The sequence below is a fragment of the Lissotriton helveticus genome, chromosome 8 (assembly GCF_964261635.1).
Source record: "Lissotriton helveticus chromosome 8, aLisHel1.1, whole genome shotgun sequence".
NCBI classification, from domain to species: domain Eukaryota; kingdom Metazoa; phylum Chordata; class Amphibia; order Caudata; family Salamandridae; genus Lissotriton; species Lissotriton helveticus.
Genome location: NC_136069.1, coordinates 1,363,220,832 through 1,363,292,920, shown reverse-complemented (window position 1 = coordinate 1,363,292,920; position 72,089 = coordinate 1,363,220,832).

The window sequence follows — 72,089 nt, the reverse complement described above, 5'->3', positions numbered from 1 at the left end:
TTGGTACCAGTCTTACCACGGCTAACTCTAGTCTTACAAATGCAACAAACGGCTATGTTATCATATTTTTCATGGACACTAAAAAAGTTCCAAACTGGGGACTGGAAACTTCTGGTTTTGCCGCACGAGGTGATACTGCTGCCAATGCCAGATGAAGCAGTGGTGGATGAGCCTTGCAGACATCTACTGGGTTGTGCAATTATTGCAGCAACCTTACTTGAGGGAGTCGAGCGGGATGGAGTCCCCCTCCGGGGAGAAAATATGGGAGCTGTAGGTTTTGTTGAACTTGTGGTACTACTTGACTGCGTTGGTGGTGCTACCAGTGGCACGTCGCCAGGGTCACGCTCAGCATGACGTCGGGATAGGGTGTAAATGTCTGTCTGCTGCATGGCCGGTGTGGCTGGACTGACATGTGTGATGACTAGGTCATTGCTGTCATCCTCTTCAACAACATCAGAATGCACCACTTCATCAAGTCCGACGTTCGGATCCATAAGTATAAGCTTTCCGGGGCCCTTCCTTTTAACATTTGATACCTTTCGCAGCTCATGGTGTGCCTCCCTCTCAGACATCGGAGATGGTTGCCAATCCAGATCCAGATCATCGTCTGATGGAGCGGGGCTTGAAGAGGAACTTCTACACATCCTCCTTGATCTTTTCCTTGCTGGGGAGCTGGGAGAAAATGAATCATCAGGAGGAGTGGCTTCGTCTTCCTGACATGATACCCCGGCTCCAAAGTCAATTTCCTCCTGTGCCCCTACTTCTGGAAGAACAACCATTGTGGGAACTTGCACCGCTCCATGGCCATCTTCACTGACCTCTACTTGCAAGTCTCCATGGACCTCTCCTTCTCGGCCTTCTCCTTCTCGGCCTTCTCCTTCTCGGCCTTCTCCTTCTCGGCCTTCTCCTTCTCGGCCTTCTCCTTCTCGGCCTTCTCCTTCTCGGCCTTCTCCTTCTCGGCCTTCTCCTTCTCGGCCTTCTCCTTCTCGGCCTTCTCCTTCTCGGCCTTCTCCTTCTCGGCCTTCTCCTTCTCGGCCTTCTCCTTCTCGGACAGCTCCTTCTCGGACAGCTCCTTCTCGGACAGCTCCTTCTCGGACAGCTCCTTCTCGGACAGCTCCTTCTCGGACAGCTCCTTGCGCATGTACTTCTGCTTGTACTAGTAGCCCATGCAGTTGTTGTTGCGGCTTTGGTTGTTGAATAGTACTTGTGAGATGAGTTAAAACCTGTGTTGATGGCGTGCTGCTACTTTCTTGCGATGATCCAACATCACTGGTCGTTGGTGATTCAACAACTAAACAGGCTACCTGTGCAGCACTCATGGTGGGCCTTTGTTTTTTTGGTTGTTGTTGCCCAAAAAATGTCTTGGTTGAGCAACCAGTCGCCTTGGTAAGTGGTGCCACTTGCTTCTTCTTCTCCTTAGTAGAGACATCTTTCTTGGAAGAGGACCTACGGGCACCTCTTTTTGGAGCCATCTTCTTCAGATGTCTTAACAACAGGCCGCAGCAGCACTTCTTCCTGGCACTGATGCTCAATGATGATGCGTAGTTTTGTGCACCTAAACGCAAATGAAGACAGAGGAACATCAGTAAATATAAATGTTGCATATCTAGCGCTTGAATAAACAGTTAGCAAGTAGGCATTTATGAATACACACGTGCACACCACACAATATGGAATTTTCATAATTAGGAATTGCTAAATTTTTGGGAAACAGGAATTTAACAATGATCCAAGAGAGCACACACACAGAGGGTTGTGCTTTCATGTACCCCTGACTCCGCCTGGGCACCATGGGTGAAAGCAAGGCACAATGGGTGTAGGCCTATGTCTCATAGCTCACTGCCTGCCTTCAAAATGGCCGCTTGACCCCCCCATCCACATGGCCAGGACCATGCCTCAAAATGGCCACCACCAACATAGCCAGCACCCAACCCCTACTCCAAAAAGTGAAAACACACAACACAAATCAAATCACCACAATCCAATGCCATCCATCCATTTTCAGAAGGCTTATGCTGCCTGCTGGTGGTTTTCCGGTGCAAAATTGCATTTTTTACAATTTCGCGAGTGCGAGATTGTTGCTTCACGGCGCGAACGTGGCAAAAACCCACAAAATCCGCGAACAGACCGATTCTGGGCCCCCCTGGGCATAATGGATGACATCAGAGCACAGAATCATGTTAACAAAAATAATTTCAACAAAACAGTTGTATCATCCATGCACCCATAAATAAGCCTGGTGGTTTTCAATTCATGTGCAGCAGAATTGTAATTTTTACAATTTCGCGAGTGCGAGATTGTTGCTGCGCGGGACACGAGCAGTGCGAACACAAGCAAAAACATCCTCAGCTCGCGAACTTGCAGATTTTCCCCCCAAAAAGTCGAAAAAAAAAACACACACAAAAATCACCACAAACAAACAACATCAACTTACTTCTTTGTGAAATCAAAATTCGAATCCAAAATTAATCCAAAAAGCCTCAAATCCAAATATCCAGCAGCAACCACAAAAAGTAATCCTTCCCAGTCAAGAATGATCGAAAAGTGGCCAGGAAATGGAGGAGCTTGCTGGACAGGAACAGGAAGTTGGAGACTGGGGCACTTCCTTCACCCCACCCCTATGGGAGGAGCTTGCTGGACAGGAACAGGAAGTTGGAGACTGGGCCACTTCCTTTACTAAGTAATTTTTGTACTTTCGCTAGTGCGAGATTGTTCCTGCCCGCGCCGCGGACCGCGAGCAGCGCGAGCAGTGCGAACACAAACAAAAAATCCGCTTCGCGCGGATTTTGCGTATTCTCGCCGCATCCGCGAGAGTTCGCGGATTGCGGATTCCCCGAAAATACGAAAAATCCGCGAGCGTAACGGATTTTACGCCCATGCTTAGTAACGACAAGAACAGAAGTGAAATATTGACATATTTTTGTGACATTTGTAATAAAGCTTGAAAGATTGAGAGAACATATTTGAACCACTTGTTGTTGAATGGTTGCACAGATTGATGCTTGGGAGTCGCCTTTTGTTGGGCATGGCCCCAGCGGCTCGGAGTGCCCTAACCAACAAAACCATGATGGGCTTTAGCTCAGATTACTAGCAAACTGCTAGCAATGTCACCATCCCTTGGGAGAGGGGGGCTTTGAAGCTCTGCCACTGCGCACGTCTTTTTTCCCAAAAGTCATTTATGGGATACTGAATCCACTCAGCCACAGGAGCTTCGGGGGAGGGGGAGGGGGCGCGGGGGGGGATCTCAAGAAGGGGCACGGGGCCTGCACTCACCAACTTGCAGGACAATATCCATGCAGCCCGTCTCTAGCAGGGGGATGCCTCGGCAGAAGGGTAGCCCGTCCCTGGCTGCGGGTGCTACGGTGGTCCCCGTGGGAGTTGCCGGAGCGGCTCCTGCTGCCCCTGCAGGTGCTGGGGCTGAGCCGGTGCGACCCTGGCCGGCAGCGGTGGGCTTTCCTGACCACCCCGGTACTGGAAGGAAGAAAACATGCATATTTGACACTTGGAGCGGGAGAATTCCAGTGCACGATACGGCGCTGGAAGGGCTCAGGGATGCAGCTGAAGAGCTCCTCCACCTGCTCAAATGCCCAGCTCTCGGTCACGCTCTTGGCCGCGCAGTCCAGCAGCGACTAGGGCAGCAGCGGGGGCCTGGTGGGCGGTGAGGAGGAAGAGCTGGCCGGGTACGGCCGCGAACAGAGGTACTTGACTGGACGGCAGCAGCTCGACCTCCACCCATTCTAAACAGTAGGGCGCAGTCTCCTTGAAGCGGGGCCCTGCTCAGTTGTAAAGTACAAACAAGCGCGGCGGCTAAAGGTAGGGACCGTGCTCCAAAATAATAAAATAATTAAAGACATACAAAATGCGAAAGCGGCCCATACTACAGCAAAACAATTAATTAAACAAACGCGGTCCCCAAAGTGGAAGAGGACCGCGTTATAATTTTTTTTTTTTAAGTTGGCCTGGAGCGCAGAAGAGACGCGGGAGGGCAGGAGCGTGACGCCGTGAGCGTGCACGTTGGCGTTCCCTGCGGCTTGTGACAGTGGCGGCGCCTGCAGTCTTCGCCCACTGTACTTGAGGAGTGCTGTGAGGCTGTGGGACGGGGACGCGTCTTAGAAGCCGCTGCAACACCAGGCTTGCCCTAAAAAGAGTATAGCAGACCCAGTGAGGGGGGGCGTCGGGGCACATTGACGGTGCCCGCCCCCCCAGTGACGGAAGCCCTGCGTGTGCCCGGTGAGCGGGGTTGGGAGTGTGTGTGTGCGCGTTTGTGTGTGTATGTAAGCGGGGGGCGGCGGGGGGCGGGGGGGTGCGCTTGTATGTGCCTGCGTGTGTTGTACCTGTGTGTGTGCCTGCCTGTGTGTACGTGTGCCTGTGTGGCGTGTGTGCAGGGGTGTGGGGGCTGGCTGTGTGCGCACGGGAATGTAAGGCACGAGAGGGGCACGGCGCCGTGCGCGCCCATGAGGTCAAATCTGCCCTCGTGCACCCTCTCGTGTCTACATTCCCAAATACGGGCCACAATAGGTCTTTCGCTGACGCTCGACCTAAAAAAGCTCCTGGTAAGACAACTAAGTCTTTCTTACGGAACATATGTAGATCAAAAAAAAATGTTGGACAGAATGTAGAAAAAGAGAAGGAGAGAGCAAATTTGAAGAGGAAGGAGAGATTCCCAAACATTTTTACTAGTGCAGCAGGAGACAATAATATGTATAGGAATAGAAGGCAAAATCGATTTAGGGACATTCGTAATCTAATGTTTCGCAATAGGGTGGTTTTAAATTTGTTAAAAATTTTTAAAAAAGGTAAACAGAGATCTGCTTTTTATAAGAAAAAGAAAAGTGTAGAGAAGATTGTTGATCAGGCTTTTGAAGTTAAGAAAATTTTTTTTATTTTTATAATCAATAGAATTAGGACACTTAACAAGACAATTGATGTTTTCAAATCAAACAGTAGATGCAAAAGAGTAATTAATCGGACTAATTTTTGTAAAGTTTTTTCTGGAGATTGGCTGCATAGTTCAAGTTGTGAGCCACTTTTTAATGAGGAGAGTTACTTCCAGGAGAATGATTTAGTGCATGCAGTTGACACCAGTGGTCGAGCATATGAGGTGAAAGACGGTTGTCCAATTGAAAAAGAGAAGCTTGTGCCTAGAGAACCAGAAGAGGTGTTAACTGATGAAGTTTTAGGGAGACCTACGAAGGGTCCAGTGTACACTTGGAAGTGTAGTAGTATTTGTAGTGTGTGACAGGAATCAATCAATTTGTTTTGTAATTTCTTACGTACATATAGTAAGAAAACTCTAAAACAGAAAATGAAGATGTTGCAAGACTTAGATCCTTGCAGAGAGAAAGAAAACACTGGTTTGCAAGGGCATTCACTGGCTTGTCTTTCTAGAAAAGTCTGTCAGAGTGTTTTTCATCATTTTAGCATGTTAGCAGTGCACCATAACAAAATGAGGAAATTAGTGAGAAGGTTGTATTATGCAAAAAGTCCAGCACTTAAGCTTAAACAATTAAACAGTGCTCTTTTGCATGGAACTGAATTAGATGTGAAGAAGATTTGTGAAGAAATTGAGATTTGTTATTTTGGTGAAAAAGAAGACAGTGTAGAAATTGACACAGAAATTCAAGGTAATGTGGAAGACAATGTACAGATTTTAAGTACAGAAAAGTTTGACCAGGAAATTATCAGGTTTATGGTGAAATCAAGTGAAAGGCCGAATTTTACTTGTGTGTGTTGTCGACGAACTCATTATAAGCATCAAACTAGATTAGTTGATTTATACGTAAAAAGTGAAAAGATAAATAATTATGAGTGGAAGGATTTTGCAACTTTTTTGTGGGTGGAGAATTCTTTTGATTTGAGTTCTGATCAGCGTATTTGTAAATATTGTTATGATAAATTAAATCAAAACAGAATGCCTGCTAGAGCTGTTCATAATAATCTGGAGTTGGTAGACATTCCTCCTGAATTGATGGATTTAAATACATATGAGTCTATTTTGATTCAATGTGTCCATCCTTTTCAGGCAATTGTTCGCATGGAGCCTAAGATAGGGAAATTGCCTCCTTCAGATTTACAGAGAGGATTAAAGGGAAGAGTTGTTTATTTGCCTCTAGATTTCAAGAAAAATATTGATACAATTGGTGTAGAGAAAGTGGAAGAGGAACCTCTGGTTATTCTAGTTAATGGGGTTCTGACAAAGAGTAAGACAATCTGGCAAGATTTAGTGGATGTTAGGAAAGTCAAAAAGGCAACGTTGTATTTGGTCAAAAACAATGAGTACTACAAACATGTATGTGTTGGAGCAGAGGAAACACCTGCAGATGAAGACAGTGATTGTTCAGCTGGCCAAATTGAAAAAGTTGATGTGTCTAGAAGTGAAGAAATATATGAACATTATACTGTTCATCCTTTGCATTCCAAAGAAGTAATGGGGAATGCAATGTACTTGTTTCAAATGAAATCAGTAAAAGGAAGTCCCATTAGTGTATGGGAAGAAAGTTTGGAAGCTTGTTGTTTTCCACAGCTATTTCCAACAGGTCGAAGTGGACGAAATGACGATCGACCACTTCAAATTCCAGCATCTGAATACCAGACTTTAAAGATTATATGCTGAAGATCCAATGTTTCGTCAATTCATCCCATATTTGTTTAATCTATTGTATGAAAGTGACTTGTCTGGGCTTTCTTATGCAGTAAACCATATACTGAAAAGTGGAGCACATCTGCAAAATGTTTCGGCGAGGGACTTTATGGAGAAAGTCAATCTGCAAGACAATATTTTGGAATCTCATCTAATCAATCTCATGGCATGTCAGCATGGTACAAACGAGTATTGGTACCATCGTCATGGGGAATTGAAATGTATGCTAAGAAACTTAGGAACTCCTACATGGTTCCTCACTCTTAGCTGTGCTGAGTATACATGGGATGACTTAATTCAATTTCTACGAGAGGCAAATGCAAACATACAAAATATAGAATTCAAAACACCTGGAGAACTGTGTTCTTTGGATCCAGTGAATGTATGCAGATATTTCAATCATAGATTTGAAGCTATGATGTCTTTCATTACCAGCAAAAAAAATCCTCCCCTTGGAGAGGTTTTGGATTTCTTTTGGAGAAAGGAGTATCAAGCGAGAGGTGCTCCTCACATACATATGTTGTTATGGATTAAAGATGCACCCAAATTTGGAACAGATTCGGATGAAACAGTGATGAGTTTCATTGAAGAGTATTCAACATGTGCTGTTCCGAAAACTACTGAGGAAAACAGTTTAAGGCAACAAGTTTTACGCTTTCAATCCCATCGTTGTGGGAAGTATTGTCGTAGAAAATTCAAAAACAAGGAAAAGTTCTACACAAAATGTCGTTTCAGCTTTCCACGACCAGTGATTTCTAAAGGAAGAGTAAATAATTTGATGTCTTCTCTACGACATACTGTGACGAGGAAATCACCCAAAAATACATGCAATTTAAAAAGAAACGAAGAATCCAAGTACATCAACGACTAAAACCCAGTGATTTTGTCCATGTGGAATGCTAACATGGATATTCAATTCATTGCTGACAACTCTATTGCTGTGGCTCGATATGTGACGTCTTACATCACAAAAAAAGAAAAGACAGAACTGAAGGAAATGTGGGAGGATATTTCACATGAAAAGAGTCTAAGCAAGAAATTATACAGTTACAGTCTGAAGATGTTGTCACATCGAGAAATTGGAGCATATGAATGTTCTGATCGATTGTCATCAGCAAGTCTATATGCCAAATCTAGAACCATCATTTGGGTGAGTCTAGGTCTTGCTGCAACACGAAACCGAGTTTTGAAATCTGTACAAGAAATAGAGTATTTGGCGGAGAAAGAACCAGAAAGTACAGATATTTTGAAGACAAACATGTTGGATACATACTATCCAAATAGAAGTCCTTACCTTGAGAACGCTTGTCTCTATGAAGTTCTGCAAAGATATATTTATAAGAGGAACATCCGAGAAGATATCAATAATGGAATATATGCTGTCATTGGATGTGAAGGATGTCTAGTGAAACAGAGAAAAGGTCATTTGATTAATCATCGAAAATTGAGTTGCGAAAATCCAGACAAAAGGGAATTCTACTATTTGGCTCTTTTGCCACTCTCTAAACAATGGCGTACAGAAGATGAACTACTTGGAGATTTTCTCTGTTATGAAGACTCTTTTAATGCAACCAAGGATACCATAGAATGTCCTGTTTTTCCAAATTATCTGCAAATGTTGAACGAAGAAATAGAACAAGAAGCAACAATTGCTGCAGAGATTGCGAGAGACAGTTCTCAAGACAGTCAGAGTTCTACTTCATTGAGTCAGGATCCACTAGGAGGACCAATTATTCAAAATGAGGCTGCCACTGCCATGGATGAGGTGGAAAGTGCTATGGAACAAGCTTGTGGTAAATAAATAAATAATACCTCTATTTTTCAATGAATAAATGAATAACAGATAGCTCAATAAATAAGAGTCAAGATTCGAGGTAGTAGGAGTTTTGCAGGTTTAATACAGCATAAGGACAGGAACAGGACAACCTGCACAGGAATAGGATGGCAGCGCTGCCGGGGGCAGAATCGGGACAAGGACCAGGATAACTTTTTAATAACAGTACATGAGCATATATACATAACGCAAACACATAGCATTACATTGCAATAGGCGTAGCAGTGGGTGGAGCAATAGGCGTGACGCGTAGCAGTCGCGAAAGATAAGGGTGAAAGTAGGTGTAACAGAGGCGTATACATAGACATGTGATGCAAACGTAACAGAATATGTCATAAATGGGGCGGAAACATGGAGGGGGCTACCTAAGGAGCCGGGACCTCTAACCTGATGGTGCGCGCAAACTGGCAATGACGTATTACTAGGAGAAGCTGGGGGCTTCGAACTCTGTGCTAGGAGCAGAGACTGAAGTCTGGAGAGTCAGGGCGACATGTACCTAAACAGTATCTAGTATCTGATGTTTAGAGAACATGTTGATATAATCCAAAAGTTATCGGGGTAAAGGCGAACAGACTCTAAGACTAGAGCATGCATTATTCTACATGTAGTGCGTGATGAAGAATATTAAATGACCATTAAATGCAGTATTTCTCTAACGTGGAGACGTGAAGGCTAGACAATGACGGGAACTATTGATGCAGTTCAGTAGCTTAGGAATGCAGAGAAGGAGGGCTGAACTGATAGCTAGAATCATAACATACTCTTGGCAGACTCAGAGGCAGCCAGGCTGAACCGGGCACTGTGAGGCAGGAAGTAAGTGAAGGGTCGAGGATACAGGTGGGGGCTGTATCGCTCCTCAGCGAGGGCTTCAGGAGACAGGAGCTGAATCTGGTGTCCAGGCCCTTTTGAGGCCTAGAAACGGGGACTTTACAATGGAATAACGTGCACACTGAGAAACGTGGCAACGTAGCTTTACATAGGCCTGATATTCGTAGTATTCACGAGAACTGGAAATGGACATACTAGAGATGGACACAACTGTAATTGCGTCATTAATCGAACATGGGGAATACATATGCATATTAATCATGCACAGATAACATATGATGGAGGACGCGTAGGGACACAGAACATGGCAAAATTTACTTTTCCACATTCCCTCCTTGTCACTACGTTTCCATCAGGAAACATCAATATTCATGATACCATCTATCATTTCATACAGTATCATTTGCTCGTCTCGAATTTTCTTGGAACGGGTTTTAGAACGGGGCTTGGGACTAGGAATACAAGAGGTAGCACAAATGCCGCAAATCGCAGGGCCACATTGTATACAGAGGCAGCAGCTAAATATGATCGTTACTGCAATACCTAGAAAGGACAAGACTTTCCATCCCCAAGCGGAAATTATATTCCAGAACCAACCGGACCATGTCCAGGTGCCTGGATCTTGGTGTAACAGATGGGCAATTTTATGGAGTCTGGTTATAGCTGAATAAACGGACGGTGCGTTATTTGGAATGAAAATGCAGCAACTAGATCCGATGACTCTACAGGCCCCGCCCCTATCGGCCAGTATGACGTCAAGGACGAGACGATTCTGTAAAACGACAAATCTCATAGCAGATTGCTCTTCGGTTAAGTTACCTAGAGCAGAGGCAGTCTCATTGACTACTACTTCAAGGGTTCTGGTTAATCTACGAATTAGCTTACTATTCTGGATAGGTCCTATAAAGAAGAAGAAACCTCTATTGAAATCTGTATATTGTTCTAGAGCAGTTTCAGTATAATCGACAATGGGGGACTCCCTTCTATGTCTAATGTGTACTAGATGTGTGTTTCTATGGTAATCAGATGGGGCTAGGAAAACAGGTGGCAGTAGGAAGGCAATGTAACAGGTTCCTTCCCAATCGAGGGGCAGACGAACATATGCGGTCTGACCACAAATAAAATAAGAATGGCGTGAAGCTTTGAAAATAGATTTCCCACTGTCACTATATTTGACAATAGTAGTACAATCGCTATGTCCTACATGTACGGAACCATTATTTCTAACACATAATTCGCCTTTGACTGGTAGTACTGAAATAGCAGGTAAGTCTGGAGTGGAATCAGACTGAACATTCAGGACCATGAAATTCGAAGAATAATTACCTAAATTGTAAACTTCGTTTTCTAGATCTAACCCTGTTCTGTGGGGAAGACCTTGCTTGTCTGGAAAACATGTACTGTTAAGAAAAGACATATCTGTTGAGGATGACGTTAACGTGGACCATGCTCCACACGAACCATTATGTGAAAATGGATAAGGAAAGAGTGGCAGAACTCCCTTCGGTGTCTGGAAAGGGGGGAGTCGACCACACACCCAACAATTAGTGGCATTGCTGGTCTGGTGTGAATAATGTAACATGCGGATAAAGGAATTGTTACGCATAGCGAGGCGGTAAGAGAGTTCATGAGGAGGCAGATCACTAAACGTGTGCTCTACTGTAGCATTAGAAGACTTATTTACATGAGAAACTGGAAAATACAGATAAAACGCATAACTGGTGCAGGAAATCATAATACTGAGAAATAATATGAAACATAGAAAAACGATACATCGGATTGAGTTTTGACTAACTCTCTCACTATGGGGGTCTATTTTATACATGTCAGAAACCGGTCTAACCGTTTCACCTAGGGGAGGACTTAGACAATCAAACTGGCTGACTTATTTTACTAGACCTTAACTTGAGCTTATACTCCTGTTGCGGAGTTGTCTCTAACTGGGAAGGTGCAGTATCATTGTCTTTTGCGGGACAGTCCTTAAGAATAGTACTTTGGCAGTCCTTTAAATCCGGGGAAATGTTCTTTGAAATTGGTTTCAATCCATAAAATTTTTTAATATGCGAAAGATGCACCCAGCCTTTGCGTCCCTCCAACTTCACGGCTGTACGGGTGGCGAGGAGGACCTGTCGGGGTTCCTTCCAGCGAGGCTCCAGCGGACTTGAGCGATCGAAATTTCGCACTAGGACCATGGATCCGGGAACGATTTCATGCGGTGCCACCTCAGTATTGTCTGGAAATGCGGCGGCAACCTGTGAACGACAAGAGTTGAGGGCAGACATCAAGGTAGCTAGGTAATCTGTCAGCATATTACTTGAAACATCGGTAATACTTCGAGGTCTAGGTGTACCCCACATGTTAGGGGGGCGGCCGAAAACGACCTCATACGGGGACAGACCTGATCTGGAATGTGCGACCATGCGCATATAGAACAAAGCAACTGGCAGAGCTACTAGCCAGTCCACACCTTTCTCTTGACAAACCTTTGCAATTCGGATTTTCAGGGTCTGGTTATGTCTCTCTACGAGACCGGCTGCTTCAGGATGGCGTACACAATGGAACTTCCACTGGTACCCTAACAAAAGGGACACGTGTTTCATGAGTTCAGATGAGAATGGCTGGCCGTTGTCAGAATATACGACCCTAGGGAGTCCATAACGGGGGAAGAACTCACGAACCAACTGCTTGGCAGTGGTCGCGGCTGTGTAATCTGGAACTGGATATGCTTCTGTCCACCTGGACAAAGTGCATACAACTACAAGGACATACTTGAAACCTCGACATCGCTCCATCTGAATATAATCCATCTGGAGGACTTCAAAAGGGTGGTCAGGGGGCTGGAATCCACCTTGTTCCACCGGGACACTTTTACCTGGATTAAACTGACAACATATCATACAGGTACGGACTTTCTGCTTGGCTGCAGCTCGTAAATGCTTGTTGAACCAAATGTTCTGGATACTGTCTAACATAGCTTTCTCTCCTAGATGTGCTGGACTATGTGCGGTATTAATAATGACTTGAACCATAGAGTCGGGGAGAAACCATGTGGCTCTACCCTTCGTTAACCATCCTTGATCTGTCTGGACCCCTCCTTGTTCGGACCATTTCTTGATTTCATCGGGAGTAGCATGTAACTGGATATCTATGACATCTTGAGTAGGGTCTTTAACTGTCATACAGGTAGTCTGATCTGGAATGTATGTCGGTGTCTTAATAACTGGAATGTCTGGTGTCTGTGCTGTAAGCTTGGCTGTGCGATCTGCCAGATCATTACCCTGGGAAATAGTGTCAGTAACTTTCGTATGTGCTTTGCACTTCATGATAGCAATGGATGTCGGTAAATGTATGGCATCTAACAGAGCTTGAATAAGGAGACCATGCTGAATCTTGGTTCCATGAGAAGTCATGAAACCTCTCTCCTGCCAGAGCACTCCAAAGTCATGTACAACTCCAAATGCGTAACGTGAATCTGTGTAAACATTAACTTTCAGGTTCTTGGCGTGAATGCAGGCTTGTGTCAGAGCAACTAGCTCCGCTGCTTGAGCAGACAGGGTGTCAATACGGTGTGTTTCAATAACTTCAGTGTCGGTAGTCACTGCATACGCGGCTACTAGTTCTCCTGTACTAGTTCTCATGCATGAACCATCCACATAAAGTGTCAGGTCGGGATCTGGTAATGGAATATCTGTCAGATCTTGTCTTGGCTTTGTCATGATGTTAACTACTTCCACACAGTCGTGTGTGACAGGATTTGAAGTAACTGATGGTAACAATGTAGCAGGATTTAAAACGTTGCAGCGTCTGATTTCTATGTGTGGCTGGAACAGTGTCAATTCATAACCTGTTAAACGTGCAATTGTCAAGTGCTGAGTTTGTGTTTGGTTTAAAAGAACTTCCACGGAGTGTGGAACTTGTACTGTCAGGGAGTGTCCTAATACTATGGAATCACTTTGTCTGATAGCTAGTGCTGTGGCTGCAACTGACTTGAGGCACGCAGGCAGAGCCTGGGCTACTGGATCTAATGTGCTCGAAAAATAAGCACAGGGCTTGTATTGTCCTGCTTGATCTTGTGTGAGAACAGATAATGCTGTACCTTCGCGTTCAGTGACAAAAAGTGTAAAAGGCTTACTGTAGTTCGGTGTAGCTAGAACTGGAGCTTGGCATAGGGCTTTCTTTAACTCATTAAAACTAAGTGTATGTTCAGATGTCCAAGGGAGAACAGTCGATACGGCTGCCTCCTGTGTCGTTAACTGTATCAGTGGTTTAGCTAGAAATGCATACTGAGGAATCCATTGTCTGCAATAAGAAGTAAGGCCGATAAAAGCACGTACCTCCTTCTGGGTCTTGGGCTGGGGAAGACTCGCTATTAACTGGATACGGTCTGGTGTCAACTGCCTACCCCTCTTGGACAGTAAGTGTCCTAAGTAGACCACTTGCTGGACACAGAATTGAAGCTTAGAAGGGGACACCTTGTGTCCCATCTCGGCTAGGAAATACAGGACTGTAAGTGATGCTCGCTCGCAAGCACATTCAGAACGGGCTGTGATCAGGAGATCATCGACATACTGGAGCAGGGCAGTGTCAGTTGGCATGTGAATATTGTCTAGTTGTCTCTTAAGTGCTTGACTGTAAATACTAGGACTTTCTGTGAAACCTTGAGGAGCTCGTGTGAACATATAGCTCCTTCCATTTAAACAAAATCCGAAAAGAAACTGGCTGTCTGGATGAATGGGGACACTGAAAAATGCGTTCTTGAGGTCTATGACAGTGAAAAATGAAGCTTCGGAATCAATGGCTGTCAATAGGGAAGAGATATCTGGGACAACTGGGTACTGGGGAATAATACATTTATTAAGTTCTCGGAGATCAATCACTAATCGATATACTGGAGGTGCATTTGGATCAGTACGTTTCATGACTGGAATGATCGGAGAATTACATACATTGGAGTGGGTTTCTACAACTACTCCTTGAGCCATGAGCTCGTCAATAATTTTGGATAAGGCTGCTACAGCCTCAGGTGGCAATCTGTACTGTCTGATTCGTGGTAACACTACACCTGGCTTGAGAGTCACACGATGGGGTGTGATTTGCATATAACCAACATCAGTTGGACCTTGCGCCCATAGATGCTGCGGAACATTGGACAATCTTGGATCAAAATCTCGTAATACATAGTGACCCTTGAAGTCACGTAGGAACAATCGTATTCCCTCTGGGGAACAGCATATAACTGCACCTAACTCTTTCAGTGTTTTAATGCCTAACAAATTTTCTGGACATGACTTAGTAAGTAACAGGTCAGTAGTGCGGGACAATGGACCTACTTCTAGAGTAACTGGCTTTGATATTTCATTTACGATAGGTTTTCCTGAAAATCCAAGGGAAACATTTCTAGAGCCTGAGAGCGGAGCCCCTGGAACTTCGGCGTGACTTATAGTGGTCCTACTTGCCCCTGTATCAATCAGAAACTTTCTGTCTTTCCCTAGTACTTGACTATGAACATAGGGACCTTCTTGATCTACAGGTATCTCGATGAGAGGCAAGCCTACCTCCCTCTCTAGGCTGTTTCATGAATATGGCTGATACTCTGGATACTCGGACTGTGCATACTGGTACATCTGCTGTGTAACATGCTGTGTTGCAGCGATAGGCTGCGGTACAGTAACTGTCTGTGGTGCATTCTGTGACTGAGGAGTCTGTGAAACTTGTTCTTGTCTAGGCGGACGTGGTCTTTCTTTAGTCTTACCGGTAGCTATGTTGTGTTTCAGAACTGCACACTCGTTTATAAAATGACCTGGCTGTTTACAATAATTGCAGTTTCCTTTAACGGGAGCTGCAGGATGACTGGCTTGATTCGGACCCCTCTTCTGACTGTCTTGTGGAACAGATTGTGCAACTAGTACTTTCATTTTCGTGTCTTTCATACGTTTCCTTTCATGTTCTTGCTCTTCTCTGATTCTATTCTGGTGATACTGAAGCATCTGTAACATCTGGGACGGGGTATTAGCTTGCCAGGTACTTTCGACTTTCAAAACTCGATTCTTAACTTGTGGACTTAAATTCTCGACTAGTTTAGTAACAAAAAGATGAGGGTATGACTCACTACTTGTCTTGAGGCCACTGTTTATGGTAAAACATTTCTCAAATCTGGAATAGTAATCACTAATGTCTTCGTCTTGTTTCTGTTTACAGGCTGAGATTGCATCCCAGTCTTCCTTTTTAGTTGTCAATAACCTAGGCAAAACTTGTATTAATAATTCTGGTAATTCTTTACATTTATCTCCAAGACCGGTACCTGGTACTCGTGCCTTGTCTTCAGCTTCTAGGACTGCCCAATCGATCTTTTTCTCTCCCACCTCCCATTCTTTTTCTTTGAGTTTCTCATATACCCCTGCGGGCAACAGGACCTTTAACATTTTAATGATATCTGGATACGTGTATTCTCCCATACGGAGCATGTCTTTTAATTCTCGGTGGAACCCTGCTGGATCTTTATCATGACAGGGAATTAACTTTTTCATCTCTAAGAGTTCCATCTTTGTGATAGGGGTGTAAACAAACACTCGTTGCATTTCACCACCGTCTGTCTTAACTGGATGCACTTCTCGTAACGGATTCTGTCTGTCTATGTAAAAGGGTTTACTTTCTGGGGGTGAGGCATGAACAAACTGTGGGTTCAGAAACGTTCTATATTTGTGGCGCTGTTCTAGAATGACACTAATCAAATCGGTACCTAAACCTTTCCATTTATACTGGAGTAACTCGTTCAGGACATCGTGTAACGGACCTGGATCAGAATGTTGACCCTCATACAATGTAATGAGGTGCTGGATCATATACATACCCGCCAGTCGTTGCTCGGCTGGGGGCATTTTCAGAAACATTTGTGCCACTATTTCGTCTGGAAAAGTGGTAGAATCAGTAGTCCATCGGACTGCTGATCGGACTAGTTCTTGTTCATGCATGGTACTTAACTCACTATAACCAATTCGTGATTTCAGAATGTGATCGGTGGCTTGAAATACTTGTTCTAGAGAACCTTGTTCTGGTGCTGAATGGTGAAAAACTGGCTTGTGTTCTAGACGTAAATGGCGATCTGGGGATCTAGATTTTCCTACATACGCTATTCTGTCGGGATTCTCGTCCTCTACCTCTTCCGCAGAGTCATTTTCTTTCTCGCTTACTTGTGCTTCTTTACGTTGTTCGTGTATCCTTATTATCTCTTTACAAATTTTCTTGTACATACTTTCTATACTACTGATAGTCTTATGCTTACCCTCGGCTATATTATCACTCCACCTTGTCAGGACTTTCATTTCGGCTCGATCTTTGGTTGGATAATCTTGTTCTCGTATTAAACAATTAATCAGAAACTTTAATAGCATGAGCTGGACTTCAACTTTTCTCTGGCACATGATGTCACTAATACTTTCTGGATCATTCCCTGTACGGATGAAACGATATATTCTGTCTAGATCTTCTTTCATATCTGGTAGGGTGACTAGATACTCGGTCACCTTTCTCACGCGTAATGAATATAATACCATATTATCCTCGCCTGGGACTGGATCATAGCCACATTCATTAAGGGCTTTTCTTATTTCTGCAACAGACTGATACCTGGGCGTACGCTGTGACGCTTGTGCATGTAATTCGGCTAACGTTAAACGCTTGTGTGGCGGCGGGGTTTGAGGAGGACCTCCCCCTGCGGCCCCTAAACTAGAGTCGTCTACTGATGCTCTTCGTCCTGGCAGAGTGGGAAATGGAAATGCAGGCTGGACTTGTATGGCGGGCTGGACCGGGGGTACCGTAACAGGTACTCCGGTGTCGGGAGGAGCGGGAAGTGCCTGATTTACAGGGACTGGCGGAGCAGGAACAGGATTTGCATATTCTGGGACTGTGTCGTCCAAATAGGACGAGATGAAAATATCAGCTGCGGTCGGTTTGTGACGTAGCTTGGTCGGAACTAATGGTGGCGGGAAATTACTGGATGCCTCTGGGGTCGCTTTTGGCAAGCCCTCGGCAAGAAGAGGATACATACCCTTGATAAGAGCATGCCTCTGTCTGTCTGACTGTTCGGTTTTAACTCGTTCACCAATCTCGATTAATTCCCTTTCTTGGGCTCGTTCTAGGGATTCTCTACTTAATTCTGACTTTCTGATTTCTTTTTCGGTTCTTTTATGAGATTCTTTGCGCCATAACTCGATGGCATCTTTCTGTGACTGTCTGGCTTTCTTTTTCCATAATGCTTCTTCTACTCTCATGATGCACTCGGCATCCCATGTGCCTGATACAGGCCATCTATACTTTTCCTCTAACTGTTTGGTATACTCGACCCATAAATCTAGATACAATATGGCGCTTATGCCATGCTTCTGATACATAAAGTGACCTGGACTGTCCCTAGGCGGGACAGGAACTGCGGCTTCTAGCAGACCTTTTCTAGTTCTTAACTGACGCAGTTTTGAAAAGAGCGGCATGACTGAACTATAATCTGGACACAATACAATACACAATAAACACGATAACTACTTCACACTCATACCACGACATCAAAGTACATGAAGAACATTTAAAATAACAGTTCGAACAGAATACTACCTGGAATACGGAACACAGAGTACATGAATTTTCTCGAGAACAGAACTGACTAGAACAGAAACTAGATGCACTGCTGAAACAGTACGAAACTTACCGGTCTCATACAGAGACACGTCAGAACCCGCATCCACCGAAGTGGACACTTCGTTTGTGGGTCTGTGTACCACCAACCCACGGACCAGAGTCAATTAGATTGACCCTGTCTAGATACTACCCCAGCAATGGTACTCACCGGGCAGTAAGAACGGAAGGCCTCAGACTGGACTGGACTGCTTCGACGCCGGACGGACGAACTTCGGACTTCTGTTACGGGTGGGCCTCCGGATACCTCAGACCTTGGACTCTCGGCTTGGGCTCTGGTCGGGACTCGCCGCGTTCCTCCACCGTCTCGTCTGGATGCTGGACCGCCTCCTCCGTCTCCTCCGTGGGCCTGAGGGATACTTGAAGCAGAAATATCTGCCGGTGCGCAGAAGAGTTCCGTCACGACTGCAGAGGGTCAGGGGGTCGGCGTGGCTTAACCGACGCGTGGGGAAAGGGCAAGTCCCTGTTCGGGCGCCATTATGTGGTAAATAAATAAATAATACCTCTATTTTTCAATGAATAAATGAATAACAGATAGCTCAATAAATAAGAGTCAAGATTCGAGGTAGTAGGAGTTTTGCAGGTTTAATACAGCATAAGGACAGGAACAGGACAACCTGCACAGGAATAGGATGGCAGCGCTGCCGGGGGCAGAATCGGGACAAGGACCAGGATAACTTTTTAATAACAGTACATGAGCATATATACATAACGCAAACACATAGCATTACATTGCAATAGGCGTAGCAGTGGGTGGAGCAATAGGCGTGACGCGTAGCAGTCGCGAAAGATAAGGGTGAAAGTAGGTGTAACAGAGGCGTATACATAGACATGTGATGCAAACGTAACAGAATATGTCATAAATGGGGCGGAAACATGGAGGGGGCTACCTAAGGAGCCGGGACCTCTAACCTGATGGTGCGCGCAAACTGGCAATGACGTATTACTAGGAGAAGCTGGGGGCTTCGAACTCTGTGCTAGGAGCAGAGACTGAAGTCTGGAGAGTCAGGGCGACATGTACCTAAACAGTATCTAGTATCTGATGTTTAGAGAACATGTTGATATAATCCAAAAGTTATCGGGGTAAAGGAGAACAGACTCTAAGACTAGAGCATGCATTATTCTACATGTAGTGCGTGATGAAGAATATTAAATGACCATTAAATGCAGTATTTCTCTAACGTGGAGACGTGAAGGCTAGACAATGACGGGAACTATTGATGCAGTTCAGTAGCTTAGGAATGCAGAGAAGGAGGGCTGAACTGATAGCTAGAATCATAACATACTCTTGGCAGACTCAGAGGCAGCCAGGCTAAACCGGGCACTGTGAGGCAGGAAGTAAGTGAAGGGTCGAGGATACAGGTGGGGGCTGTATCGCTCCTCAGCGAGGGCTTCAGGAGACAGGAGCTGAATCTGGTGTCCAGGCCCTTTTGAGGCCTAGAAACGGGGACTTTACAATGGAATAACGTGCACACTGAGAAACGTGGCAACGTAGCTTTACATAGGCCTGATATTCGTAGTATTCACGAGAACTGGAAATGGACATACTAGAGATGGACACAACTGTAATTGCGTCATTAATCGAACATGGGGAATACATATGCATATTAATCATGCACAGATAACATATGATGGAGGACGCGTAGGGACACAGAACATGGCAACATTTACTTTTCCACAAGCTGAAGAGGAAAAAGTTAACTTAGTAGATTTGGTGAAACAACTAAACATTGAGCAGAAACAGATATATGACGAAGTCACAGAACAGGTTGAACATGGATTCAGTCATGAGAAAAAAGAGTGCTCATGTACATAATTTAAGCCTGTCCGACTGTATGTGAGTGGAGAAGCGGGAACTGGAAAAAGTTTTCTGATTAAAGCAATTGCAACTTATTTGCAGAAAAGGACTGAATCAGCGTTGTCTCGTGTTGTTACTGCTCCAACTGGGCTTGCAGCACATAACATTAAAGGGATTACTTTACATTGTTTATTGATGCTACCAGTTGAACATGATAACAAATTACAATACCACAAGCTATCTGGAGATGCTTGTTCTGAAGTTTCAAGAGTCCTGAAGAAAATGAAACTTCTTATCATTGATGAGGTAAGCATGGTCTCAAATCTAATGCTTGCTTTTGTAGATTTGAAAATGCAAGAAATTCTTAGAACAGACTATGATGTCTTATTCGGAGGAAAACACATTATTGTTTTTGGAGATCTACTGCAGTTGACTCCAGTGAAAGGACAACCAGTGTTTCAAATGGTCACACATGAGGATACCAGGAAGTGCTTAGGAAGCATTGGAAACGTTAATATATGGGTAAATTTCAAATATGCAGAACTACTTCAAAATATGCGACAGGCAAAGGATGAAGATTATAAAAATATTCTACAAGATGTAAGAATCGGAAAAGTAAGTGAGCATGGGAAAGAAACTTTACATGCATGATTAATTTCAAATTTGTATCCAAATGAAAACATTCTTCCAGGGAATATTTTTAAGAAAATTAACGAGAACAAATCTGGAATATGTTTGATGCCAACTCTGAAAGAATGTTCCATTTTCAACAACAAAATGTTAAAGTTAGGAAATGAAGAGATTGTGAAACTGGAAGCTATAGATAAAATAGAGCATATGGGAGCAACAATTATTTTGTCTGAAAATTTGAAATCAAAATTGGATTCATTAGAGAAGAGTATATCGAAAACTGCTGGTTTTGAATAGACTCTGAATGTGTGTTTAAATTGTCGTATCATTTTGAGAAGGAATTATAATGTTGAAAGAGGTCTGGTAAATGGAGCAATGGGTCATGTTGTTGGTTTTGTGAATTACAAAAATAGAGATGGAATTGAAATTTAAAAAATTAAATTTAATGGCCTTGAGGAAATAGAACAAATTTGTTGTTGTTCAGCTAGATTTTTGCTTGTGAAAGACTTATATGTTCGCCAAAAACAGTTTCCTGTTTGTTTGGCATATGCGGTGACAATTCATAAATCTCAAGGTTTAAGTGTAGATAGTGCTTTGGTGAACATTGGAAGTTCTGTGTTTAAAGAGGGTATGGCATGTGTGGCATTATCACGAGTCAGAACTTTATCAGGATTGTACTTGATTGAGTGTGATGAAACAAAGATTTGTGCTGATCTAGATTGTGTTAAAGAATACAATAGGTTAAGAAGAGAGTATGCTCCACATTTGCCTCAATATCCTCTGTTTGAAAAACGTGTGGTAGGCCGAAAAAGAAGAAATGAGAATAATTGCAGTGAGGTAGTAGCAAAAAGACAAAAAGTAGATGAAACTGTAATTGTAAGCAGAAAGAAAAAGGATTCTGTTGAAGATGTTGTTGGATTTCAGTTTGAAAATAGTTCTGGTGTCAACTGCTATGCTAATGTAGTGCTTAATGTTGTTTTTTTTCTTCAAAATTTACAAGAACAGATTGTTGAAAATCGTTATCAAACATTGTGCTGTTTATTGAATTCTGTGTTTGAGAAATGTAGCAGTGATAGAGCAAAAATAGAAAGTGTTTCAGAAATTAGAAATCTTCTAGACATATGTTCTGGTCAAAATCAATTTTCACGGAATATTCAGCAGGATTGTCAGGAATTTTTAATGTATATGTTTGATGTTTTGGAAGATGAAGGGGTAGATATAAAAAATCTTTTTAGCCTTTCTTATCAATGGCAGCATGACTGCGACAACTGTAGTTTATCAAGTAGTACTAGATTAGACACTGAAAGATTTATATATTTGAGTTTACCAGACTGCAAATCAGTGCCTTTTAATAATCTAGTTAAAGCAGCGGATCACAATATGGAGTGTACCCAATGGAAGTCTGCAATGCTGTCCACATTATTTTCACAAACTTATGGTAAATATGTGATTTTAATGTTCCAACGATGTAGACCTGATGGAAGTAAATTGTCAACTTCTATTAAAAATGTTGTGGCTTCTCAGTTATCAATTTCAGGAAGAACCTTTGCAACTGTAGCTATTATTTATCATGACGGTCCTTCAACAACATCAGGGCATTACACATGCTATTTAAAAAGTCGTAAAGGTTGGACCCACTGTAATGACACTCATTTGACTTTCAAACAACGTTTGCCTTTTGACTTAAAAAATTCATACCTAGTCTTTTTAGAACCAAAATTTAAGTAAAGGTAATTGGCCTATGAGTGATGTCACTGACCATGTCATGAGTGATGTAATATGTGACGTCATCAGCAGTGCATTGCACGCGCAAGTTATAGTGAGTCCAACTAACTATAACGTGGGAATTTCAATGGTTTTATGCGAGTAAAATTTCCAGCTAACTATAACTGGTGTGAAACCTATGGTTTTTTCAGTGAATTTAATAGGTTTTTTAAATGCGAATCCCTAACTATAACTGGTGTGAAACCTATGGTTTTTACAGTGAATATATATATATATATATATATATATATCTATATATATATAGATATATATATTACCTACTGGCGGTCGCCAGTAGGTATATATAGTTAGGATTTTTTCTCTATGGGATTTTTGAAAATTCTATGTCTAATAACTTTGGCGTTTGTGGACGGAATTGGCTGACATTTTCAGGAAAATGGCACATTTTGTTTCTGAGCAGCCCTTGAAAATTTGGGGGGGGTTCGTCAAGGGGGGGCCGAGAAAAAAGGGGGGTCCCAAAACGTGTTTTTAACATTGAGTTTTCCATAGGGCGGTTGGCCTCACTTTTAGCCCGAACGGCTGAATGGATTTGCACGAAACTTGGCAAAATTGTAGGGACTGGTAGCCCGATGTGCCTTTGCTAGGTCTCAATATATGTGCTCCAGTGGATTTTGAGAAATTAACGTTCAAAAAAAGATATATATCTGTAACAGCGGACCGGGCAGCGCTCCGGTTCGCGGACTTTTCGCGGTACGGAGCTTTGTGAAGCGAAGCTGATTGGTTCTCCGGCGTCTGTGAACATTCCAAACAGTCCGTAGCGGCCGCCATCTTGTCTCTCGGTAGGATCGAGAGACAAGAGGAGGCCAAAGTGAAGGGGCAAATGACCATAAGGGGGCATAGTAGATCCTCGCTGACCCCCTAGGTTTGATGTGGAGGTTTTAAAAGGGCCCCGCGGGGCAAAAAAAAAAAATAATAATAATAATCGAACGGCTGAATGGATTTGCACGAAACTTGGTAAAATATTAGGGACTGGTAGCCCGATGTGCCTTTGCTAGGTCTCAATATATGTGCTCCAGTGGATTTTGAGAAATTAACGTTCAAAAAAAGATATATATCTGTAACAGCGCTCCGCTTCGCGTAACGGAGGTTTGCGAAGCTGATTGGTTCTCCGGCGTCTGTAAACATTGCAAACAGTCCGTAGCGGCCGCCATCTTGTCTCTCGGTAGGATCGAGAGACAAGAGGAGGCCAAAGCGAAGGGGCAAATGACCATAAGGGGGCATAGTAGATCCTCCTTGACCTCTTAGGTTTGATGTGGAGGTTTTAAAAGGGCCCCGCGGGGCAAAAAAAAAATAATAATAATAATCGAACGGCTGAATGGATTTGCACGAAACTTGGCAAAATTGTAGGGACTGGTAGCTCGATGTGCCTTTGCTAGGTCTCAATATATGTGCTTCAGTGGATTTTGAGAAATTAACGTTCAAAAACAAGATATATATCTGTAACAGCGCTCCGCTTCGCGGAGATAAAATTATATCTGTATTACCTAGCTGTTGCTAACACCAGTTAGCGACGGCTAGTAGGAGATAGCGACCATCTTGGGCCCCACTTTGCATGTGAGTGATATTTATCACTAATGACATGCAAAGTGGGCATGCCAAGATGTTAGCGACTGGAAACAGTCGCTAACATCGCTATCTCCTGTTATCAACTTTTGGAAATATTCGCGATAAGCGCGAATATCTCCAAAAGCTAACACCTGCCCTGAGCAGTTCTTAGCCATGTTATCCAATGGGAGGTGGATAACATGGCTAAGAGCATTAGCTCGGTAATGCATGAATATCGCTGAGTTTTCAGCGATATTAATGCATTGCGGTCGTTTTTTATCGTATTTGCGATAAACCTTGATAATAGCAAGGTTTATCTGCAATAATTTCTGACGATGCTTAGCGGTAAAAAAATCGTTGCTAAGCATCGTTAGGGATAAATATCGCTTAACTTTGGTAATATGCCCCAACGTCTGTTAACGTTCGATTCGAAGGAAATCAGGAAGTGTTGAAAAACATTGTCTGCGCCATCTTGTCTTTTTTCAAATGCCACACTTTTGTCGTGCACGGCAGTCATTTTAGATGCCTTGACCAGACCCACTCTGTGCACGCTGTCGATCCTTAGCATGGCTCCCCACCCTCGCAAGCATCTCCCCCAGGCAGTGGTCACCCCCGCTCTCTGTCTTATGCATGGGTAATAAATCTCCCCCCATCTGCGCTGCTCTTCCCTGAGAATCACACCCTGTGCCCGCCCGACACCTCCCTTTCGCCCTATTCACTACCGCACCCTCTGACACTCCTTTTCCTCTGTGTCCGATTGTCCAGGCCGGTCCTAGGGTATCAGCTAGCCCTGCAGATGTAGTTTATGGCCCCAGCTGTAAAGAATCACCCCTCTTCAAAGGAGTTATAGTAGATCAAGGCCCACACTCGATGAGATCCGTCACAGCAGACGCGTTCCTATTATCTGAAAACCATCCTGTATTGTGATTGGGGAGGGGACCGAGCCTGAAGCGGAAGATTCCAGGGATGACTCTTTGTACATCAAAGTTTTTACAATTATGTGTCACATTAAAAATATATAGCACTCCGACAAAGTAGTAAGATTATAAAACTTTAATAACTTATAAATATATACAAGAAAACAAAAACAGTAATAACATATAAACATTTTTAGGGAAAAACAACGAAGTAGCGGTCGGCTGTGCGAATAGTCCCAACGCAGCACAACGTCCAGATTTCTGGCGTGGGGCGTCGCGGGGGGTGGGTCATCAGTAGCAAACTGTTGTGCGAATAGTTCCAAGGCAGCAGAACGATGGCACCAAGGTGATGTCCAGTAAGTTGCCGCACTGGTTTTGGTATCCTACAATGCTGCTCCGAATAACGGCGTGGGGCGCCCCGGGGGAGGCGGCGTGAACGGGCCTCTCCAGGTGGAGTCTCATCTGTTGTAGTGGGGCGCCCCTTTACCGTTTCAGTTGCCATTCCGTCCGTTTTTGGTCCACTGTGTCAAAAGCCGCAATTCAGCTGAGTTGCGCCCACTCTTGCGGTGCAGCGATAGGCGGCTGTCACAGGACTCTCAAAATGGCGGCAGGCTGTTTCCTTTTTGGGCCTGGTCCACTGAAATGGCCCTGGGACACCTTGGAAATCAGACGCTTGTCTGCTAGGTCTTGGACCCCATTCTCGAAAGCGTCCCCTCCGCCTTGAGGATTCATCAAAAGTTTTGGGGGCCCCCGACTCCTGTAGGCTTCTGGTGGGGAGCGGCTGCCATGATTGCTCGCGGAATGACCACGACGGAGCTACGAGATGGTGGTGCTCTCATGCTGACGCCAGCTTCAGTCTGAAACATCCAGAAACAAGGTGGGGCTTTCATCGTTTGGGAAAAAAAAAAGTTTTCATCCAATGAAAAGTGTTGTGTTTAGGTCATATGATCAAGCCTTCCATCATTAGGAAACCAAAAGTAAAATGAACCAATGAAAAGTTTTATAAACAAGTCACATGACCTGTTATGCGGCATAGGGTATAAAATGCGGAGAAAATACGTTGGCACGTGAGGCGGCGTCAGTAGCGGACCGATGTGCGAATAGGCCGAAGGCTACACAACGCGCCAAGATCCGGATGGCACCGAGGTGGTGTCCAGCAAGTTGCAGCACTGGTGTGGCCATCCTACAATGCTGAAAGTCGGCGTGGGACACCCCGTTGGCCTGTGAGTTTGCGTCAGTAGCGGACCGATGTGCGAATAGGCCGAAGGCAGCACAACGCGCCAAGATCTGGATGGCACCGAGGTGGTGTCTAGTAAGTTGCCGCACTGGTGTGGCCATCCTACAATGTTGAAAGTCGGCGTGGGGCGCCCCGTTGGCCTGTGAGATGGCGTCAGTAGCGGACCGATGTGCGAATGGGGCCAAAGGCAGCGCAACAATATTTTCGGAATAGAAGACACCACAAGGCGCTGAGATGCCAAGATCCGGATGGCACCGAGGTGGTGTCTGGCAAGTTGTGGCACTGGTGTGGCCATCCTACAAATGTAAAAGTCGGCGTGGGGCGCCCTGTTGGCCTGTGAGATGGTGTCAGTAGCGGACTGATGTGCGAATGGGGCCAAAGGCAGCGCAACAATATTTTCTGACTGACACCACAAGGCGCTGAGATGCCAAGATCCGGATGGCACCGAGGTGATGTCTAGCAAGTTGCAGTACTGGTGTGGCCATCCTACAATGGTAAAAGTCAGCGTGGGGCGCCCTGTTGGCCTGTGAGATGGTGTCAGTTGCGGACCGATGTGCGAATGGGGCCAAAGGCAGCGCAACAATATTTTCTGTATGGAAGATACCACTAGGCGTTGAGATGCCAAGATCCGGATGGCACCGAGGTGATGTCTAGCAAGTTGCTGTACTGGTGTGGTCATCCTACAATGCTGAAACTCGGCGTGGGGCGCCCCATTAGCCTGTGAGATGGCGTCAGTAGCGGACCGATGTGTGAATAGGCCGGAACCAGCACAAGGCGCCAAGATCCGGATGTCACTGTGGTGGTTTCATAGTTGAGAGGCACTTCATCTGCAGTGGGGCGCCGAGATCCGGATGGCACCGAGGTGATGTCTAGCAAGTTGCTGTACTGGTGTGGTCATCCTACAATGCTGAAACTCGGCGTGGGGCGCCCCATTAGCCTGTGAGATGGCGTCAGTAGCGGACCGATGTGCGAATAGGCCGAAGGCAGCACAACGCGCCAAGATCCGGATGTCACCGTGGTGGTTTCATAGTTGAGAGGCACTTCATCTGCAGTGGGGCGCCGAGATCCGGATGGCACCGAGGTGATGTCTAGCAAGTTGCTGTACTGGTGTGGTCATCCTACAATGCTGAAACTCGGCGTGGGGCGCCCCATTAGCCTGTGAGATGGCGTCAGTAGCGGACCGATGTGCGAATAGGCCGAAGGCAGCACAACGCGCCAAGATCCGGATGGCACCGAGGTGGTGTCTAGTAAGGTGCACTGGTGTGGCCATCCTACACTGTTGAAAGTCGGCGTGGGGCGCCCCGTTGGCCTGTGAGATGGCGTCAGTAGCTGACCGATGTGCGAATGGGGCCAAAGGCAGCGCAACAATGTTTTCTGAATAAAAGACACCACAAGGCGCTGAGATGCCAAGATCCGGATGGCACCGAGGTGGTGTCTAGCAAGTTGTGGCACTGGTGTGGCCATCCTACAATGGTAAAAGTCGGCGTGGGGCGCCCTGTTGGCCTGTGAGATGGTGTCAGTAGCGGAACGATGTGCGAATGGGGCCAAAGGCAGCGCAACAATATTTTCCGAATAGAAGACACCACTAGGCGTTGAGATGCCAAAATCCGGATGGCACCGAGGTGGTGTCTAGCAAGTTGCTGTACTGGTGTGGTCATCCTACAATGCTGAAACTCGGCGTGGGGCGCCCCATTAGCCTGTGAGATGGCGTCAGTAGCGGACCGATGTGCGAATGGGGCCAAAGGCAGCGCAACAATATTTTCTGAAGAGAAGACACCAAAAGGCGCTGAGATTCGGTTACCACCGAGGTGATGTCTAGCAAGTTGCCGCACTGGTGTGGCCATCCTACAATACTGCTCCGAATAACGGCGTGGGGTGCCCGAAGGGGGGGGTGGGGCACGCGGCGTGAACGGGCCTTCCTAGGTGGAGGCTCGTCTGCTGTAGTGGGGCACCCCTTTACCGTTTCAGTTGCCATTCAGCTGAGTTTCGGCTGCTCTTGATGCTACAGCGACAGGCGGCTGCAACAGGACTCTCAAAATGGCGGCCTGTTCTTTGGATATGGGCCTGGTCCACTAAAATGGCCCTGGGACACCTTAGAACTCGGACGCTCGTTTTTTTTTTCCTTTCCTGTACATGCAAAAAAAGGTAAATGCCCGGTACATTACACGCTTCATCTGCCACGATGAACTCTCCAGAGGAACCGAAAAAAAATATAGTTATGGTAACTATACCATGCATCGTCATATGGAGAGGTGGCACCAATTAATTATAGTGCTGCATAAAAGAGAGATTTGGAGGAGAACCCCTGACCTGCTAGTACATTCATCAAAGAAGTGGCACTGACAGCATCAGAGGCAAGGGAAACGGTCCCAAATATTTAGAAGAACTTTGGAAAGATTAAAATGACATGTTTAGATTGTGGCAAATTAATTTCATGTGGACAGATGAGTGTTACTCTAATAAATACAGCATATGAACATCATCATAGTCGATGGTTGGTAGAGACATTTTGACTATATCCTGGACCTGCCCGTCCTCGCCCAAAATGGCGCCGGAATAAATGGGACTCGTAACTCCTTGTTGTGTACTGGTTGCAGAACCTTGAAATCACGAGATACGTATGCAGTTTTGAAGCACATGGCGGGCGGGGACGAGAATTGATTGAATATTTCGACATCCCTATTGATATTAAGTTCTGATGTGTTATTGATTACTGTACTATTGAAAGTTCGAATTAACGTCACCCATGGTACTTGCCCGCAAATGTATATCTAGATAATTTTATTGTAACTGGCCCTGTCGTATTTTAATTATAAAATGTACGTCCACCGATTCCGTAACTGTTAGACACCTTAGTTCTTGCAACCTAATGGCCCGCCCGTTACGTTCCTCTACAGTGTAAATGTCTACTCATCATATACGATTACAGTTTGCTCCGTGGCCGGCCCACGTGGTTATAGGCTCGTATTTGTATAATGAAATTTTCACAATAAAGGTTTTTAAAAGAAAACATGGTAGTAGTATATACATTGGTAAAGTTTTTAATAATAGTCACTGTTTTAGAATCATTAAAAGGCAAGTGAAATAAAGCAGACCAATTACATGAAGGGTAAAAGGTATAATACGAAGGAACGCAGTAAAGATAAATGGTCAAGGGCTGTTGTGTTTTCTATTCCTGCAACATAAAGTGATCGATAAGAATCTCATATTCAGGCGTATCGGCGACTAAGACAGCAGGTCGACCCTCTTTTGCTCAACGGCTCCGTCATGGGACGAAGAAACGCTCTTTTTCTCGAAAAAAGAATATATTTTACTTGCAGGACAGTTGTAAATTTTCCGGGAAAGTACATTAGCCTGGAACATTATAACATATATTTAAGAAAAAATAATGTTCGGAAGTAATAAAAAGCGTAATTTTTAGGTCATATGACCAAGCCTTTCATCATTAGAATAAGAAAAGTAAAATGAACCAATGAAAAGTTTTATTAACAAGTCACATGACTTGTTATGCTTACGTTACGCGCTGCGCGCCCCGGATGACTTCCGGATGCGCTAACGCGGCGCGTCATATGACGTATTACGCGACAACGCAGGTCCAGAATATAGTCAAAATGTCTCCACCAACCAGCGGTCGGAACACAACCCCTTTCAGCAGGCTAAATAGTTCTGTTAAATGACAACAGAAGGGACAGGCAACAAGAACCATTAGTCAAAGAGGGGAGGGCTAGTTCTTCTCTACCGGGTTACATTGGGGCGCTACCGGAACTGATCGAATTGGTAGTCTACAGTGTTTCTGGATGTTTCAGACTGAAGCTGGGGTCAGCATGAGAGCAGCACCATTTCGTAGCTCCGTCGTGGCCATTCCGCAACCAATCATGGCAGTCGCTCTTTATCGTTATTTTGGGCGGGGTGGGTGGCGGAGCCGAGCTGTTTTGCAGCCATCATTGTGTGGAGTTCAGTTCATTTCACTAGTTTTGTATTTGTCATGAGGGGTTGTTCCTAATGTTTCTATTTTAGCGAGGTCAAAAAGAGATCCCATTAGTGGCCTACTGATTTTGCTTGATTCCTTTTCTTTTTTTTTTACACGATTTTTCGTTATCTGCAAAGACTAAACAGAGTATTGCGACTCTGTGTTTGTTTGTAAATAGAGAATGAACCAAAGAGAACCAATTCTAAAACAGTAAATACTTGGATAACAATCAATCAAATGGAGAGAGAAGCAGGCACGACGTATTACAACGGGGGCAAAGGCCTGCGTTAACTACCCTTCACTATGTGCAAAGAGAGAGTACTCCTAATAGAAATGAGGGGGGGGGCACCATTCAAAGCAGATCAGTGTGCATAAACACGAAAATGTTTTCACTTACCACGTACTTGACATTCGACAGCTTATGATATTTGCTAATAAAAAACCATTGAAATTCACTGAAAAAACCATAGGTTATAGACCATATATAGTTAGGAATTAGCATTTACAAAACCTTGAAAATTCACTGAAAAAACCATAGGTTATAGACCATATATAGTTAGGAATTAGCATTTAAAAAACCTTATTTTACTCACACAAAACCATTGAAATTCCATATATAGTTAGTTGCACTAACTATATATCGCGCACCCGCAATCCACTGCTGATGATGTCACATATTACATCATTCATGACATGGTCAGTGACATCACTGATGACATCACTGATGACATCTCAAATGACATCACTGATGACATCACTGATGACATCTCATTTGACATCAATGACCACATCACTGATGATATCATTCATGTGACAATACAATGCATCTCCTCACATTTTAATATAACCTCTGTTTCACCCAGTGTTAAATACAGAGTATAATTTTTGAAACCATTGACACACCAATACTAGTTACTACATACGTACTCACTGATTCCTACGTCTACACACACATTCACTCATTCACCCATACAATCATTCATACATACAATCACTCATCTTTACAACACTATCATATGCACTCATACACCTATACAGACACTCACACTCTGCCACTCATCCATGGAGTTACTCACACACCTAGTCAGTCCTGTAAAGAATCAATCACACTTCCATTTTCTTGTCTATACAGTTAAACATAGAGCACCTTACATTTTCAAACATATACTAACACATACTTACTTTCTTATACAATCATTGATACAAGTACACATTGATCTGCACAGAGTCACACACCTCCCAGCCAGCCACACACACACTCAGTCTCCCATACAAATACTTGGACAATCAATCAATAACCCATATAGTTAATCATATAGCTACTGATCAACACATGCAGCAGTTTACAGAACAACAGACATAATGATGCACAAATTAAGACAGTTTAGTCACTAACCCATGCACTCAGTGAGACACATTTAATCACTCACTCATACATTCAGTCATGCACCTACTAAATCCTTCGTCCAGACAGTTATACATCTACTCATTCTTCAATATGTAAAACATATTTAAACTTTACAGAAACACACAGTCACTGGATGATGTCATCAGTGATGTCATCAGTGATGTCATTTGAGATGTCATCAGTGATGTCACTGACCATGTCATGAATGATGTAATATGTGACATCATCAGCAGTGGATTGCGGGTGCGCGATATATAGTTAGTGCAACTAACTATATATGGAATTTCAATGGTTTTGTGTGAGTAAAATAAGGTTTTTTAAATGCTAATTCCTAACTATATATGGTCTATAACCTATGGTTTTTTCAGTGAATATATATATATATATCGATCTCTCCAACCTCCACCTGCGAATCTTCAACAAGGATTTGACACAGACTACAGATAGGTGCAAATAATTTCCTTTATTTTTCCATCAGCAGTTGTCAGCCATTACGCATTTCAGCCCGGGAGGGCCTTGATTCACATGATGCGCTCCACAGCTTCACTTTGCTTTTTCAATCATATTTTTTAAAGTGACTTTTGCAATTATTTAATATTCATAGACATAGACAATACACTTGCATGTTTTGCTAGAACCAGACTTGGGTTGTCGTGAATTTCGCTAGTTTCTCATTAATTGCACAGCATTACAATCTTGGTATGAATACCAGAGTTTACATGATTGAAAACTTGTATAAATACAATAATCACCTAATGATTGTGATATCGCTTGAGAACGAACATTGGCTGGGTTTTCTTATTGACATTTAGTTGCTCACTAGCATAAAATTTTTTAAAATTCCATATTCATTATTGTAATACATAAATAGCCAAAACCCCAATTTCAAAATTGATGTATAATACGTTTTATGCACAAGACCGTTTGGTCCTAGCGCCTGTAAACATTCATATTGTAAACATCTTTGACTAATAAAGTGCTAGTGCTAAAAGTCTGAAAGTGTCTGTGCATATAACACCAAAGCGAAAAAACTAAAATACCTTAAAAAACTGTGAAATCGATCCAGAAGGAGCGACTTGGTTTTTCAATAGGGTAAAAAACCTTGTATAAATACGCTATCTCATTTAACTGAGCAGTATTTCTAATTTATACATTTGACTTCATCCTACTTTACTTGAAGACATGTGTAGAGGTCCTCCGTCGAGATTATTCCGCCCGGTTGTTTGCAATCAAGGTCTAGGATGTATTGGGTTTCTAACTTCACTAGAATCCTTCCCTTGTTGCCTCCTCTTTTGTTAGATGGGACTGAATCAATGAGGTAGTGATTAAGATCTTTTGGGTCAGAGTGATGGTTGTCTCCAAAGTGTCGGGCTACAGGGTAAGACTGATCCTGATTTTTGATGGCACGAATGTGCTGAAGTATTCTTTTGTGGCCCTGGAGCTTGGTACTTTCAACATATCCCAGGCCACAAGGACACTCCAGCACATAAATAACATGATCAGTCTTGCATGTTAGTGCCCTGGTTATAGCCTGTTCTTGGCTGCTGAAAGGAACCCAGTACGATGTTTTGTTTATACCATACTGGCGGGCTTTACATGTTTTACATTTGTAAAACCCCTTCTGTTGTGTAAGCCATGTGGTTCCTGTATTGCTATCTACGCTGTTTCTCACCAAGCAGTCCCTCATTGATGGGTCCAGCTGTAGGTGATAGCTAAATTGGTAGGTGGCAAATGTCTTATAATGGGATAATGGAGGACTATGTGCCAGTTTCTTTTGAGGAAAGTTTTGATAGCCTTTCTTGTCTGCTAAAGTTCAAAATCATTCTGAATGCCTCTTCACCTTAACTTGATACCATATTAGTTCTTGCAACTGGCTGAGTATATTTTAGCGACTTCAAATTTGTAAGGCGATCCGATCTGGCTACTGCATTGCTTTTGGTCATTGCCAAACTAATGCATTTCTTAAAGTAGCCTCTTGCTAGGAATATGATATTACCAGCTTGTTGTGCTGTTTTGAGATCCTCATTGTTGCTGAAAATCCTCTTTAGCCTAAGCATCTCCCCGTAGGGGATGCTCTGTACAAGATGTCGGGGGTGGAAGCTGGTTGCATGCAACACTGAGTTGCCTGCAGTCTGCTTCCTATATGCTTTGGTTTCAATCTTTCCCTTATTAAGGAGATAAAAAGCATTGTTACTGGCCCTACGGAACCACAAGTTGCCAAAATTCCGGTGGGAATTTATATGTCTACTTTCCCCCTGATTGACTCATTAGGTCTTGAAACACTGATGAGGAAAACAAAGTCAGGCTCCCCAGCAGACCCATGCCCCCAAGTGTGTTTCGCTTAGCTCGCCTTAGCCTAGAGGACCATATCTTGTCCATGCTGAATAAGTCATTAGACACAGGACGGCTACCAGTTAGCTTTAAAGAAGGCCGAGTAAAACCACTAATAAAGAAAGCAGGGGCAGACCCCAAAGTGCTGAAGAACTATATGCCGATCTCCCAGCTACCATTCCTGTCCAAAGTCCTTGAGCAACATGTGTTGACATCTCTGGCATCGTTCCTGGAGTCCAACCATCTTCTCCATGAGATGCAGGCAGGGTTTCGGGCACACCACAGCACCGAGTTGGTTATGCTCTCGGTGCTGGACGATCTCAGAGGGATGGCTGACAGTAAAAAACCAGGCGCCCTGATACTTTTAGACCTGTCAGCGGTGTTTGATACTGTCAGCCATACCCTACTTTTGGACAGGCTGGCCGGGTTCGGGTTTCGGGACTCAGCCTATCACTGGCTGGAATCCTTTTTGTCCGGGAGAACCCAGAGGATTCAGTTGGGAGATATGGTATCAGGAGTGAGAGAACTCACATGTGGGGTACCCCAAGGCTCTGCCTTGTCCCCCCTCCTGTTTAACCTGTATCTACAACCACTAATAAGTGTCCTGGTTGAGATGGGTTGCCGCGTGTTCAACTATGCTGACGACATCCAGTTGTTGTTGAGCATAGATGACACTGCACGGGTCCAGTCACAGGCACAGGAGGTACTCAGATACACAGTCAACTGGATGTCCAGGAACCTCCTGAAGATTAACCCCGAAAAAACCGAGGTGTTAATAGTTTCATCTAACTGTTCCCCCTGGAGTGACCTGTATTGGCCCCAGGAATTAGGTCCCACTCCTAAGCCAGCTGACTCGGTCAAAAGTCTCGGCATTAAGATAGATAGTGCCCTCTCAATGGTCAGCCAGATCTCTACGGTAGTGGGAACCTGTAACGGTCTCATAAGACAACTGCGCAAATTAGTTCCGCTCCTTTCCCAGTCCATGCTTCGTACTGTAGTTTCTGCAACCATACTGTCGAGGCTGGACTATGGAAATGCTCTTTACTTGGGCTTACCAAAAGTATTAATTAATAGATTACAGGTGGTCTTGAACGACGCGGCAAGACTCATCTTCAAACTCCCAAGAAGATCATATGCCTCCCCGCTGCTGCAGAGCCTTCACTGGTTGCCAGTGACGCAAAGGTCTGTTTTTAAAAGTCTCTGCATAGCCCATAAGTCCATCTATGGGCAAGCCCCTGCCTATATTAAAGAAAGGTTGGAGATTTATCGGCCTGAAAGAAGCCTAAGGTCCTCCGAGGCTCAACTGCTCGTGTGCCCCCGGTTCAGATTAGCTACAAAAGGTGAGAGATCTTTCTCGGTCTTGCTGCCTAAGATCTGGAATGAATTGCCTGAGGCTCTTCGCAAAGACGGAAACCTGCTCCGCTTTAGGAAAGCCCTAAAGACTATCTTATTCAGAGCAGCGTTGAGCCCAGTATAGTTTCTACTCGTTCTCCTGTTGCTGACTAGGTTGTTGTGTTTTGCGGTCAAAAGCGCCCTGAGATCTGCCGGTGATTTGGCGCTATACAAACTGACATTAACAATAACAATAACAATAACAATTAATATAAACTTGACATTTATAAAGGTCACTGATAGTTGCATTGAAATTCAAATTGATGTAATTGATATTGAGTCTCTCAACACATTTCTGCACCATTGATACGATCCCTTGCCAAATTTCAAAAAGGTTGTCTATAAAACACAACCACAGTTTGACATTGTTGTTAAAATACCTTTCATGGGCTTTTTTCAGTACCAGCTCCTCCCACCAGCCCATGTGGAGACAAGCATAGCATGGGGGAGAAGCTGGCCTCCATTTCTACACCCCGTAGTTGCTGGTACAGTACATTTTGGAACATAAAAGCATTGTTATGTAAACAAAAATAAATTCGACCATATTCACAAGCATTTTACTGTGATTTAACATCTGAACAGGCTTACTGTTAAGATAATATTGTAAAGCCCTTATTCCTTCCTGATGGTTTATGCTAGTGTACAACGCAGTTACGTCAAGTTTTATCAACAGGAAGTCCTCTTGCTAACCAAAATCCTTAATTTTTGCCAAAAAGTCCCCTGTGTCTCTGATGTAGGACGGGAGTTGTTGAAGGTGATCTTGCCGAAAATAGTCTACATATTGGGATGATTTCCGTGCTGGTAATATAGGTTGTCCTGGTGGCTTTGATGGATTTTTATAGATCTTGGGAATACAATAAATAATGGGAACTGTTGGGTTGTCGTTCCTCAGAAATAAGTTCTCCTGCATTGTTATTAATCCATCACTTTTCCATGCCAATAATTTGCTGTAATTTTCATTATAAATGGCGCTTAGAGATAGTGCATCACTTTTTCGGTAACAATTTCTGTCAGACAGTTGTCCCATGGCTTCCTCCAAATTGTCCTCCTTGCCCCAGTTTACTAGGTTACCTCCCTTGTCTGAGTTTTGTATAATGATTTGGGAGTTGTTGCATAACTTGTTCATAAGTTGATGGTATTGATATTGTTGTTGACCCTTGACCCTGCTTTCAGGGTAGGCCGCTCCCCTGTTTTCAGACTAGGCCGCTCCCCACGCTGCACAGTACCACCTGTGTGTTCGTGTCCCAGCCCGCTGCTGCTATAAGTACACCACTGCTGTTCGCCACCCCCCTCCCAGCTGCTCCTCCCTTCCACCTCCCCTTATATGGCGGCCACTGCGCGGTGAGGAGAGCGAACCTTGACCCAGTTTTCAGGGTAGACCGCTCCCCACGCCGCAAAGCACCACCTGTGTGTTTGTGTCCCAGCCCGCTGCTGCTGTAAGTTCGTCACTGCTGTTGCTCTCATTATTGTGCCTCCTGCACTTCACTGTATTTTATGTGCTTCTGTATTGCTTTTTTCCTCTGTTATCTGCTGCCCTTAATTCTTATTTTTTTACTCACTGTTCACTGTTTACTTCTGTTACTGTTGCCCCCTTGTGCTCTTTTTATTCCCGCCATTTGCCCGTCGCTGCCTCCCCTGCAGCCCACCCCCTGTGTGCCCATTCGCCACCCTCTTCCGCCTCCCAGCTGCTTCTCTCTCCCACCTCCCTTAATATAGCGGCCAGTGCCTGGACCGCACACAGCGCAGGAACCCCTGGCCCCAGTGATCGCCACAATGCCCATCTCCGCTACGATGCCAGCACTCTCCTTGCACTCAACACTGGATGATCACACACCTGCTTCCAGCCCACCCCGAAGTGCACACAAGAACCCTTCTCTGGCTGGAACTGCAGCTTCACCACCATCCAATCCACTAATCCATCCACCGTGAAAGAACTCAACCACCTGAGCTGCATTCTTCTCAACACCCTCTCCGCCTGCAAACATACCATTGAACTCTGGGACCTAATGAACTTCACCTGGCCAGACGTTGCCTTCCTGAGGGAGACATGGATGAACCCCTCCTCGGCACCCAACATCACCATAGCCATCCCTGATGGCTACAAGATCACCCACAAGGACCGCACCAACGGAACTGGAGGAGGAATCGCCATCGTCTGAAGGAACACTCTCAGAGTCTCGACCAGTACCGACGAAACCCTCAGCACCGCCGAACACCTACATTTCCAGATCCAGACCGATTCCAACACCAGCCTCAGAGGAACCCTCATCTACAGACCCCCCTGGACCCCAGCCACAGTTCATCGACTCCATCGCCGACTTCGTCAGTACTCATGCCCTCGCCTCCACAGACTATATCCTCCTCGGGGAACTGAACTTCCACCTCGAGAACAACAACGACACCACCTCCACCACCTTGATTGACAACCTCGCCATTCTCGGACTCAGACAGCTCGTCACAACACCCACCCACTCTACCGGCCACACGCTCGACCCCATCTTCTCCACTAGCACTCACATCTCCTTCAGCCACACCACCACCAACTCCATTGGACCGACCATTGCTGCATCCACTTCACCTTCCGGAAACCCACCACACACCACCGCGCCCAACATATCCCTCATCGCTGCTGGATCAAAGTCCCCGAAGACCAACTAACCACCACCACCACCCTCGCCCGGAGCCCACCCGCCGACCCCGACACCACCGCCCGCAGCCTCAGACAGTGGATCGACGAATCTCGCCCCGGTCAAGAAACCGTCAAACAGACATTCCAGCAAGAAAGCCAGCTGGTTCACGGAGGAACTCCAAGCCTCCAAGCAAACTTGCCTAAAACTAGAAAAGAGATGGCACCGGGGACAGACACCAGACAGTTACGCAGCCAACAAGACCACCACCCGCAGACACCATCACCTCATCCAATCCGACAAAAGGGCCTCCTTCAAAGACCTCCTAGACAATAATGCACACAACAGCAAAGAGCTCTTCAACATCGTGAAGGAACTCTCCAACCCCAGCTCCAACACCAATGACATCCCACCCTCGCAAGACCTGTGCGACCCCCTTGCCACCTTCTTCCATCGCAAGATTGCAGACATCCACGAAAGCTTCAACATCACAACAGCCCCAACAGCCACTGAGACCTCCGCCCCCACGGCCTCCATCCTCACTGACCCCTTGCTCTCCTGGACCCACACAAATGATGATGACACCATCAAAATCATGAACACCATCTACTCCGGCTCTCCATCACACCCCTGCCCGCATCACATCTTCAACAAAGCAAGCACCACCATCGCACCCCACCTCCGGAAAGCCATCAACATCTCCTTCAAGACAGCAACCTTCCCGGAGAGCTGGAAGCATGCTGAGATCAACGCCTTACTCAAAAAACCCAAAGCTGACCCTAAGGACCTCAAGAACTTCTGACCCATCTCCCTGCTCCCGTTCCCAGCGAAGGTCATCGAGAAAACCATCAACAGACAACTGACCCGCTACCTCGAGGAGAACAGTATCCTGGACGCATCCCAGTCTGGGTTCCGCAGCAACTACAGCACCGAAACTTCCCTCATCTCCGCCACCGATGACATCAGGGCCCTGCTGGGCACCGGCGAAACCACGGCCCTCATCCTCCTGGACCTGTCGGCCGCCTTCAACACTGTCTGCCACTGCACCCTACGCACACGCCTCCACAACACCAGAATCCAAGACAAGGCTCTGGACTGGACCACCTCCTTCCTCTCTAGTAGAACACAGATCGTCCACATCCACCCCTTCTGCTCCGAAGCTACCGAGATCATCTGCGGCGTACCCCAGGGCTCATCCCTCAGCCCGGCACTGTTCAACATCTACATGGCACTGCTCGCCCACGTCGCCCGACTACACAACCTCAACATCATCTCCTACGCTGACGACACCCAGCTAATCCTTGCCCTCACCAAGGATCCCCTCTCCTGCCAAAACCAACCTCCACGAAGGAATGAAAGCCGTCACCGAGTGGATGAAGAACAGTCGTCTAAAACTGATCTTGGACAAGATGGAAGTCCTCATCCTCTGCTCCACCCCCTCGGCCTGGGACGACTAATGGTGGCTTACTGCACTGTGAGCAGTAACGACACCCACTGACACCCACTGACCACGCAAGTAACCTGGGGTTCATCCTCAACTCCACGACAAAGTAGGTCAACGCCATCTCGACCTCATTCTTCAACACCCTCCGCATGCTCCGCAAGATCTACAGGTGGATGCCCACTGAAACAAGAAGATCAGTCACCCAGGCCCTCGTCAGCAGCAGGTTGGACTACGGAAACGCCCTCTACGAAGGAGTCCCAGCCAAACTCCTGAAACGCTTATAACGCATTCAAACGCCTCTGCACGCCTGATGCTCGACATCCCTCGCTGCACCCACATCAAACCCTACCTGAGAGACTAGCACTGGCTTCCCGTCAACAAGAAGATCACCTTCAAGCTCCTCACCCATGCACACAAGGCACTCCACAACACCAGACCAGCATACCTCAACAGACGACTCATCTTTTACAACCCCAGCCGACAACTTCGCTCCGCCAGCCTCACCCTCGCCACCATCCCCGCATCCAAAGAGCTCATTTCACCATCAGGATTCAAGCAAGCCGGGCCGAAGACGGCTGTAATGCCAGAAACCGGTCCCCGGAAGCTTGTTTCCTTTCCAGTGAAGAATTGGCTTGGTAGTTTGGTCTGCCCTGTTCCCATGATGCACTGGGCCAGGGACAGACTAATTTGCATATAGCCAGGTTCTGAACTGGGATGGTGCAGTGAGCTAAAAAACGGTGATGGATCAAGCCCTGATCTGTTGACTGGGTAGGAGTGTTCTGATTAACTCAGATACTCTGTCCATCACCACCCCCTTTTTGTAAATATTTTGGCCACCATGAGTGTGGAAGGGTATGCTCAGACATGAGTCCCTTGCTCATTGCACCATCAGGATTCAAGCAAGCCGGGCCGAAGACGGCTGTAATGCCAGAAACCGGTCCCCGGAAGCTTGTTTCCTTTCCAGTGAAGAATTGGCTTGGTAGTTTGGTCTGCCCTGTTCCCATGATGCACTGGGCCAGGGACAGACTAATTTGCATATAGCCAGGTTCTGAACTGGGATGGTGCAGTGAGCTAAAAAATGGTGATGGATCAAGCCCTGATCTGTTGACTGGGTAGGAGTGTTCTGATTAACTCAGATACTCTGTCCATCACCACCCCCTTTTTGTAATTATTTTGGCCACCATGAGTGTGGAAGGGTATGCTCAGACATGAGTCCCTTGCTCATTGCACCATCAGGATTCAAGCAAGCCGGGCCGAAGACGGCTGTAATGCCAGAAACCGGTCCCCAGAAGCTTGTTTCCTTTCCAGTGAAGAATTGGCTTGGTAGTTTGGTCTGCCCTGTTCCCATGATGCACTGGGCCAGGGACAGACTAATTTGCATATAGCCAGGTTCTGAACTGGGATGGTGCAGTGAGCTAAAAAACGGTGATGGATCAAGCCCTGATCTGTTGACTGGGTAGGAGTGTTCTGATTAACTCAGATACTCTGTCCATCACCACCCCCTTTTTGTAATTATTTTGGCCACCATGAGTGTGGAAGGGTATGCTCAGACATGAGTCCCTTGCTCATTGCACCATCAGGATTCAAGCAAGCCGGGCCGAAGACGGCTGTAATGCCAGAAACCGGTCCCCGGAAGCTTGTTTCCTTTCCAGTGAAGAATTGGCTCGGTAGTTTGGTCTGCCCTGTTCCCATGATGCACTGGGCCAGGGACAGACTAATTTGCATATAGCCAGGTTCTAAACTGGGATGGTGCAGTGAGCTAAAAAACGGTGATGGATCAAGCCCTGATCTGTTGACTGGGTAGGAGTGTTCTGATTAACTCAGATACTCTGTCCATCACCACCCCCTTTTTGTAATTATTTTGGCCACCATGAGTGTGGAAGGGTATGCTCAGACATGAGTCCCTTGCTCATTGCACCATCAGGATTCAAGCAAGCCGGGCCGAAGACGGCTGTAATGCCAGAAACCGGTCCCCGGAAGCTTGTTTCCTTTCCAGTGAAGAATTGGCTTGGTAGTTTGGTCTGCCCTGTTCCCATGATGCACTGTGCCAGGGACAGACTCATTTGCATATAGCCAGGTTCTGAACTGGGATGGTGCAGTGAGCTAAAAAACGGTGATGGATCAAGCCCTGATCTGTTGACTGGGTAGGAGTGTTCTGATTAACTCAGATACTCTGTCCATCACCACCCCCTTTTTGTAATTATTTTGGCCACCATGAGTGTGGATGGGTATGGTCAGACATGAGTCCCTTGCTCATTGCACCATCAGGATTCAAGCAAGCCGGGCCGAAGACGGCTGTAATGCCAGAAACCGGTCCCCGGAAGCTTGTTTCCTTTCCAGTGAAGAATTGGCTTGGTAGTTTGGTCTGCCCTGTTCCCATGATGCACTGGGCCAGGGACAGACTAATTTGCATATAGCCAGGTTCTGAACTGGGATGGTGCAGTGAGCTAAAAAACGGTGATGGATCAAGCCCTGATCTGTTGACTGGGTAGGAGTGTTCTGATTAACTCAGATACTCTGTCCATCACCACCCCCTTTTTGTAATTATTTTGGCCACCATGAGTGTGGAAGGGTATGCTCAGACATGAGTCCCTTGCTCATTGCACCATCAGGATTCAAGCAAGCCGGGCCGAAGACGGCTGTAATGCCAGAAACCGGTGCCCGGAAGCTTGTTTCCTTTCCAGTGAAGAATTGGCTTGGTAGTTTGGTCTGCCCTGTTCCCATGATGCACTGGGCCAGGGACAGACTAATTTGCATATAGCCAGGGTCTGAACTGGGATGGTGCAGTGAGCTAAAAAACGGTGATGGATCAAGCCCTGATCTGTTGACTGGGTAGGAGTGTTCTGATTAACTCAGATACTCTGTCCATCACCACCCCCTTTTTGTAATTATTTTGGCCACCATGAGTGCGGAAGGGTATGCTCAGACATGAGTCCCTTGCTCATTGCACCATCAGGATTCAAGCAAGCCGGGCCGAAGACGGCTGTAATGCCAGAAACCGGTCCCCGGAAGCTTGTTTCCTTTCCAGTGAAGAATTGGCTTGGTAGTTTGGTCTGCCCTGTTCCCATGATGCACTGGGCCAGGGACAGACTAATTTGCATATTGCCAGCTTCTGAACTGGGATGGTGCAGTGAGCTAAAAAACGGTGATGGATCAAGCCCTGATCTGTTGACTGGGTAGGAGTGTTCTGATTAACTCAGATACTCTGTCCATCACCACCCCCTTTTTGTAATTATTTTGGCCACATGAGTGTGGAAGGGTATGCTCAGACATGAGTCCCTTGCTCATTGCACCATCAGGATTCAAGCAAGCCGGGCCGAAGACGGCTGTAATGCCAGAAACCGGTCCCCGGAAGCTTGTTTCCTTTCCAGTGAAGAATTGGCTTGGTAGTTTGGTCTGCCCTGTTCCCATGATGCACTGGGCCAGGGACAGACTAATTTGCATATAGCCAGGTTCTGAACTGGGATGGTGCAGTGAGCTAAAAAACGGTGATGGATCAAGCCCTGATCTGTTGACTGGGTAGGAGTGTTCTGATTAACTCAGATACTCTGTCCATCACCAACCCCTTTTTGTAATTATTTTGGCCACCATGAGTGTGGAAGGGTATGCTCAGACATGAGTCCCTTGCTCATTGCACCATCAGGATTCAAGCAAGCCGGGCCGAAGACGGCTGTAATGTCAGAAACCGGTCCCCGGAAGCTTGTTTCCTTTCCAGTGAAGAATTGGCTTGGTAGTTTGGTCTGCCCTGTTCCCATGATGCACTGGGCCAGGGACAGACTAATTTGCATATAGCCAGGTTCTGAACTGGGATGGTGCAGTGAGCTAAAAAACGGTGATGGATCAAGCCCTGATCTGTTGACTGGGTAGGAGTGTTCTGATTAACTCAGATACTCTGTCCATCACCAACCCCTTTTTGTAATTATTTTGGCCACCATGAGTGTGGAAGGGTATGCTCAGACATGAGTCCCTTGCTCATTGCACCATCAGGATTCAAGCAAGCCGGGCCGAAGACGGCTGTAATGCCAGAAACCGGTCCCCGGAAGCTTGTTTCCTTTCCAGTGAAGAATTGGCTTGGTAGTTTGGTCTGCCCTGTTCCCATGATGCACTGGGCCAGGGACAGACTAATTTGCATATAGCCAGGTTCAGAAACTGGGATGGTGCAGTGAGCTAAAAAACGGTGATGGATCAAGCCCTGATCTGTTGACTGGGTAGGAGTGTTCTGATTAACTCAGATACTCTGTCCATCACCACCCCCTTTTTGTAATTATTTTGGCCACCATGAGTGTGGAAGGGTATGCTCAGACATGAGTCCCTTGCTCATTGCACCATCAGGATTCAAGCAAGCCGGGCCGAAGACGCCTGTAATGCCAGAAACCGGTCCCCGGAAGCTTGTTTCCTTTCCAGTGAAGAATTGGCTCGGTAGTTTGGTCTGACCTGTTCCCATGATGCACTGGGCCAGGGACAGACTAATTTGCATATAGCCAGGTTCTGAACTGGGATGGTGCAGTGAGCTAAAAAACGGTGATGGATCAAGCCCTGATCTGTTGACTGGGTAGGAGTGTTCTGATTAACTCAGATACTCTGTCCATCACCACCCCCTTTTTGTAATTATTTTGGCCACCATGAGTGTGGAAGGGTATGCTCAGACATGAGTCTCTTGCTCATTGCACCATCAGGATTCAAGCAAGCCGGGCCGAAGACGGCTGTAATGCCAGAAACCGGTCCCCGGAAACTTGTTTCCTTTCCAGTGAAGAATTGGCTTGGTAGTTTGGTCTGCCCTGTTCCCATGATGCACTGGGCCAGGGACAGACTAATTTGCATATAGCCAGGTTCTGAACTGGGATGGTGCAGTGAGCTAAAAAACGGTGATGGATCAAGCCCTGATCTGTTGACTGGGTAGGAGTGTTCTGATTAACTCAGATACTCTGTCCATCACCACCCCCTTTTTGTAATTATTTTGGCCACCATGAGTGTGGAAGGGTATGCTCAGACATGAGTCCCTTGCTCATTGCACCATCAGGATTCAAGCAAGCTGGGCCGAAGACGGCTGTAATGCCAGAAACCGGTCCCCGGAAGCTTGTTTCCTTTCCAGTGAAGAATTGGCTTGGTAGTTTGGTCTGCCCTGTTCCCATGATGCACTGGGCCAGGGACAGACTAATTTGCATATAGCCAGGTTCTGAACTGGGATGGTGCAGTGAGCTAAAAAACGGTGATGGATCAAGCCCTGATCTGTTGACTGGGTAGGAGTGTTCTGATTAACTCAGATACTCTGTCCATCACCACCCCCTTTTTGTAATTATTTTGGCCACCATGAGTGTGGAAGGGTATGCTCAGACATGAGTCCCTTGCTCATTGCACCATCAGGATTCAAGCAAGCCGGGCCGAAGACGGCTGTAATGCCAGAAACCGGTCCCCGGAAGCTTGTTTCCTTTCCAGTGAAGAATTGGCTTGGTAGTTTGGTCTGCCCTGTTCCCATGATGCACTGGGCCAGGGGCAGACTAATTTACATATAGCCAGGTTCTGAACTGGGATGGTGCAGTGAGCTAAAAAACGGTGATGGATCAAGCCCTGATCTGTTGACTGGGTAGGAGTGTTCTGATTAACTCAGATACTCTGTCCATCACCACCCCCTTTTTGTAATTATTTTGGCCACCATGAGTGTGGAAGGGTATGCTCAGACATGAGTCCCTTGCTCATTGCACCATCAGGATTCAAGCAAGCCGGGCCGAAGACGGCTGTGATGCCAGAAACCGGTCCCCGGAAGCTTGTTTCCTTTCCAGTGAAGAATTGGCTTGGTAGTTTGGTCTGCCCTGTTCCCATGATGCACTGGGCCAGGGACAGACTAATTTGCATATAGCCAGGTTCTGAACTGGGATGGTGCCGTGAGCTAAAAAACGGTGATGGATCAAGCCCTGATCTGTTGACTGGGTAGGAGTGTTCTGATTAACTCAGATACTCTGTCCATCACCACCCCCTTTTTGTAATTATTTTGGCCACCATGAGTGTGGAAGGGTATGCTCAGACATGAGTCCCTTGCTCATTGCACCATCAGGATTCAAGCAAGCCGGGCCGAAGACGGCTGTAATGCCAGAAACCGGTCCCCGGAAGCTTGTTTCCTTTCCAGTGAAGAATTGGCTTGGTAGTTTGGTCTGCCCTGTTCCAATGATGCACTGGGCCAGGGACAGACTAATTTGCATATAGCCAGGTTTTGAACTGGGATGATGCAGTGAGCTAAAAAACGGTGATGGATCAAGCCCTGATCTGTTGACTGGGTAGGAGTGTTCTGATTAACTCAGATACTCTGTCCATCACCACCCCCTTTTTGTAATTATTTTGGCCACCATGAGTGTGGAAGGGTATGCTCAGACATGAGTCCCTTGCTCATTGCACCATCAGGATTCAAGCAAGCCGGGCCGAAGACGGCTGTAATGCCAGAAACCGGTCCCCAGAAGCTTGTTTCCTTTCCAGTGAAGAATTGGCTTGGTAGTTTGGTCTGCCCTGTTCCCATGATGCACTGGGCCAGGGACAGACTAATTTGCATATAGCCGGGTTCTGAACTGGGATGGTGCAGTTAGCTAAAAAACGGTGATGGATCAAGCCCTGATCTGTTGACTGGGTAGGAGTGTTCTGATTAACTCAGATACTCTGTCCATCACCACCCCCTTTTTGTAATTATTTTGGCCACCATGAGTGTGGAAGGGTATGCTCAGACATGAGTCCCTTGCTCATTGCACCATCAGGATTCAAGGAAGCCGGGCCGAAGACGGCTGTAATGCCAGAAACCGGTCCCCAGAAGCTTGTTTCCTTTCCAGTGAAGAATTGGCTTGGTAGTTTGGTCTGCCCTGTTCCCATGATGCACTGGGCCAGGGACAGACTAATTTGCATATAGCCAAGTTCTGAACTGGGATGGTGCAGTGAGCTAAAAAACGGTGATGGATCAAGCCCTGATCTGTTGACTGGGTAGGAGTGTTCTGATTAACTCAGATACTCTGTCCATCACCACCCCCTTTTTGTAATTATTTTGGCCACCATGAGTGTGGAAGGGTATGCTCAGACATGAGTCCCTTGCTCATTGCACCATCAGGATTCAAGCAAGCCGGGCCGAAGACGGCTGTAATGCCAGAAACCGGTCCCCGGAAGCTTGTTTCCTTTCCAGTGAAGAATTGGCTTGGTAGTTTGGTCTGCCCTGTTCCCATGATGCACTGGGCCAGGGACAGACTAATTTGCATATAGCCAGGTTCTGAACTGGGATGGTGCAGTGAGCTAAAAAACGGTGATGGATCAAGCCCTGATCTGTTGACTGGGTAGGAGTGTTCTGATTAACTCAGATACTCTGTCCATCACCACCCCCTTTTTGTAATTATTTTGGCCACCATGAGTGTGGAAGGGTATGCTCAGACATGAGTCCCTTGCTCATTGCACCATCAGGATTCAAGCAAGCCGGGCCGAAGACGGCTGTAATGCCAGAAACCGGTCCCCGGAAGCTTGTTTCCTTTCCAGTGAAGAATTGGCTCGGTAGTTTGGTCTGCCCTGTTCCCATGATGCACTGGGCCAGGGACAGACTAATTTGCATATAGCCAGGTTCTAAACTGGGATGGTGCAGTGAGCTAAAAAACGGTGATGGATCAAGCCCTGATCTGTTGACTGGGTAGGAGTGTTCTGATTAACTCAGATACTCTGTCCATCACCACCCCCTTTTTGTAATTATTTTGGCCACCATGAGTGTGGAAGGGTATGCTCAGACATGAGTCCCTTGCTCATTGCACCATCAGGATTCAAGCAAGCCGGGCCGAAGACGGCTGTAATGCCAGAAACCGGTCCCCGGAAGCTTGTTTCCTTTCCAGTGAAGAATTGGCTTGGTAGTTTGGTCTGCCCTGTTCCCATGATGCACTGTGCCAGGGACAGACTCATTTGCATATAGCCAGGTTCTGAACTGGGATGGTGCAGTGAGCTAAAAAACGGTGATGGATCAAGCCCTGATCTGTTGACTGGGTAGGAGTGTTCTGATTAACTCAGATACTCTGTCCATCACCACCCCCTTTTTGTAATTATTTTGGCCACCATGAGTGTGGATGGGTATGGTCAGACATGAGTCCCTTGCTCATTGCACCATCAGGATTCAAGCAAGCCGGGCCGAAGACGGCTGTAATGCCAGAAACCGGTCCCCGGAAGCTTGTTTCCTTTCCAGTGAAGAATTGGCTTGGTAGTTTGGTCTGCCCTGTTCCCATGATGCACTGGGCCAGGGACAGACTAATTTGCATATAGCCAGGTTCTGAACTGGGATGGTGCAGTGAGCTAAAAAACGGTGATGGATCAAGCCCTGATCTGTTGACTGGGTAGGAGTGTTCTGATTAACTCAGATACTCTGTCCATCACCACCCCCTTTTTGTAATTATTTTGGCCACCATGAGTGTGGAAGGGTATGCTCAGACATGAGTCCCTTGCTCATTGCACCATCAGGATTCAAGCAAGCCGGGCCGAAGACGGCTGTAATGCCAGAAACCGGTCCCCGGAAGCTTGTTTCCTTTCCAGTGAAGAATTGGCTTATTAGTTTGGTCTGCCCTGTTCCCATGATGCACTGGGCCAGGGACAGACTAATTTGCATATAGCCAGGGTCTGAACTGGGATGGTGCAGTGAGCTAAAAAACGGTGATGGATCAAGCCCTGATCTGTTGACTGGGTAGGAGTGTTCTGATTAACTCAGATACTCTGTCCATCACCACCCCCTTTTTGTAATTATTTTGGCCACCATGAGTGCGGAAGGGTATGCTCAGACATGAGTCCCTTGCTCATTGCACCATCAGGATTCAAGCAAGCCGGGCCGAAGACGGCTGTAATGCCAGAAACTGGTCCCCGGAAGCTTGTTTCCTTTCCAGTGAAGAATTGGCTTGGTAGTTTGGTCTGCCCTGTTCCCATGATGCACTGGGCCAGGGACAGACTAATTTGCATATTGCCAGCTTCTGAACTGGGATGGTGCAGTGAGCTAAAAAACGGTGATGGATCAAGCCCTGATCTGTTGACTGGGTAGGAGTGTTCTGATTAACTCAGATACTCTGTCCATCACCACCCCCTTTTTGTAATTATTTTGGCCACATGAGTGTGGAAGGGTATGCTCAGACATGAGTCCCTTGCTCATTGCACCATCAGGATTCAAGCAAGCCGGGCCGAAGACGGCTGTAATGCCAGAAACCGGTCCCCGGAAGCTTGTTTCCTTTCCAGTGAAGAATTGGCTTGGTAGTTTGGTCTGCCCTGTTCCCATGATGCACTGGGCCAGGGACAGACTAATTTGCATATAGCCAGGTTCTGAACTGGGATGGTGCAGTGAGCTAAAAAACGGTGATGGATCAAGCCCTGATCTGTTGACTGGGTAGGAGTGTTCTGATTAACTCAGATACTCTGTCCATCACCAACCCCTTTTTGTAATTATTTTGGCCACCATGAGTGTGGAAGGGTATGCTCAGACATGAGTCCCTTGCTCATTGCACCATCAGGATTCAAGCAAGCCGGGCCGAAGACGGCTGTAATGTCAGAAACCGGTCCCCGGAAGCTTGTTTCCTTTCCAGTGAAGAATTGGCTTGGTAGTTTGGTCTGCCCTGTTCCCATGATGCACTGGGCCAGGGACAGACTAATTTGCATATAGCCAGGTTCTGAACTGGGATGGTGCAGTGAGCTAAAAAACGGTGATGGATCAAGCCCTGATCTGTTGACTGGGTAGGAGTGTTCTGATTAACTCAGATACTCTGTCCATCACCAACCCCTTTTTGTAATTATTTTGGCCACCATGAGTGTGGAAGGGTATGCTCAGACATGAGTCCCTTGCTCATTGCACCATCAGGATTCAAGCAAGCCGGGCCGAAGACGGCTGTAATGCCAGAAACCGGTCCCCGGAAGCTTGTTTCCTTTCCAGTGAAGAATTGGCTTGGTAGTTTGGTCTGCCCTGTTCCCATGATGCACTGGGCCAGGGACAGACTAATTTGCATATAGCCAGGTTCAGAAACTGGGATGGTGCAGTGAGCTAAAAAACGGTGATGGATCAAGCCCTGATCTGTTGACTGGGTAGGAGTGTTCTGATTAACTCAGATACTCTGTCCATCACCACCCCCTTTTTGTAATTATTTTGGCCACCATGAGTGTGGAAGGGTATGCTCAGACATGAGTCCCTTGCTCATTGCACCATCAGGATTCAAGCAAGCCAGGCCGAAGACGCCTGTAATGCCAGAAACCGGTCCCCGGAAGCTTGTTTCCTTTCCAGTGAAGAATTGGCTCGGTAGTTTGGTCTGACCTGTTCCCATGATTCACTGGGCCAGGGACAGACTAATTTGCATATAGCCAGGTTCTGAACTGGGATGGTGCAGTGAGCTAAAAAACGGTGATGGATCAAGCCCTGATCTGTTGACTGGGTAGGAGTGTTCTGATTAACTCAGATACTCTGTCCATCACCACCCCCTTTTTGTAATTATTTTGGCCACCATGAGTGTGGAAGGGTATGCTCAGACATGAGTCTCTTGCTCATTGCACCATCAGGATTCAAGCAAGCCGGGCCGAAGACGGCTGTAATGCCAGAAACCGGTCCCCGGAAGCTTGTTTCCTTTCCAGTGAAGAATTGGCTTGGTAGTTTGGTCTGCCCTGTTCCCATGATGCACTGGGCCAGGGACAGACTAATTTGCATATAGCCAGGTTCTGAACTGGGATGGTGCAGTGAGCTAAAAAACGGTGATGGATCAAGCCCTGATCTGTTGACTGGGTAGGAGTGTTCTGATTAACTCAGATACTCTGTCCATCACCACCCCCTTTTTGTAATTATTTTGGCCACCATGAGTGTGGAAGGGTATGCTCAGACATGAGTCCCTTGCTCATTGCACCATCAGGATTCAAGCAAGCTGGGCCGAAGACGGCTGTAATGCCAGAAACCGGTCCCCGGAAGCTTGTTTCCTTTCCAGTGAAGAATTGGCTTGGTAGTTTGGTCTGCCCTGTTCCCATGATGCACTGGGCCAGGGACAGACTAATTTGCATATAGCCAGGTTCTGAACTGGGATGGTGCAGTGAGCTAAAAAACGGTGATGGATCAAGCCCTGATCTGTTGACTGGGTAGGAGTGTTCTGATTAACTCAGATACTCTGTCCATCACCACCCCCTTTTTGTAATTATTTTGGCCACCATGAGTGTGGAAGGGTATGCTCAGACATGAGTCCCTTGCTCATTGCACCATCAGGATTCAAGCAAGCCGGGCCGAAGACGGCTGTAATGCCAGAAACCGGTCCCCGGAAGCTTGTTTCCTTTCCAGTGAAGAATTGGCTTGGTAGTTTGGTCTGCCCTGTTCCCATGATGCACTGGGCCAGGGGCAGACTAATTTACATATAGCCAGGTTCTGAACTGGGATGGTGCAGTGAGCTAAAAAACGGTGATGGATCAAGCCCTGATCTGTTGACTGGGTAGGAGTGTTCTGATTAACTCAGATACTCTGTCCATCACCACCCCCTTTTTGTAATTATTTTGGCCACCATGAGTGTGGAAGGGTATGCTCAGACATGAGTCCCTTGCTCATTGCACCATCAGGATTCAAGCAAGCCGGGCCGAAGACGGCTGTGATGCCAGAAACCGGTCCCCGGAAGCTTGTTTCCTTTCCAGTGAAGAATTGGCTTGGTAGTTTGGTCTGCCCTGTTCCCATGATGCACTGGGCCAGGGACAGACTAATTTGCATATAGCCAGGTTCTGAACTGGGATGGTGCCGTGAGCTAAAAAACGGTGATGGATCAAGCCCTGATCTGTTGACTGGGTAGGAGTGTTCTGATTAACTCAGATACTCTGTCCATCACCACCCCCTTTTTGTAATTATTTTGGCCACCATGAGTGTGGAAGGGTATGCTCAGACATGAGTCCCTTGCTCATCGCACCATCAGGATTCAAGCAAGCCGGGCCGAAGACGGCTGTAATGCCAGAAACCGGTCCCCGGAAGCTTGTTTCCTTTCCAGTGAAGAATTGGCTTGGTAGTTTGGTCTGCCCTGTTCCAATGATGCACTGGGCCAGGGACAGACTAATTTGCATATAGCCAGGTTTTGAACTGGGATGGTGCAGTGAGCTAAAAAACGGTGATGGATCAAGCCCTGATCTGTTGACTGGGTAGGAGTGTTCTGATTAACTCAGATACTCTGTCCATCACCACCCCCTTTTTGTAATTATTTTGGCCACCATGAGTGTGGAAGGGTATGCTCAGACATGAGTCCCTTGCTCATTGCACCATCAGGATTCAAGCAAGCCGGGCCGAAGACGGCTGTAATGCCAGAAACCGGTCCCCAGAAGCTTGTTTCCTTTCCAGTGAAGAATTGGCTTGGTAGTTTGGTCTGCCCTGTTCCCATGATGCACTGGGCCAGGGACAGACTAATTTGCATATAGCCGGGTTCTGAACTGGGATGGTGCAGTTAGCTAAAAAACGGTGATGGATCAAGCCCTGATCTGTTGACTGGGTAGGAGTGTTCTGATTAACTCAGATACTCTGTCCATCACCACCCCCTTTTTGTAATTATTTTGGCCACCATGAGTGTGGAAGGGTATGCTCAGACATGAGTCCCTTGCTCATTGCACCATCAGGATTCAAGGAAGCCGGGCCGAAGACGGCTGTAATGCCAGAAACCGGTCCCCAGAAGCTTGTTTCCTTTCCAGTGAAGAATTGGCTTGGTAGTTTGGTCTGCCCTGTTCCCATGATGCACTGGGCCAGGGACAGACTAATTTGCATATAGCCAAGTTCTGAACTGGGATGGTGCAGTGAGCTAAAAAACGGTGATGGATCAAGCCCTGATCTGTTGACTGGGTAGGAGTGTTCTGATTAACTCAGATACTCTGTCCATCACCACCCCCTTTTTGTAATTATTTTGGCCACCATGAGTGTGGAAGGGTATGCTCAGACATGAGTCCCTTGCTCATTGCACCATCAGGATTCAAGCAAGCCGGGCCGAAGACGGCTGTAATGCCAGAAACCGGTCCCCGGAAGCTTGTTTCCTTTCCAGTGAAGAATTGGCTTGGTAGTTTGGTCTGCCCTGTTCCCATGATGCACTGGGCCAGGGACAGACTAATTTGCATATAGCCAGGTTCTGAACTGGGATGGTGCAGTGAGCTAAAAAACGGTGATGGATCAAGCCCTGATCTGTTGACTGGGTAGGAGTGTTCTGATTAACTCAGATACTCTGTCCATCACCACCCCCTTTTTGTAATTATTTTGGCCACCATGAGTGTGGAAGGGTATGCTCAGACATGAGTCCCTTGCTCATTGCACCATCAGGATTCAAGCAAGCCGGGCCGAAGACGGCTGTAATGCCAGAAACCGGTCGCCAGAAGCTTGTTTCCTTTCCAGTGAAGAATTGGCCTGGTAGTTTGGTCTGCCCTGTTCCCATGATGCACTGGGCCAGGGACAGACTAATTTGCATATAGCCAGGTTCTGAACTGGGATGGTGCAGTGAGCTAAAAAACGGTGATGGATCAAGCCCTGATCTGTTGACTGGGTAGGAGTGTTCTGATTAACTCAGATACTCTGTCCATCACCACCCCCTTTTTGTAATTATTTTGGCCACCATGAGTGTGGAAGGGTATGCTCAGACATGAGTCCCTTGCTCATTGCACCATCAGGATTCAAGCAAGCCGGGCCGAAGACGGCTGTAATGCCAGAAACCGGTCCCCGGAAGCTTGTTTCCTTTCCAGTGAAGAATTGGCTCGGTAGTTTGGTCTGCCCTGTTCCCATGATGCACTGGGCCAGGGACAGACTAATTTGCACATAGCCAGGTTCTGAACTGGGATGGTGCAGTGAGCTAAAAAACGGTGATGGATCAAGCCCTGATCTGTTGACTGGGTAGGAGTGTTCTGATTAACTCAGATACTCTGTCCATCACCACCCCCTTTTTGTAATTATTTTGGCCACCATGAGTGTGGAAGGGTATGCTCAGACATGAGTCCCTTGCTCATTGCACCATCAGGATTCAAGCAAGCCGGGCCGAAGACGGCTGTAATGCCAGAAACCGGTCCCCGGAAGCTTGTTTCCTTTCCAGTGAAGAATTGGCTTGGTAGTTTGGTCTGCCCTGTTCCCATGATGCACTGGGCCAGGGACAGACTAATTTGCATATAGCCAGGTTCTGAACTGGGATGGTGCAGTGAGCTAAAAAACGTGATGGATCAAGCCCTGATCTGTTGACTGGGTAGGAGTGTTCTGATTAACTCAGATACTCTGTCCATCACCACCCCCTTTTTGTAATTATTTTGGCCACCATGAGTGTGGAAGGGTATGCTCAGACATGAGTCCCTTGCTCATTGCACCATCAGGATTCAAGCAAGCCGGGCCGAAGACGGCTGTAATGCCAGAAACCGGTCGCCAGAAGCTTGTTTCCTTTCCAGTGAAGAATTGGCTTGGTAGTTTGGTCTGCCCTGTTCCCATGATGCACTGGGCCAGGGACAGACTAATTTGCATATAGCCAGGTTCTGAACTGGGATGGTGCAGTGAGCTAAAAAACGGTGATGGATCAAGCCCTGATCTGTTGACTGGGTAGGAGTGTTCTGATTAACTCAGATACTCTGTCCATCACCACCCCCTTTTTGTAATTATTTTGGCCACCATGAGTGTGGAAGGGTATGCTCAGACATGAGTCCCTTGCTCATTGCACCATCAGGATTCAAGCAAGCCGGGCCGAAGACGGCTGTAATGCCAGAAACCGGTCCCCGGAAGCTTGTTTCCTTTCCAGTGAAGAATTGGCTTGGTAGTTTGGTCTGCCCTGTTCCCATGATGCACTGGGCCAGGGACAGACTAATTTGCATATAGCCAGGTTCTGAACTGGGATGGTGCAGTGAGCTAAAAAACGGTGATGGATCAAGCCCTGATCTGTTGACTGGGTAGGAGTGTTCTGATTAACTCAGATACTCTGTCCATCACCACCCCCTTTTTGTAATTATTTTGGCCACCATGAGTGTGGAAGGGTATGCTCAGACATGAGTCCCTTGCTCATTGCACCATCAGGATTCAAGCAAGCCGGGCCGAAGACGGCTGTAATGCCAGAAACCGGTCGCCAGAAGCTTGTTTCCTTTCCAGTGAAGAATTGGCTTGGTAGTTTGGTCTGCCCTGTTCCCATGATGCACTGGGCCAGGGACAGACTAATTTGCATATAGCCAGGTTCTGAACTGGGATGGTGCAGTGAGCTAAAAAACGGTGATGGATCAAGCCCTGATCTGTTGACTGGGTAGGAGTGTTCTGATTAACTCAGATACTCTGTCCATCACCACCCCCTTTTTGTAATTATTTTGGCCACCATGAGTGTGGAAGGGTATGCTCAGACATGAGTCCCTTGCTCATTGCACCATCAGGATTCAAGCAAGCCGGGCCGAAGACGGCTGTAATGCCAGAAACCGGTCCCCGGAAGCTTGTTTCCTTTCCAGTGAAGAATTGGCTCGGTAGTTTGGTCTGCCCTGTTCCCATGATGCACTGGGCCAGGGACAGACTAATTTGCACATAGCCAGGTTCTGAACTGGGATGGTGCAGTGAGCTAAAAAACGGTGATGGATCAAGCCCTGATCTGTTGACTGGGTAGGAGTGTTCTGATTAACTCAGATACTCTGTCCATCACCACCCCCTTTTTGTAATTATTTTGGCCACCATGAGTGTGGAAGGGTATGCTCAGACATGAGTCCCTTGCTCATTGCACCATCAGGATTCAAGCAAGCCGGGCCGAAGACGGCTGTAATGCCAGAAACCGGTCCCCGGAAGCTTGTTTCCTTTCCAGTGAAGAATTGGCTTGGTAGTTTGGTCTGCCCTGTTCCCATGATGCACTGGGCCAGGGACAGACTAATTTGCATATAGCCAGGTTCTGAACTGGGATGGTGCAGTGAGCTAAAAAACGGTGATGGATCAAGCCCTGATCTGTTGACTGGGTAGGAGTGTTCTGATTAACTCAGATACTCTGTCCATCACCACCCCCTTTTTGTAATTATTTTGGCCACCATGAGTGTGGAAGGGTATGCTCAGACATGAGTCCCTTGCTCATTGCACCATCAGGATTCAAGCAAGCCGGGCCGAAGACGGCTGTAATGCCAGAAACCGGTCGCCAGAAGCTTGTTTCCTTTCCAGTGAAGAATTGGCTTGGTAGTTTGGTCTGCCCTGTTCCCATGATGCACTGGGCCAGGGACAGACTAATTTGCATATAGCCAGGTTCTGAACTGGGATGGTGCAGTGAGCTAAAAAACGGTGATGGATCAAGCCCTGATCTGTTGACTGGGTAGGAGTGTTCTGATTAACTCAGATACTCTGTCCATCACCACCCCCTTTTTGTAATTATTTTGGCCACCATGAGTGTGGAAGGGTATGCTCAGACATGAGTCCCTTGCTCATTGCACCATCAGGATTCAAGCAAGCCGGGCCGAAGACGGCTGTAATGCCAGAAACCGGTCCCCGGAAGCTTGTTTCCTTTCCAGTGAAGAATTGGCTCGGTAGTTTGGTCTGCCCTGTTCCCATGATGCACTGGGCCAGGGACAGACTAATTTGCACATAGCCAGGTTCTGAACTGGGATGGTGCAGTGAGCTAAAAAACGGTGATGGATCAAGCCCTGATCTGTTGACTGGGTAGGAGTGTTCTGATTAACTCAGATACTCTGTCCATCACCACCCCCTTTGTGTAATTATTTTGGCCACCATGAGTGTGGAAGGGTATGCTCAGACATGAGTCCCTTGCTCATTGCACCATCAGGATTCAAGCAAGCCGGGCCGAAGACGGCTGTAATGCCAGAAACCGGTCCCCGGAAGCTTGTTTCCTTTCCAGTGAAGAATTGGCTTGGTTGTTTGGTCTGCCCTGTTCCCATGATGCACTGGGCCAGGGACAGACTAATTTGCATATAGCCAGGTTCTGAACTGGGATGGTGCAGTGAGCTAAAAAACGGTGATGGATCAAGCCCTGATCTGTTGACTGGGTAGGAGTATTCTGATTAACTCAGATACTCTGTCCATCACCACCCCCTTTTTGTAATTATTTTGGCCACCATGAGTGTGGAAGGGTATGCTCAGACATGAGTCCCTTGCTCATTGCACCATCAGGATTCAAGCAAGCCGGGCCGAAGACGGCTGTAATGCCAGAAACCGGTCCCCGGAAGCTTGTTTCCTTTCCAGTGAAGAATTGGCTTGGTAGTTTGGTCTGCCCTGTTCCCATGATGCACTGTGCCAGGGACAGACTCATTTGCATATAGCCAGGTTCTGAACTGGGATGGTGCAGTGAGCTAAAAAACGGTGATGGATCAAGCCCTGATCTGTTGACTGGGTAGGAGTGTTCTGATTAACTCAGATACTCTGTCCATCACCACCCCCTTTTTGTAATTATTTTGGCCACCATGAGTGTGGATGGGTATGGTCAGACATGAGTCCCTTGCTCATTGCACCATCAGGATTCAAGCAAGCCGGGCCGAAGACGGCTGTAATGCCAGAAACCGGTCCCCGGAAGCTTGTTTCCTTTCCAGTGAAGAATTGGCTTGGTAGTTTGGTCTGCCCTGTTCCCATGATGCACTGGGCCAGGGACAGACTAATTTGCATATAGCCAGGTTCTGAACTGGGATGGTGCAGTGAGCTAAAAAACGGTGATGGATCAAGCCCTGATCTGTTGACTGGGTAGGAGTGTTCTGATTAACTCAGATACTCTGTCCATCACCACCCCCTTTTTGTAATTATTTTGGCCACCATGAGTGTGGAAGGGTATGCTCAGACATGAGTCCCTTGCTCATTGCACCATCAGGATTCAAGCAAGCCGGGCCGAAGACGGCTGTAATGCCAGAAACCGGTCCCCGGAAGCTTGTTTCCTTTCCAGTGAAGAATTGGCTTGGTAGTTTGGTCTGCCCTGTTCCCATGATGCACTGGGCCAGGGACAGACTAATTTGCATATAGCCAGGGTCTGAACTGGGATGGTGCAGTGAGCTAAAAAACGGTGATGGATCAAGCCCTGATCTGTTGACTGGGTAGGAGTGTTCTGATTAACTCAGATACTCTGTCCATCACCACCCCCTTTTTGTAATTATTTTGGCCACCATGAGTGCGGAAGGGTATGCTCAGACATGAGTCCCTTGCTCATTGCACCATCAGGATTCAAGCAAGCCGGGCCGAAGACGGCTGTAATGCCAGAAACCGGTCCCCGGAAGCTTGTTTCCTTTCCAGTGAAGAATTGGCTTGGTAGTTTGGTCTGCCCTGTTCCCATGATGCACTGGGCCAGGGACAGACTAATTTGCATATTGCCAGGTTCTGAACTGGGATGGTGCAGTGAGCTAAAAAACGGTGATGGATCAAGCCCTGATCTGTTGACTGGGTAGGAGTGTTCTGATTAACTCAGATACTCTGTCCATCACCACCCCCTTTTTGTAATTATTTTGGCCACCATGAGTGTGGAAGGGTATGCTCAGACATGAGTACCTTGCTCATTGCACCATCAGGATTCAAGCAAGCCGGGCCGAAGACGGCTGTAATGCCAGAAACCGGTCCCCGGAAGCTTGTTTCCTTTCCAGTGAAGAATTGGCTTGGTAGTTTGGTCTGCCCTGTTCCCATGATGCACTGTGCCAGGGACAGACTCATTTGCATATAGCCAGGTTCTGAACTGGGATGGTGCAGTGAGCTAAAAAACGGTGATGGATCAAGCCCTGATCTGTTGACTGGGTAGGAGTGTTCTGATTAACTCAGATACTCTGTCCATCACCACCCCCTTTTTGTAATTATTTTGGCCACCATGAGTGTGGATGGGTATGGTCAGACATGAGTCCCTTGCTCATTGCACCATCAGGATTCAAGCAAGCCGGGCCGAAGACGGCTGTAATGCCAGAAACCGGTCCCCGGAAGCTTGTTTCCTTTCCAGTGAAGAATTGGCTTGGTAGTTTGGTCTGCCCTGTTCCCATGATGCACTGGGCCAGGGACAGACTAATTTGCATATAGCCAGGTTCTGAACTGGGATGGTGCAGTGAGCTAAAAAACGGTGATGGATCAAGCCCTGATCTGTTGACTGGGTAGGAGTGTTCTGATTAACTCAGATACTCTGTCCATCACCACCCCCTTTTTGTAATTATTTTGGCCACCATGAGTGTGGAAGGGTATGCTCAGACATGAGTCCCTTGCTCATTGCACCATCAGGATTCAAGCAAGCCGGGCCGAAGACGGCTGTAATGCCAGAAACCGGTCCCCGGAAGCTTGTTTCCTTTCCAGTGAAGAATTGGCTTATTAGTTTGGTCTGCCCTGTTCCCATGATGCACTGGGCCAGGGACAGACTAATTTGCATATAGCCAGGGTCTGAACTGGGATGGTGCAGTGAGCTAAAAAACGGTGATGGATCAAGCCCTGATCTGTTGACTGGGTAGGAGTGTTCTGATTAACTCAGATACTCTGTCCATCACCACCCCCTTTTTGTAATTATTTTGGCCACCATGAGTGCGGAAGGGTATGCTCAGACATGAGTCCCTTGCTCATTGCACCATCAGGATTCAAGCAAGCCGGGCCGAAGACGGCTGTAATGCCAGAAACTGGTCCCCGGAAGCTTGTTTCCTTTCCAGTGAAGAATTGGCTTGGTAGTTTGGTCTGCCCTGTTCCCATGATGCACTGGGCCAGGGACAGACTAATTTGCATATTGCCAGCTTCTGAACTGGGATGGTGCAGTGAGCTAAAAAACGGTGATGGATCAAGCCCTGATCTGTTGACTGGGTAGGAGTGTTCTGATTAACTCAGATACTCTGTCCATCACCACCCCCTTTTTGTAATTATTTTGGCCACATGAGTGTGGAAGGGTATGCTCAGACATGAGTCCCTTGCTCATTGCACCATCAGGATTCAAGCAAGCCGGGCCGAAGACGGCTGTAATGCCAGAAACCGGTCCCCGGAAGCTTGTTTCCTTTCCAGTGAAGAATTGGCTTGGTAGTTTGGTCTGCCCTGTTCCCATGATGCACTGGGCCAGGGACAGACTAATTTGCATATAGCCAGGTTCTGAACTGGGATGGTGCAGTGAGCTAAAAAACGGTGATGGATCAAGCCCTGATCTGTTGACTGGGTAGGAGTGTTCTGATTAACTCAGATACTCTGTCCATCACCAACCCCTTTTTGTAATTATTTTGGCCACCATGAGTGTGGAAGGGTATGCTCAGACATGAGTCCCTTGCTCATTGCACCATCAGGATTCAAGCAAGCCGGGCCGAAGACGGCTGTAATGTCAGAAACCGGTCCCCGGAAGCTTGTTTCCTTTCCAGTGAAGAATTGGCTTGGTAGTTTGGTCTGCCCTGTTCCCATGATGCACTGGGCCAGGGACAGACTAATTTGCATATAGCCAGGTTCTGAACTGGGATGGTGCAGTGAGCTAAAAAACGGTGATGGATCAAGCCCTGATCTGTTGACTGGGTAGGAGTGTTCTGATTAACTCAGATACTCTGTCCATCACCAACCCCTTTTTGTAATTATTTTGGCCACCATGAGTGTGGAAGGGTATGCTCAGACATGAGTCCCTTGCTCATTGCACCATCAGGATTCAAGCAAGCCGGGCCGAAGACGGCTGTAATGCCAGAAACCGGTCCCCGGAAGCTTGTTTCCTTTCCAGTGAAGAATTGGCTTGGTAGTTTGGTCTGCCCTGTTCCCATGATGCACTGGGCCAGGGACAGACTAATTTGCATATAGCCAGGTTCAGAAACTGGGATGGTGCAGTGAGCTAAAAAACGGTGATGGATCAAGCCCTGATCTGTTGACTGGGTAGGAGTGTTCTGATTAACTCAGATACTCTGTCCATCACCACCCCCTTTTTGTAATTATTTTGGCCACCATGAGTGTGGAAGGGTATGCTCAGACATGAGTCCCTTGCTCATTGCACCATCAGGATTCAAGCAAGCCAGGCCGAAGACGCCTGTAATGCCAGAAACCGGTCCCCGGAAGCTTGTTTCCTTTCCAGTGAAGAATTGGCTCGGTAGTTTGGTCTGACCTGTTCCCATGATGCACTGGGCCAGGGACAGACTAATTTGCATATAGCCAGGTTCTGAACTGGGATGGTGCAGTGAGCTAAAAAACGGTGATGGATCAAGCCCTGATCTGTTGACTGGGTAGGAGTGTTCTGATTAACTCAGATACTCTGTCCATCACCACCCCCTTTTTGTAATTATTTTGGCCACCATGAGTGTGGAAGGGTATGCTCAGACATGAGTCTCTTGCTCATTGCACCATCAGGATTCAAGCAAGCCGGGCCGAAGACGGCTGTAATGCCAGAAACCGGTCCCCGGAAGCTTGTTTCCTTTCCAGTGAAGAATTGGCTTGGTAGTTTGGTCTGCCCTGTTCCCATGATGCACTGGGCCAGGGACAGACTAATTTGCATATAGCCAGGTTCTGAACTGGGATGGTGCAGTGAGCTAAAAAACGGTGATGGATCAAGCCCTGATCTGTTGACTGGGTAGGAGTGTTCTGATTAACTCAGATACTCTGTCCATCACCACCCCCTTTTTGTAATTATTTTGGCCACCATGAGTGTGGAAGGGTATGCTCAGACATGAGTCCCTTGCTCATTGCACCATCAGGATTCAAGCAAGCTGGGCCGAAGACGGCTGTAATGCCAGAAACCGGTCCCCGGAAGCTTGTTTCCTTTCCAGTGAAGAATTGGCTTGGTAGTTTGGTCTGCCCTGTTCCCATGATGCACTGGGCCAGGGACAGACTAATTTGCATATAGCCAGGTTCTGAACTGGGATGGTGCAGTGAGCTAAAAAACGGTGATGGATCAAGCCCTGATCTGTTGACTGGGTAGGAGTGTTCTGATTAACTCAGATACTCTGTCCATCACCACCCCCTTTTTGTAATTATTTTGGCCACCATGAGTGTGGAAGGGTATGCTCAGACATGAGTCCCTTGCTCATTGCACCATCAGGATTCAAGCAAGCCGGGCCGAAGACGGCTGTAATGCCAGAAACCGGTCCCCGGAAGCTTGTTTCCTTTCCAGTGAAGAATTGGCTTGGTAGTTTGGTCTGCCCTGTTCCCATGATGCACTGGGCCAGGGGCAGACTAATTTACATATAGCCAGGTTCTGAACTGGGATGGTGCAGTGAGCTAAAAAACGGTGATGGATCAAGCCCTGATCTGTTGACTGGGTAGGAGTGTTCTGATTAACTCAGATACTCTGTCCATCACCACCCCCTTTTTGTAATTATTTTGGCCACCATGAGTGTGGAAGGGTATGCTCAGACATGAGTCCCTTGCTCATTGCACCATCAGGATTCAAGCAAGCCGGGCCGAAGACGGCTGTGATGCCAGAAACCGGTCCCCGGAAGCTTGTTTCCTTTCCAGTGAAGAATTGGCTTGGTAGTTTGGTCTGCCCTGTTCCCATGATGCACTGGGCCAGGGACAGACTAATTTGCATATAGCCAGGTTCTGAACTGGGATGGTGCCGTGAGCTAAAAAACGGTGATGGATCAAGCCCTGATCTGTTGACTGGGTAGGAGTGTTCTGATTAACTCAGATACTCTGTCCATCACCACCCCCTTTTTGTAATTATTTTGGCCACCATGAGTGTGGAAGGGTATGCTCAGACATGAGTCCCTTGCTCATCGCACCATCAGGATTCAAGCAAGCCGGGCCGAAGACGGCTGTAATGCCAGAAACCGGTCCCCGGAAGCTTGTTTCCTTTCCAGTGAAGAATTGGCTTGGTAGTTTGGTCTGCCCTGTTCCAATGATGCACTGGGCCAGGGACAGACTAATTTGCATATAGCCAGGTTTTGAACTGGGATGGTGCAGTGAGCTAAAAAACGGTGATGGATCAAGCCCTGATCTGTTGACTGGGTAGGAGTGTTCTGATTAACTCAGATACTCTGTCCATCACCACCCCCTTTTTGTAATTATTTTGGCCACCATGAGTGTGGAAGGGTATGCTCAGACATGAGTCCCTTGCTCATTGCACCATCAGGATTCAAGCAAGCCGGGCCGAAGACGGCTGTAATGCCAGAAACCGGTCCCCAGAAGCTTGTTTCCTTTCCAGTGAAGAATTGGCTTGGTAGTTTGGTCTGCCCTGTTCCCATGATGCACTGGGCCAGGGACAGACTAATTTGCATATAGCCGGGTTCTGAACTGGGATGGTGCAGTTAGCTAAAAAACGGTGATGGATCAAGCCCTGATCTGTTGACTGGGTAGGAGTGTTCTGATTAACTCAGATACTCTGTCCATCACCACCCCCTTTTTGTAATTATTTTGGCCACCATGAGTGTGGAAGGGTATGCTCAGACATGAGTCCCTTGCTCATTGCACCATCAGGATTCAAGGAAGCCGGGCCGAAGACGGCTGTAATGCCAGAAACCGGTCCCCAGAAGCTTGTTTCCTTTCCAGTGAAGAATTGGCTTGGTAGTTTGGTCTGCCCTGTTCCCATGATGCACTGGGCCAGGGACAGACTAATTTGCATATAGCCAAGTTCTGAACTGGGATGGTGCAGTGAGCTAAAAAACGGTGATGGATCAAGCCCTGATCTGTTGACTGGGTAGGAGTGTTCTGATTAACTCAGATACTCTGTCCATCACCACCCCCTTTTTGTAATTATTTTGGCCACCATGAGTGTGGAAGGGTATGCTCAGACATGAGTCCCTTGCTCATTGCACCATCAGGATTCAAGCAAGCCGGGCCGAAGACGGCTGTAATGCCAGAAACCGGTCCCCGGAAGCTTGTTTCCTTTCCAGTGAAGAATTGGCTTGGTAGTTTGGTCTGCCCTGTTCCCATGATGCACTGGGCCAGGGACAGACTAATTTGCATATAGCCAGGTTCTGAACTGGGATGGTGCAGTGAGCTAAAAAACGGTGATGGATCAAGCCCTGATCTGTTGACTGGGTAGGAGTGTTCTGATTAACTCAGATACTCTGTCCATCACCACCCCCTTTTTGTAATTATTTTGGCCACCATGAGTGTGGAAGGGTATGCTCAGACATGAGTCCCTTGCTCATTGCACCATCAGGATTCAAGCAAGCCGGGCCGAAGACGGCTGTAATGCCAGAAACCGGTCGCCAGAAGCTTGTTTCCTTTCCAGTGAAGAATTGGCTTGGTAGTTTGGTCTGCCCTGTTCCCATGATGCACTGGGCCAGGGACAGACTAATTTGCATATAGCCAGGTTCTGAACTGGGATGGTGCAGTGAGCTAAAAAACGGTGATGGATCAAGCCCTGATCTGTTGACTGGGTAGGAGTGTTCTGATTAACTCAGATACTCTGTCCATCACCACCCCCTTTTTGTAATTATTTTGGCCACCATGAGTGTGGAAGGGTATGCTCAGACATGAGTCCCTTGCTCATTGCACCATCAGGATTCAAGCAAGCCGGGCCGAAGACGGCTGTAATGCCAGAAACCGGTCCCCGGAAGCTTGTTTCCTTTCCAGTGAAGAATTGGCTCGGTAGTTTGGTCTGCCCTGTTCCCATGATGCACTGGGCCAGGGACAGACTAATTTGCACATAGCCAGGTTCTGAACTGGGATGGTGCAGTGAGCTAAAAAACGGTGATGGATCAAGCCCTGATCTGTTGACTGGGTAGGAGTGTTCTGATTAACTCAGATACTCTGTCCATCACCACCCCCTTTTTGTAATTATTTTGGCCACCATGAGTGTGGAAGGGTATGCTCAGACATGAGTCCCTTGCTCATTGCACCATCAGGATTCAAGCAAGCCGGGCCGAAGACGGCTGTAATGCCAGAAACCGGTCCCCGGAAGCTTGTTTCCTTTCCAGTGAAGAATTGGCTTGGTAGTTTGGTCTGCCCTGTTCCCATGATGCACTGGGCCAGGGACAGACTAATTTGCATATAGCCAGGTTCTGAACTGGGATGGTGCAGTGAGCTAAAAAACGTGATGGATCAAGCCCTGATCTGTTGACTGGGTAGGAGTGTTCTGATTAACTCAGATACTCTGTCCATCACCACCCCCTTTTTGTAATTATTTTGGCCACCATGAGTGTGGAAGGGTATGCTCAGACATGAGTCCCTTGCTCATTGCACCATCAGGATTCAAGCAAGCCGGGCCGAAGACGGCTGTAATGCCAGAAACCGGTCGCCAGAAGCTTGTTTCCTTTCCAGTGAAGAATTGGCTTGGTAGTTTGGTCTGCCCTGTTCCCATGATGCACTGGGCCAGGGACAGACTAATTTGCATATAGCCAGGTTCTGAACTGGGATGGTGCAGTGAGCTAAAAAACGGTGATGGATCAAGCCCTGATCTGTTGACTGGGTAGGAGTGTTCTGATTAACTCAGATACTCTGTCCATCACCACCCCCTTTTTGTAATTATTTTGGCCACCATGAGTGTGGAAGGGTATGCTCAGACATGAGTCCCTTGCTCATTGCACCATCAGGATTCAAGCAAGCCGGGCCGAAGACGGCTGTAATGCCAGAAACCGGTCCCCGGAAGCTTGTTTCCTTTCCAGTGAAGAATTGGCTTGGTAGTTTGGTCTGCCCTGTTCCCATGATGCACTGGGCCAGGGACAGACTAATTTGCATATAGCCAGGTTCTGAACTGGGATGGTGCAGTGAACTAAAAAACGGTGATGGATCAAGCCCTGATCTGTTGACTGGGTAGGAGTGTTCTGATTAACTCAGATACTCTGTCCATCACCACCCCCTTTTTGTAATTATTTTGGCCACCATGAGTGTGGAAGGGTATGCTCAGACATGAGTCCCTTGCTCATTGCACCATCAGGATTCAAGCAAGCCGGGCCGAAGACGGCTGTAATGCCAGAAACCGGTCGCCAGAAGCTTGTTTCCTTTCCAGTGAAGAATTGGCTTGGTAGTTTGGTCTGCCCTGTTCCCATGATGCACTGGGCCAGGGACAGACTAATTTGCATATAGCCAGGTTCTGAACTGGGATGGTGCAGTGAGCTAAAAAACGGTGATGGATCAAGCCCTGATCTGTTGACTGGGTAGGAGTGTTCTGATTAACTCAGATACTCTGTCCATCACCACCCCCTTTTTGTAATTATTTTGGCCACCATGAGTGTGGAAGGGTATGCTCAGACATGAGTCCCTTGCTCATTGCACCATCAGGATTCAAGCAAGCCGGGCCGAAGACGGCTGTAATGCCAGAAACCGGTCCCCGGAAGCTTGTTTCCTTTCCAGTGAAGAATTGGCTCGGTAGTTTGGTCTGCCCTGTTCCCATGATGCACTGGGCCAGGGACAGACTAATTTGCACATAGCCAGGTTCTGAACTGGGATGGTGCAGTGAGCTAAAAAACGGTGATGGATCAAGCCCTGATCTGTTGACTGGGTAGGAGTGTTCTGATTAACTCAGATACTCTGTCCATCACCACCCCCTTTTTGTAATTATTTTGGCCACCATGAGTGTGGAAGGGTATGCTCAGACATGAGTCCCTTGCTCATTGCACCATCAGGATTCAAGCAAGCCGGGCCGAAGACGGCTGTAATGCCAGAAACCGGTCCCCGGAAGCTTGTTTCCTTTCCAGTGAAGAATTGGCTTGGTAGTTTGGTCTGCCCTGTTCCCATGATGCACTGGGCCAGGGACAGACTAATTTGCATATAGCCAGGTTCTGAACTGGGATGGTGCAGTGAGCTAAAAAACGGTGATGGATCAAGCCCTGATCTGTTGACTGGGTAGGAGTGTTCTGATTAACTCAGATACTCTGTCCATCACCACCCCCTTTTTGTAATTATTTTGGCCACCATGAGTGTGGAAGGGTATGCTCAGACATGAGTCCCTTGCTCATTGCACCATCAGGATTCAAGCAAGCCGGGCCGAAGACGGCTGTAATGCCAGAAACCGGTCGCCAGAAGCTTGTTTCCTTTCCAGTGAAGAATTGGCTTGGTAGTTTGGTCTGCCCTGTTCCCATGATGCACTGGGCCAGGGACAGACTAATTTGCATATAGCCAGGTTCTGAACTGGGATGGTGCAGTGAGCTAAAAAACGGTGATGGATCAAGCCCTGATCTGTTGACTGGGTAGGAGTGTTCTGATTAACTCAGATACTCTGTCCATCACCACCCCCTTTTTGTAATTATTTTGGCCACCATGAGTGTGGAAGGGTATGCTCAGACATGAGTCCCTTGCTCATTGCACCATCAGGATTCAAGCAAGCCGGGCCGAAGACGGCTGTAATGCCAGAAACCGGTCCCCGGAAGCTTGTTTCCTTTCCAGTGAAGAATTGGCTCGGTAGTTTGGTCTGCCCTGTTCCCATGATGCACTGGGCCAGGGACAGACTAATTTGCACATAGCCAGGTTCTGAACTGGGATGGTGCAGTGAGCTAAAAAACGGTGATGGATCAAGCCCTGATCTGTTGACTGGGTAGGAGTGTTCTGATTAACTCAGATACTCTGTCCATCACCACCCCCTTTGTGTAATTATTTTGGCCACCATGAGTGTGGAAGGGTATGCTCAGACATGAGTCCCTTGCTCATTGCACCATCAGGATTCAAGCAAGCCGGGCCGAAGACGGCTGTAATGCAAGAAACCGGTCCCCGGAAGCTTGTTTCCTTTCCAGTGAAGAATTGGCTTGGTTGTTTGGTCTGCCCTGTTCCCATGATGCACTGGGCCAGGGACAGACTAATTTGCATATAGCCAGGTTCTGAACTGGGATGGTGCAGTGAGCTAAAAAACGGTGATGGATCAAGCCCTGATCTGTTGACTGGGTAGGAGTATTCTGATTAACTCAGATACTCTGTCCATCACCACCCCCTTTTTGTAATTATTTTGGCCACCATGAGTGTGGAAGGGTATGCTCAGACATGAGTCCCTTGCTCATTGCACCATCAGGATTCAAGCAAGCCGGGCCGAAGACGGCTGTAATGCCAGAAACCGGTCCCCGGAAGCTTGTTTCCTTTCCAGTGAAGAATTGGCTTGGTAGTTTGGTCTGCCCTGTTCCCATGATGCACTGTGCCAGGGACAGACTCATTTGCATATAGCCAGGTTCTGAACTGGGATGGTGCAGTGAGCTAAAAAACGGTGATGGATCAAGCCCTGATCTGTTGACTGGGTAGGAGTGTTCTGATTAACTCAGATACTCTGTCCATCACCACCCCCTTTTTGTAATTATTTTGGCCACCATGAGTGTGGATGGGTATGGTCAGACATGAGTCCCTTGCTCATTGCACCATCAGGATTCAAGCAAGCCGGGCCGAAGACGGCTGTAATGCCAGAAACCGGTCCCCGGAAGCTTGTTTCCTTTCCAGTGAAGAATTGGCTTGGTAGTTTGGTCTGCCCTGTTCCCATGATGCACTGGGCCAGGGACAGACTAATTTGCATATAGCCAGGTTCTGAACTGGGATGGTGCAGTGAGCTAAAAAACGGTGATGGATCAAGCCCTGATCTGTTGACTGGGTAGGAGTGTTCTGATTAACTCAGATACTCTGTCCATCACCACCCCCTTTTTGTAATTATTTTGGCCACCATGAGTGTGGAAGGGTATGCTCAGACATGAGTCCCTTGCTCATTGCACCATCAGGATTCAAGCAAGCCGGGCCGAAGACGGCTGTAATGCCAGAAACCGGTCCCCGGAAGCTTGTTTCCTTTCCAGTGAAGAATTGGCTTGGTAGTTTGGTCTGCCCTGTTCCCATGATGCACTGGGCCAGGGACAGACTAATTTGCATATAGCCAGGGTCTGAACTGGGATGGTGCAGTGAGCTAAAAAACGGTGATGGATCAAGCCCTGATCTGTTGACTGGGTAGGAGTGTTCTGATTAACTCAGATACTCTGTCCATCACCACCCCCTTTTTGTAATTATTTTGGCCACCATGAGTGCGGAAGGGTATGCTCAGACATGAGTCCCTTGCTCATTGCACCATCAGGATTCAAGCAAGCCGGGCCGAAGACGGCTGTAATGCCAGAAACCGGTCCCCGGAAGCTTGTTTCCTTTCCAGTGAAGAATTGGCTTGGTAGTTTGGTCTGCCCTGTTCCCATGATGCACTGGGCCAGGGACAGACTAATTTGCATATTGCCAGGTTCTGAACTGGGATGGTGCAGTGAGCTAAAAAACGGTGATGGATCAAGCCCTGATCTGTTGACTGGGTAGGAGTGTTCTGATTAACTCAGATACTCTGTCCATCACCACCCCCTTTTTGTAATTATTTTGGCCACATGAGTGTGGAAGGGTATGCTCAGACATGAGTCCCTTGCTCATTGCACCATCAGGATTCAAGCAAGCCGGGCCGAAGACGGCTGTAATGCCAGAAACCGGTCCCCGGAAGCTTGTTTTCTTTCCAGTGAAGAATTGGCTTGGTAGTTTGGTCTGCCCTGTTCCCATGATGCACTGGGCCAGGGACAGACTAATTTGCATATAGCCAGGTTCTGAACTGGGATGGTGCAGTGAGCTAAAAAACGGTGATGGATCAAGCCCTGATCTGTTGACTGGGTAGGAGTGTTCTGATTAACTCAGATACTCTGTCCATCACCAACCCCTTTTTGTAATTATTTTGGCCACCATGAGTGTGGAAGGGTATGCTCAGACATGAGTCCCTTGCTCATTGCACCATCAGGATTCAAGCAAGCCGGGCCGAAGACGGCTGTAATGTCAGAAACCGGTCCCCGGAAGCTTGTTTCCTTTCCAGTGAAGAATTGGCTTGGTAGTTTGGTCTGCCCTGTTCCCATGATGCACTGGGCCAGGGACAGACTAATTTGCATATAGCCAGGTTCTGAACTGGGATGGTGCAGTGAGCTAAAAAACGGTGATGGATCAAGCCCTGATCTGTTGACTGGGTAGGAGTGTTCTGATTAACTCAGATACTCTGTCCATCACCAACCCCTTTTTGTAATTATTTTGGCCACCATGAGTGTGGAAGGGTATGCTCAGACATGAGTCCCTTGCTCATTGCACCATCAGGATTCAAGCAAGCCGGGCCGAAGACGGCTGTAATGCCAGAAACCGGTCCCCGGAAGCTTGTTTCCTTTCCAGTGAAGAATTGGCTTGGTAGTTTGGTCTGCCCTGTTCCCATGATGCACTGGGCCAGGGACAGACTAATTTGCATATAGCCAGGTTCAGAAACTGGGATGGTGCAGTGAGCTAAAAAACGGTGATGGATCAAGCCCTGATCTGTTGACTGGGTAGGAGTGTTCTGATTAACTCAGATACTCTGTCCATCACCACCCCCTTTTTGTAATTATTTTGGCCACCATGAGTGTGGAAGGGTATGCTCAGACATGAGTCCCTTGCTCATTGCACCATCAGGATTCAAGCAAGCCGGGCCGAAGACGCCTGTAATGCCAGAAACCGGTCCCCGGAAGCTTGTTTCCTTTCCAGTGAAGAATTGGCTCGGTAGTTTGGTCTGACCTGTTCCCATGATGCACTGGGCCAGGGACAGACTAATTTGCATATAGCCAGGTTCTGAACTGGGATGGTGCAGTGAGCTAAAAAACGGTGATGGATCAAGCCCTGATCTGTTGACTGGGTAGGAGTGTTCTGATTAACTCAGATACTCTGTCCATCACCACCCCCTTTTTGTAATTATTTTGGCCACCATGAGTGTGGAAGGGTATGCTCAGACATGAGTCCCTTGCTCATTGCACCATCAGGATTCAAGCAAGCCGGGCCGAAGACGGCTGTAATGCCAGAAACCGGTCCCCGGAAGCTTGTTTCCTTTCCAGTGAAGAATTGGCTTGGTAGTTTGGTCTGCCCTGTTCCCATGATGCACTGGGCCAGGGACAGACTAATTTGCATATAGCCAGGTTCTGAACTGGGATGGTGCAGTGAGCTAAAAAACGGTGATGGATCAAGCCCTGATCTGTTGACTGGGTAGGAGTGTTCTGATTAACTCAGATACTCTGTCCATCACCACCCCCTTTTTGTAATTATTTTGGCCACCATGAGTGTGGAAGGGTATGCTCAGACATGAGTCCCTTGCTCATTGCACCATCAGGATTCAAGCAAGCTGGGCCGAAGACGGCTGTAATGCCAGAAACCGGTCCCCGGAAGCTTGTTTCCTTTCCAGTGAAGAATTGGCTTGGTAGTTTGGTCTGCCCTGTTCCCATGATGCACTGGGCCAGGGACAGACTAATTTGCATATAGCCAGGTTCTGAACTGGGATGGTGCAGTGAGCTAAAAAACGGTGATGGATCAAGCCCTGATCTGTTGACTGGGTAGGAGTGTTCTGATTAACTCAGATACTCTGTCCATCACCACCCCCTTTTTGTAATTATTTTGGCCACCATGAGTGTGGAAGGGTATGCTCAGACATGAGTCCCTTGCTCATTGCACCATCAGGATTCAAGCAAGCCGGGCCGAAGACGGCTGTAATGCCAGAAACCGGTCCCCGGAAGCTTGTTTCCTTTCCAGTGAAGAATTGGCTTGGTAGTTTGGTCTGCCCTGTTCCCATGATGCACTGGGCCAGGGACAGACTAATTTGCATATAGCCAGGTTCTGAACTGGGATGGTGCAGTGAGCTAAAAAACGGTGATGGATCAAGCCCTGATCTGTTGACTGGGTAGGAGTGTTCTGATTAACTCAGATACTCTCTCCATCGCCACCCCCTTTTTGTAATTATTTTGGCCACCATGAGTGCGGAAGGGTATGCTCAGACATGAGTCCCTTGCTCATTGCACCATCAGGATTCAAGCAAGCCGGGCCGAAGACGGCTGTAATGCCAGAAACCGGTCCCCAGAAGCTTGTTTCCTTTCCAGTGAAGAATTGGCTTGGTAGTTTGGTCTGCCCTGTTCCCATGATGCACTGGGCCAGGGACAGACTAATTTGCATATAGCCAGGTTCTGAACTGGGATGGTGCAGTGAGCTAAAAAACGGTGATGGATCAAGCCCTGATCTGTTGACTGGGTAGGAGTGTTCTGATTAACTCAGATACTCTGTCCATCACCACCCCCTTTTTGTAATTATTTTGGCCACCATGAGTGTGGAAGGGTATGCTCAGACATGAGTCCCTTGCTCATTGCACCATCAGGATTCAAGCAAGCCGGGCCGAAGACGGCTGTAATGCCAGAAACCGGTCCCCGGAAGCTTGTTTCCTTTCCAGTGAAGAATTGGCTCGGTAGTTTGGTCTGCCCTGTTCCCATGATGCACTGGGCCAGGGACAGACTAATTTGCATATAGCCAGGTTCTGAACTGGGATGGTGCAGTGAGCTAAAAAACGGTGATGGATCAAGCCCTGATCTGTTGACTGGGTAGGAGTGTTCTGATTAACTCAGATACTCTGTCCATCACCACCCCCTTTTTGTAATTATTTTGGCCACCATGAGTGTGGAAGTGTATGCTCAGACATGAGTCCCTTGCTCATTGCACCATCAGGATTCAAGCAAGCCGGGCCGAAGACGGCTGTAATGCCAGAAACCGGTCCCCGGAAGCTTGTTTCCTTTCCAGTGAAGAATTGGCTTGGTAGTTTGGTCTGCCCTGTTCCCATGATGCACTGTGCCAGGGACAGACTCATTTGCATATAGCCAGGTTCTGAACTGGGATGGTGCAGTGAGCTAAAAAACGGTGATGGATCAAGCCCTGATCTGTTGACTGGGTAGGAGTGTTCTGATTAACTCAGATACTCTGTCCATCACCACCCCCTTTTTGTAATTATTTTGGCCACCATGAGTGTGGATGGGTATGGTCAGACATGAGTCCCTTGCTCATTGCACCATCAGGATTCAAGCAAGCCGGGCCGAAGACGGCTGTAATGCCAGAAACCGGTCCCCGGAAGTTTGTTTCCTTTCCAGTGAAGAATTGGCTTGGTAGTTTGGTCTGCCCTGTTCCCATGATGCACTGGGCCAGGGACAGACTAATTTGCATATAGCCAGGTTCTGAACTGGGATGGTGCAGTGAGCTAAAAAACGGTGATGGATCAAGCCCTGATCTGTTGACTGGGTAGGAGTGTTCTGATTAACTCAGATACTCTGTCCATCACCACCCCCTTTTTGTAATTATTTTGGCCACCATGAATGTGGAAGGGTATGCTCAGACATGAGTCCCTTGCTCATTGCACCATCAGGATTCAAGCAAGCCGGGCCGAAGACGGCTGTAATGCCAGAAACCGGTCCCCGGAAGCTTGTTTCCTTTCCAGTGAAGAATTGGCTTGGTAGTTTGGTCTGCCCTGTTCCCATGATGCACTGGGCCAGGGACAG